Raw genomic sequence first — 72,089 nt, forward strand, 5'->3', positions numbered from 1 at the left:
TTTTCACAACGTTGCAATTCTTGATAAAAACAGTAAATGATAAAAGCGGTTAAAAGTTAAATTTTGCACATAAGTTCAGACTTGTATAAAATCAGATAATCAAGCCGAATATAACAGTTGAGCGACCGTGCTAGAACCACGGAACTCGGGAATGCCTAACACCTTCTCCCGGGTTAACAGAATTCCTTATCCGGATTTCTGGTACGCAGACTGTAATATGGAGTCATCATTTTCCTCGCTTCGGGATTAAAATTGGTGACTTGGGACACCCTAAATCTCCCAAGTGGCGACTCTGAAATAAATAAATAAATCCCGTTTCGATTGTCCTTTAATTGGAAAAAACTCCCCTGTGCCCCCGCGGGCGCGGAAAAAGGAGGTGTGACAACGACCACGGACGCATTGATTGTGACGTGGTTCGAAATGCATTTTCACGACGATGCAATTCCATAAAAAATAAATAATAATAAAAGCGGTTTTAAACCTAATAAAAGTGTAGACATGTGATTTTTGACCCTCCCCAAGATCTTTTATATATTAGCGTAAAATATTTAATTTAGGCATAATATAGATATTTTAAGTAATTTTGACTCTTTTACTCTATTTTACTACAAGAAAACAAAATTACAAAAAAAAAATAAGTTCATTAATATTTTGTAGTCATTTTTAATCTAAAAAAAATATATAAAAATAGTATCGTATTTTTATTTTTAATATAATGTTTGAAAATAAAAAAAATAGATTTGTTTTAATGGTTAGTTTTGTTTTAATAATTATTTTAATAGTAGGACTAATTAATAAATGGGAGCGTATTTTTAATCTCATTCGCGACAAAAGAATAGAGCTTGGGCTCGAGCAACCCATCTTTAGGCCTAATTTTGGACCTAGCCCACAATTGCCAAGCCCATAATTCCTAGGTCCATACCCCTTAACCTAAAACCCTACCACTAACCTAGACCTATAAATATATTAAACAAAGCCTAAAAACTAAGGGGGAGCTGAAGGAAAAGCAGCAAAGCTGCGCATGAAGAAGAACAAAAAAAGCAGCTAATAGGCTGCGAACAAAAGGATCCCCCCGGAGATCGTCCTCTCCAAAACACCCCCCTTCACGTCATCGTCTTCTTCAACAAAAGAGCACCCAACGACCCTCGACCCCCCCCCCTGCGTGTCGTTGTTCTGTCCAAATGATCAGCTTACACCTTGAGCAGCCATACACAACCCAGCTCACCGGAAAAACATCAACCAAGCTCCTTGACCTGACGCCAAACGACCTTTCCCATCTACTGTCGGTGACACCCCAAGCCCAGCCATTCCGTTGCCGACTCAGCTATGGGAGTGGCTTGAAAACTCCATGAACTGAGCTGAAACTTCAGTTCAAAACGAGCTGAAATACTACCTCAAAAACACCATGTAACTAACCACCGATTTGTTGTTCTAAATCAGTCGAGGAACACCTCTTAAACCATTGCAAAACTCATCGAGTCAGGGAGGCCTACTTTTGAAATCTGTTCGTCGTTTCCGTCGTCCAAGGTCCCGGTCTAAAATTTTGGCTTCTGAAAAGGTTCACTGCTGAACTCTTGTTCATCTTTCTATTTCTGAATTTATTCTCGTAGCATTTAGTTGTGATATTTTGTTTGGCTCTGTGTTTATTCTTCATTTTTAAATGAGAATCTCTTTGCCTTGTTTGAAACAGTGATTAGCTTGTTATTAGTGTTTTTTTTTGCAATTTTGGTGTCTTGGTGCACTTCTTAATTATATGTTCGTTGCTTAGACTATATTGGTATTGTGGGGTTTATAGTATGATTTTATTTTGCTGAATCTTAGTGGTTAGAATAATTTTTGGAATTAAAGTGAAGTGGCTTTGCGTTAATAAAGAGTGGATGCACTTGCTGTTATATGATTTCAAATAGTTGTATCGTACACTTCTTCCTCAAATATTTCCCCAAGCTCATGGCCCTCACAAAATTAGTTAGCTTGCTATAGAAATTGAGGTGTGCCATTTTTATTAAATAACCCATGGCCCTCATGCAATTAACACTAACTCTTTAAAAATCGAAGCGTGCCATTTAGCGAATTTTCTCGTGGCCCTCACAAAGTTGTAAATGCGAAATTGCTTTAGGCACGTTAGTTTAATAATATTACTTTCCTAAATTCGGGTGCTCATTGATGCGACCCAAATCTAAATCTCGACGAAGTCGAAATGTGTTGACGACCATGGGTGCATTGATTGTGACGTGGTTTGAAACGTGTTTTCACGACGTCGCAATTCTTTTAAAATAAATAATGATAAAAAGCGGTTTACGAATAAAAATCACATAAGTTAGCATGTATTAAAATCAGATAAAATCGAATACAACAGTTAAGCGACCGTGCTAGAACCACGGAACCCGGGAATGCCTAACACCTTCTCCCGGATTAACAGAATTCCTTACCCGGATTTCTGGTTCGTGGACTGTTAACAGAGTCATATTTTTCCTCGGTTCGGGATTCAACCGGTGACTTGGGACACCATTAATCTCCCAAGTGGCGACTCTGAATAATTAATAATTAAATCTCGTTCTGATTGTCCTTAATTGGAAAAACTCCTTTACGCCCTTACGGGTGTAGGTAAAAAAGAGGTGTGATAGCTCTGGCGACTCTGCTGGGGATCGAACCCAGAATCTCTGGTTCAGGGTTCAAAATTCGAGCTTAGATAAATTATTGTATTTGATTGTATCTGATTTTCCTACATGTTTCGTGCTGAATGTGTTAAATGTTACCGCTTTGATATTATCTGAACTGTATATAAACTGTGCCGACACCCTTCTCTCTTCACCTCCGGGGATGTGCTTACTGGTTGAGACTCCCTATTCTGTTAGTGTCATACCTTGAAATAAGAAAGAGGCCAGACAAGTTACGAAGCCGGATGACCTTTTGGTTCCCGGTAAGTTGCCCCTCCTCGACTTGAGTTGTCCGCTCGGGTACACAGTCTAGAACACCGACTCAAGATTTGAACATAAAATAACATGACTTCATGCCAGATCCCTAGTAGGAACGGTTATTTGCATCATGATGCATTTGACTTAGGGGACTCAACACAGGGGTTGGGTCCGTCTAGGACTAGCAACCTGAAATGAAAAGACCATCCTGATGCATCCTGCTTGCTCTGTACATATATTTGTTTCGAACCTGCATGTTGACCGGTTTCTGAATCTCGGGAATGTTGGAAAATTGAAAGAAAAAAAAAGAGAAAAGAGGAAAAAAAAGGAAATATCAGTTAGGGAGTTAATTGATTATTTTAGAAATAAAAAATCAATAACCAATTACTGGCGAAACTCTGCCGAAATTCTGAGAAAATAAAAAAAAATGTTTTATTTTGTTTTGCTAAAAAAAAAAGCAAAGAAAAATAGAAAAAGAGTCTTTTATTTTTGGAAAGTTGGTTGTTGAAAAAGAAAAGGATAAAAAGAGTCTTTGTTTTAGTTTGAAAAACATAAGTTGTTTCATTATTTGTTGAAAAAAGAAAGGAAAAAAGAGTCTTTTATTTTTAGTTTGGAAAAATAGGTTGTTTTATTGTCTGTGGAAAATGAAAAAGAAAAAAAAAAGTCTGTTATTTTTAGCTTGGAAAAATAGGTTGTTTTATTTGTTGAAAAGAAAAAGAAAAAAAAAAGAGTCTCGTTTCTAAAAATAGTTTTTATTCGCTTATGAAGTGCCAAAAATAAAAATGAAAAAGAGTATTGTTTTAAAATAGTTCGGTTAATTTTGCCCGAACTACGCATGGTTTGATTCTCACGGGGCATGAGATACGTAGGCAACCCTCGTCGGGTCCAACCTCCCCTTTGCAAAAATAACCAAAAACTATCAAAATTTTAATTTTTGTCATAAATAAACCAGGTGATGCCGTTTTGTCAAAATAGCCAAATGTTCCCAAACGGGGCGCCGAAAGGCTGACTTTGCATAAACAGCCACCTTTGGTCGTATTTTGATTTTTGACTCTCACAGCCTTAAAATCTTCGCCCCCGAGGCGCAGGAAGGCCGTATTTGCAATACCGGGTCATTTATTTTAATTTTAAAAAAAAACAAGAAAAGAGTCCGTGGTCAAGTGAATACCGTTCGGATTTTTGGGTCAAAGTTGGCATATAGGAGAAGGAATCTGTCATTTTTGGGGTTTGTATTTCTTTTGATTAGAGTATATGGGTCGTTTGATTTTCGAGTCTGTATTTCATCATTAAGTTGGTCAGTTTTGTTGTTATTATGAAAATGGAAAATTCTAAAAATATTTTATTGTCGTTTACCTTTTATTTGCAAGAACTACGCACGGTCTGATTCATGCGGGGTCATGATACGTAGGCAATCTCCATAAGATTCGACCGCAACCAAAAAAAAAATTGAATAATGAAAAATGGAAAAGAAGAATTGAAAAAATGGGAAAAGATGTTGTGAATAATGAGGACCGACCCAATCCATTCTAACATGTTTTGTTTTGAATTGTGAAGAGAGTTGAGGTGGTCGGTTGTGGTAAGATGGAAACACAATATCCAAGGAAAATGATAACCGACATCGAAGCTGTTACGAGTGCTCAAGAGACTCAGGGTCAGAGGGTTCAACAAGGGTCTACTGTGGTTGAGGAAAATAGAACACTGAAACAACAAATGACCAAAATGCGTCAAGCCTGGGCCAATGGCCAAGGACAGCCTTGTCACGAGTCACAATTTGCTACACAGCAAGAACAGTACCACTATCCCGAGTACCACTCGTACTCGTTTGATCTTCCTGCAAACATCGAGAAGCCTGCCCGAAAGAGAGTACAGGAAGAAATAACCCAAAGAGTGAAAAGATTAGAACAACGGTTGAAAGACACGCAAGCAATGGCAGGTCAAAAGAGCGTTGCCTTCAGAGATTTATGCATGTTCCCTGATGTCCACTTGCCGCCTGGTTTCAAGGTTCCAAAATTTGGAAAGTACAATGGACATGGAGACCCATAGCCCACCTGAAAAGGTATTGCAACCAATTGAGAGGTGTGGGAAGAAATGAGGAATTGCTTATAGCTTATTTTGGGGAAAGCCTCTCGGGAGTAGCATCTGAATGGTTTTTTGATCAAGACACATCTTGCTGGTACGTCTGGGATGACATGGCACTAGCCTTTGTCAAACAGTTTCAATACAACATCGACATCGCCCCAGACCGCATTTCCCTTTCTAACCTAAAAAAAGAAACCAACTAAAAGTTTAAAGGAATATGCCATCAAATGGAGAGAGCAGGCAGCTAGAGCTAAGCCACACATGGATGACCACGAGTTAATCACTGTCTTTCTACAAGCTCAAGAGCCAGATTATTTTCAATACATGACATCCGCAGTGGGTAAATCCTTCCCGGAAGCAATCAAAATGGGAGAAATGGTGGAGAACGGTCTTAAAACAGGTAGAATTATTAGTGAAACAGCTCTCAAAGCTGCAGCTCAAGCTGTCCAAATTGAATCTGGTAACACGAATGAGGGGGATGAAGAAATCATGGTGATATTAGGGTCGAGAAGAGGTCCTAGGAGAACATCCCGAAGGTATGTGCAGCCTCATCAAGTTTCCCATGACCCCCTTAAACATTACTATCCACCTCCAAACCCCCTATGCTCTGTTGATCCTTCCCAGTATATTGTCCAGTCATCAAATCACCCAAGAAAGCGAGCACGAGTATCATAAAATCTCCACCAGCCTCCGCAAAATTTTCAATTACCTTGTAACCCACATCCAAGCCAGGGGTATAGAAGGGAACAAAAGTTGAAAGATAGTTTTACACCAATAGGAGAGTCCTATGCAAGCTTATTTGAGAAGTTAAAACAACATGACATGATTGCACCCATTCCTCCAAATCAGGTGGACCGACGTGCGAGAAGCTTTGACTCATCTAAAAGGTGTGAATACCACTCCAATGCTCTGGGGCACAATGTGGAAAATTGTCGGGATTTGAAAAGAGAAATAGAAAGGATGATCCAGGAAAATTTGATTCAAGACAGTGGCACGCAGAATATTATGCTGTATCCCTTACATGAGGAGGCACACTTGGTGGGGATGATGCCCAGTGACATGGGGTATGAGAATACTCTTGGGAACTTGTTGACTGAAGTTGAAGATACTGAAGCAGATAATGGTCATGGCAATATGGATGCGGAGCTTAGTGGCTAAGATGTCGTGCTTGTAATTGGAAAGACGCTCCATTCCTAAGTCAGCTGGGGAGGAGCTTTGGTGGTCCATTTGGCTGTCATTTCTGTTGTCCGGATTATTTGCAGGGTTGTAATCCGGATATTGTCTTGTGTTCAAACCCTCCTATCCTTTCATTTTTGTCTAGCTTGTTTAGTCGTAGTGGTTTGTCTAGGGTTGTCTAGGTTTGTTTCAGTTCATTCTAGGGTTGCAATCCAGTTTGTTTTGTTTTTGTTTTGTTATTCGAACTGTTTCATCGTTTGTCCTAATGCAAATTCCGATCTGTTGTTACTCCCAATCATTTTCTTTGTTTAGTTCTTTTCTAACTTTTTGTTTTGCCTTTTGCCGGTTCTAGTGACATGACATGCACGCATAATTCTCAGTCTGATCTTCAAAAGTTGCGAAGCAATGAGACCATTTTGAAAACGATAAGGACACTTGAGGAAATGAGAACAGATTGGGACATTTTGAGATTGTTTGACGCCCGAACCATGTGAAACTGGGGCAAGTAAAACATAAAAATCCCCATAAAAGCAAGTTGGCCAAATTGACAGGGGGCCGGTCGTGGTAATAAGAGTAAGAGTGTTGTCGAATGGCACATTATATCTGACAGATGTAGAAGGAAAATGTGTGGAAATGGCCGTCAATTCCGATACGGTCAAGAGATGATGTGTATGGTTTTTTTTATTCTGATTGTACTTGTTTGTATTTGGCATATTTTGAAGTTTGAAATGACGAAGGCGTTTTGTTCTGCTATCTAAACACTTTACCCTTTTGTCAACCTCTTTGAGCCTTATTTGTTTTCTTCCATATCCCTCTCTCGGAATCAATGGCACAATTAAAGAAATGCAAGTGCCGGAGATACACAAATGGAAAAAGAAGGAAAAATAAAAGGAAAGAAAAAAAGGGAAAAGGAAGAAAGGAAAAGGAGAAAGAAAGAAAGAAAGGAAGGAAGAAAGGGAAAGAAGAAAAAAAAAAGAAAAGGAAAGAAAAGAAAAGAAAAGAAAAGAAAGAAAGAGAAGAAAGAAAAAGAAAAATGAAGAAAAGAAAGGAAAAAGAAAAAAACAAAAAAAAAAGAGAAAGAAAATCGCAACAACGTAGTTTCTATGATGTGAACTACGTTTGACTTGATCCCGAAAGGGTACGTAGGCAGCCTCTCTGAGGTTCAGTCATACCAAAACAAAAATCCAAAAGTCCCCAAGCAAGAAACCGGGGCAGAAATTGTGGTTGTTGTGAGAAGTTGGATTCCGAAAGTTGTAATTTTAACCCATTTCGAAATTGTTTTGAGCCTCTTATACCCTTTCTTTCTAACCCATCCAAAAGCCTACATTACGGTCCAAAGAAAGACCTTCTGATCAGTCTTTGAGAAATGCCAAGTCAAGCAGGTAAGGTAATTCATGTCAGGGGAAACACTCCGGTCCAAACAAGGAAAATGAAAATGAGAGAATCTTATTGATAAAAATCCTCATGGGTATCACAAGGTGATGAAAGCTGAGAGAAATAAAAAATGAGAGAGTCTTATTGGTGAAAACCTTCACGGGCACCTTGAGGCGACAGTAAGTTGAGAGAAAGAACGAAATGAGAGAGGTTTGATGGTGAAAACCCTTTGGGCACTACAAGCCGAATAAGGAATGCGAATCAAATTGGATAAGTGGAGCAATGAAGCCCAGTTTCACGGCAAAAAGGAACAAGAGATGAACATCAGATTTGCTTAACAGAATAGGTCGCAGGTGCATGTCAAGGTCATTAGAGTCGGTATCCACATCCAATAGGTTTCTACTGTGTAGTTTTCTTGTTAGGAATCATATCTTTCTATTGTCCTTTACTCTGTTCTTTTTGTTTTGTTTATTTCCCCTTTTTGAGTCTTTTGGTCGTAACAAGTGAGGAATGACTTCAAAATTTTCCACCAGCTTTCCAATTGCACAAAATGGGGTCACAAGTCAGGAAAAATAACAAGAGCACTGAGCTGGTAATAATCAACATACTTTGGGATCCTTATGAAACACAAAGTTTGGTAGATGTTGGTTCAGGAATAATGCAACAGATAGAGGGTATTGGGATTGAACGGGGAAAAAGGGTATTTCAGTGACACAGATGACGGGGAAAGTGGTTAATCAGTAAACATGCAAGACTTTCAAGAAGAATCAGTTGTCACGGAAAACATATGGGGTCAGATAAGAAGACTAGAAGTAATAATTAAGAGATAGTCGTCAAAAAGGGCGGAAGTTATCAGCCAAGTTTCAAAGATGGTCAGACAACGCAAAGCATGGAAAGGAGAAAAGGAAAGCCATCCCAGCGGGAGTACCACAACCAACTACCGCACTTTTAAACTGACAGAATTTTCTTTGATTTGAAACAGGGGCATGGAAATGTTATTGATGGCAGAAAGATATGCTACAGGAGGATTATCAAACTGGGGCAGAAAATTTTATGTCGTGTTGAAATTTTTTTCGGGTACCCATCTGAAGAACATGAAGGTCAATACAAGTGTTTTAAGAAAAAAAAGAGAAAAAGAGAGGGAAGTAGTTTTCAGGAAAGAAACACCAGTTCTAAGAAAAGTAATTTTTGGAGGAATGAAACACTAGTTTTTAGGGAAGTGGTTTTTTGAAGGAGGACAACACCAGTTTTTAGGGAAGCAGTTCTGAAAGAAGATAATTCAAGTTAGTGGGTAGATAAAACAAAATTTGAAGGAAAATGGTTAAAAGAAATCTTAGTCTGATGAATTTTTCACCTAAGATAAAGAAATCTTAGTCTGTTGAATCTTTCACCTAAGATAAAGAAATCGTAGTGTGTTGAATTTTTCACCTAAGATAAAAATCTTAGTCCGATGAATCTTTCACCTAAGATAAAGGCAGAAGTTGGAAAAACGAAAGGAAGGCATAATTTGGAAAAAGATGAAGGCAAAATTTGAGGAGAAAGAAAGGAAGGCATAATTTAAAGAAGGGGAAGGCAGAAGTCGAAAAAAAAAGAGGAAGACATAATTTGGGAACAAGGAAGGAAGGCAGAATTTGAAAAGAAAGGAAGTTGGAATTTGGAAAATTAAGAAAGTCGGGATCACACAAAAATGGACCTAGTCTGATGAATTATCTCCTAGAGTCAAAATCCCAGTCTGATGAATCTTCCTCCTGAGATCACACAAAAATGGACCTAGTCTGATGAATTATCTCCTAGAGTCACAATCTTAGTCTGATGAATTTTTCACCTAAGATAAAGATAAATCTTAGTCTGTTGAATCTTTCTCCTAAGATGAAAATCTTAGTCTGATGAATTTTTCACCTAAGATAGAGATAAAAATCTTAGTCTGTTGAATCTTTCTCCTAAGATGGAAATCTTAGTCTGATGAATTTTTCACCTAAGATAAAGATAAATCTTAGTCAGTCGAATCTTTCACCTAAGATGAAAATCTTAGTCTAATGAATTTTTCACCTAAGATACATTTTAGTCTTTAAATTTTTAAAAAAAGTTGCATTCCAGTCTTAGCACAATTCAAGTTTCAGCAATCAGGAGCCCGCCTGAAGAACAGAGGTGATACAATTCAAATTTTAGTGTTCAATCAATTTTTGTCTTCTTGAAGTCAGGAGCCCGCCTGAAGAACAGAGGCATACAATTCAAGTTTCGGAAGTCAGGAGTCCGCCTGGAGAATAGAGACATACAATTCAAGTTTCAGCAATCAGGAGCCCGCCTGAAGAACAGAGGTGATACAATTCAAATTTTTAGTTCTCAATTGATTTATTTGTCTTTTTGAAGTCAGGAACCCGCCTGAAGAACAGAAATCAGGAGCCCGCCTGGATAATAGAGGAATACATTTCAAATTTCAGAAGTCAGGAGTCCGCCTGGAGAATAGAGACATACAATTCAAGTTTCGAAAATCAGGAGCCCGCCTGTATAACAGAGTCAGGAGCCCGCCTGGATAACAGAGGAATACATTCAATTTCAAGTTCAGCAGTCAGGCGCCCACCTGGAGAACAAGGGAAAACAACTCAAGTTTCTAGGGAAAACAGTTTCGAAGGAAGACAGTTCGAGTTTCAGGGAAAATGGTTCAAAATGTAAGGGAAAATAATGTCAAGTAACAAGGGAGGACAGTTCAGGTTCAGCAATCAGGCGCTCACCTGGAAAAAAGGGAATTCAATTCAGAATGCAATTCAGAAGTTGATGAAGGATGTGAGCTGCTCAAGACATGGCCGAGGTCACAAGCACTACATGTCCGGTCCTGACCCAGAAGCTGTAGAAGAACGAGCTAGCACCTGCAGCTAACAAAGTGTCAAGGTTCAAATCTAAAGCCTGTATGAAGAACCATTCAAGACTCAAGATCAAGCTTCAGAAGACTTATAGATAGGAATCTTGTAGCTCGTAGTCGATAGGCTTAGCTAGTCTTTTTCATCTTTTGATTTTTGATGTAATAACAGGGACCGCAGACCGGAACCTCGACGGAACGGCACCTCGACCGAATCTCCACCTCGGCATACTCCATCACCTCACTCATTTCTGAATTACATGTGGCCTGATTCCTTTATAGCCAAGGATATGTAGGTAGCTCAAATGCCAGAGCTCGGTCACATCCCCCTTTTCTCTTAGTCTTAGTCTCTCCAAATAAGGGTCGGGTCACAAACCTATCTAGTCAGTCTTTATCTGAAAACTCTGTACGTTTCCAGTCAAAGAGGGCAGCTGTAGACATGTGATTTTTGACCCTCCCCAAGATCTTTTATATATTAGCGTAAAATATTTAATTGAGGCATAATATAGATATTTTAAGTAATTTTGACTCTTTTACTCTATTTTATTACAAGAAAACAAAATTACAAAAAAAATAAGTTCATTAATATTTTGTAGTCATTTTTAATCTAAAAAATATATATAAAAATAGTATCGTATTTTTATTTTTAATATAATGTTTGAAAATACAAAAAATAGATTTGTTTTAATGGTTAGTTTTGTTTTAATAATTATTTTAATAGTAGGACTAATTAATAAATGGGCGCGTATTTTTAATCTCATTCGCGGCAAAAGAATAGAGCTTGGGCTCGAGCAACCCATCTTTAGGCCTAATTTTGGACCTAGCCCACAATTGCCAAGCCCATAATTCCTAGGCCCATACCCCTTAACCTAAAACCCTATCACTAACCTAGACCTATATATATTAAACAAAGCCTAAAAACTAAGGGGGAGCTGAAGGAAAAGCAGCAAAGCTGCGCATGAAGAAGAACAAAAAAAATAGCTAAAAGGCTGCGAACAAAAGGATCCCCCCGGAGATCGTCCTTTCCAAAACACCCCCCTTCACGTCATCGTCTTCTTCAACAAAAGAGCACCCAACGACCCTCGACCCCCCCCCTGCGCGTCGTTGTTCTGTCCAAATGATCAACTTACACCTTGAGCAGCCATACACAACCCAGCTCGCCGGAAAAACATCAACCAAGCTCCTTCACCTGACGCCAAACGACCTTTCCCATCTACTGCCGGTGACACCCCAAGCCCAGCCATTCCGTTGCCGACTCAGCTATGGGAGTGGCTTGAAAACTCCATGAACTGAGCTGAAACTTCAGTTCAAAACGAGCTGAAATACTACCTCAAAAACACCATGTAACTAACCACCGATTTGTTGTTCTAAATCAGTCGAGGAACACCTCTTAAACCATTGCAAAACTCATCGAGTCAGGGAGGCCTACTTTTGAAATATGTTCGTCGTTTCCGTCGTCCAAGGTCCCGGTCTAAAATTTTGGCTTCTGAAAAGGTTCACTGCTGAACTCTTGTTCATCTTTCTATTTCTGAATTTATTCTCGTAGCATTTAGTTGTGATATTTTGTTTGGCTCTGTGTTTATTCTTCACTTTTAAATGAGAATGTCTTTGCCTTGTTTGAAACAGTGATTAGCTTGTTATTAGTGTTTTTTTTTTTTTTGCAATTTTGGTGTCTTGGTGCACTTCTTAATTATATGTTCGTTGCTTAGACTATATTGGTATTGTGGGGTTTATAGTATGATTTTATTTTGCTGAATCTTAGTGGTTAGAATAATTTTTGGAATTAAAGTGAAGTGGCTTTGCGTTAATAAAGAGTGGATGCACTTGCTGTTATATGATTTCAAATAGTTGTATCGTACATTTCTTCCTCAAATATTTCCCCAAGCTCATGGCCCTCACAAAATTAGTTAGCTTGCTATAGAAATTGAGGTGTGCCATTTTTATTAAATAACCCATGGCCCTCATGCAATTAACACTAACCCATGGCCCTCATGCAATTAACACTAACTCTTTAAAAATCGAAGCGTGCCATTTAGCGAAATTTCTCGTGGCCCTCACAAAGTTGTAAATGCGAAATTGCTTTAGGCGCGTTAGTTTAATAATATTACTTTCCTAAATTCGGGTGTGCATTGATGCGACCCAAATCTAAATCTCGACGAAGTCGAAATGTGTTGACGACCATGGGTGCATTGATTGTGACGTGGTTTGAAACGTGTTTTCACGACGTCACAATTCTTTTAAAATAAATAATGATAAAAAGCGGTTTACGAATAAAAAGCACATAAGCTAGCATGTATTAAAATCAGATAAAATCGAATACAACAGTTAAGCGACCGTGCAAGATAATAACGCGTTAGACTCTTTAGGCGCGACTTAATTAAATTACATTCTTAAATTCGGGTGCGCATTTATGTGACCCAAATTCAAATCTCAACGGAGTCGAAATGTGTTAACAACTACGGGTGCATTGATTGTGACGTGGTTCGAGATGCATTTTCACGACGTTGCAATTCTATAAAAATAAATGATAATAATAAAAGCGGTTTAAACTTAATAAAAGCACATAAGTCACAACATGTATTTAAATCAGATATTTAGCCATTATAACAATTTAAGCGACCGTGCTAGAACCACGGGATTCGGGGGTGCCTAACACCTTCCCTCGGGTCAACAGAATTCCTTACTTAGAATTTCTGGTTCGCAGACTTCATTTGGAAAGTCGAATATTTTCCTCGAATTGGGATTCAAGATAAACCGGTGACTTGGGACACCAAAAGCCAAACCTTTCCCAAGTGGCGACTCTGAATTAAATAAATAATCCCATTTCGAATATTGTCACTTAAATTGGAAAAACTCCCTCGCGCATTTAACCCTTCGGGGCGGGCGCGCAAAAAGGAGGTGTGACAGCTAATAAGTTATGGGATCACGGGTGAATATGGGTTAGTGGATAATTTAGTGTGCCTGTAGTGGTAGAACATGGGAGAGTGATTACAAAAAAAGTTATGACTACTTTTCACATCACGGGATAGTGGATTAGGAGTTATAGCCATTTTCTACACTAAATATAACACAAAATAATGTTAGTATTTGAATAATAAAATGCAATATATTTCTTTCCTACAGATTGACTGTTAAATGTAATGTCATATCATAAACTAAGAATTTTCTGTGATGGTATACAGACTTCGTGCAACAGATTCCAAAGTTGAGAAATCTCCATTTTCCTTGCTTTTCATGCAAGTGAATATGACCTGATGGAAAGTAATATCAGCAAGTTCAACAAAAGAAGGAAACACAATGCTATAGAGAGGAAAACACTTCCCCTACCTCCGTTTCCTGTCATGTTTAACACACATTTTTCTTACCAAAACAGAAAAATGTAAAACAAGAAGTGTATCAAAAAGAATACTCAAAAGGTTCCCTCCCCCCCCCCCCCCCAAAAAAAAAAAAAAAAATCCAAACAACTTTAGATGGGTTCAACTCTCCTCACGAAATGTGCCACTCACTCGGATACCTTACATGGTTACATACACAACTAGCTCTAGGTTATTACAAGTGTGCAATTTACGCTATACACTTTCAAAGTGACAGTCCGAAAATTTCAGAAGCGGCCAACTCAAAAGAATGACATATTCAAAGGAAATTTCCTATAGAGAAGTCCTACTTGTTGAGATGTTGCATAATACTGAGAACCTTTGGTGACTATTTACACATACACAGATTGGATTGCCAGTTCATTGAATTAAAACCACGCGATTTGGGCATGGTTCAACCTGGAGACAAGCTTGCTCGTCAAGGACTATTTAGATTTATTAGGTCGTCAACAACATCAGGCGCAAAACCAAGAGGCTGAAAGTCAGATCGGTGGAGGACATTTGTCCGCAGATTATTAGAGTTGTTGGGCATGATCTCTGCTGGCAAAGGCTTGCCTGAAAAGCAGTGGCGTACACGAATACGGTGACATTTTGTCTCCGTTGAGAAGCAACCACGGACGTTGATTGCCAATGTGACTTCCTTATCCTTGGCATCTTCACACCAAAAGTTTTGAGGTATCCCATCAACAAACTCCTCAAGTGTCTGGTGGTCTTCATGGTGAACTAAAATTTCAACAATATGGTCTGGTTCAATGATGCCAGCTGCAGGATTGACCTGTTGAAGTTCAACCCAAATGCATCAGATTCTTAAAAGCCGAGCATTTAGTTTGCTAATTTAGCTTATGAGAAACTGAAAATAGCTTTTCTTTTAAAGGCAACATACTAAGCAGATTTTGAAGCTACACTGGGACCCTAACCCTTTCCAAAATGGAACTTGGTGTTGGTCTAACCATATCCAAACAGTAAACCACAGTTCTTCAAAAGTCATCCCACTCATTTACTAATAACTTCATTTTTTTTTTCTTTTCGAAAAAACCCCCCAACTACTACATTTTTTCTCTTCATTTCCATATTTTTCGTCTTCTGCAACACAGACAAATAGAAGCCTATGCATGTATTTTAGGTTCTTTGTGGTCTAGTTAGCTTTAAGGTCAGCGGGTCCCAAATAAGATTCTCAGCGAGGCACCCAACTTCTGATGGTGAGATTTCTAAAATAGGCGAATACTAACATCATGGTTCACGTGAATGTTCAGAGTGACTGAACCAGTCGTGACTTCCAATCTTCCAACTCTTGAAAAAAAAATAGAAAAAGAAAACACAAGGGGGAGAGAGGAATCACTTTGGAAAATCTCACAAGTAAACAAATTAGAACCTTGCCATCAAGCCCCAGCCACCATAATGATAGAAAAGCTCCAATCCTCCAATTTAAGAAGCGGAAGTTACCTCAAGCCAACGAGGGAAACCAAAAGAACCTCTTGGAGGATGATCAACCACTTGCCCGTCATCTTTAACAGTGGACTCGCCTTCACAAGTTATTTCAAAAATAGCTTTGTTTTTGCCGCTCTTATTTGTAATGCGCAAGATGGATGAGTTCATGTTCTGGAGGATTATGTTATTTGTGCTGACTATTGCTTCTGGAATTTTATTCAGCTCTCCAAGCATAAGCACAACTTTCTCATTTGATCTAATGATTTCTCCATATTCTTGCCTTCTCACTGATTCGTCCACTCGAGCAATCTCCACATTGAATATGCACCTTACAGGCTTGTGGTCACTATCTGTTACGTCCATGCAAGCTTCATACCTATTAAAGGAGAGGCTTTTAGAAAAGTGGGAACAGAGGAAACAGAAGTGATACAGAAAAAAGATGGCAAAAGAGGTAAAGGCAGGTAATGAAATACATAAATACGATAAAAGAACTAAAGAAGAAGAGTTTGAGAAGCGGATGGAGAAATGAAGGATGAAACAAACATTCTTGGTCTCCTGTTTAAAGACAAAAAAAAAAAAAAACTGGAAAAAGAAAAAAAGAAAAGCCACAGAAACATTATTGTCAAGTGCCCTGAAAAATCAGGGACTTCAATTATTTTGGGTTCATATGGAGAACTTACTGCAAAACTGATGAGACGATAGGACAATCTAAGCTGCACGCGGAAGCTGAGGCGGAGCGGCTATCACGATACAAAATTCTGTCACACCAAGCAGGAATTCGCTTCTTTTCACCAGAATCATACCCTTACAAATGAGATAAGTATAACCACATCAGATATTCAGAGGAGGAGAGAGAAATATATATAGATCATTTACATCCTGTCTGCAAATATGAAAGAAGAGAGGATTACGTTAGTCAATTGCAGAATTGATAGCTACAGTTACCTGCTATTGGACCAACAGTCTTTGTTACTAGTACTTATCAGTTTGTTCCTAGCATTTATCTCTTTAGATTAGATTGCATTTATCTTCCAGATTAGATGATATCATAGTTAGTTCTTCAGAGTTATCTATTTGGTTTAGATAGGATTCTTTAGTTATTTGGTTTACATGAAACTCTAGAAAGGTGGTTGCTGTAACTTGTATTTAAACTCATTTATGCATTCAATAAGAGACACAGTTTTCCATCATATATTCAAGTGTTCATATGGTATCTGAGCCTATACAACTCTAACGAGCACGATCCTATTTTTTTCCAAGCACCAAATCCTCCAATGACGAAAGATGGAAACACTTCCAGAGTTATCAATGCTGACAACACTACTGGTATCAACACCATAGTTTAATTCAACCCCGCTTCCCAACTGCCAATCCAACTTAGTGGCAGTCACAATTTTTCCACTTGGAAAGCTCAGTTTTCCATCATATATTCAAGTGTTCATATGGTATCTGAGCCTATACAACTCTAACGAGCACGATCCTATTTTTTTCCAAGCACCAAATCCTCCAATGACTGAAAGATGGAAACACTTCCAGAGTTATCAATGCTGACAACACTACTGGTATCAACACCATAGTTTACTTCAACCCCGCTTCCCAACTGCCAATCCAACTTAGTGGCAGTCACAATTTTTCCACTTGGAAAGCTCAGTTCTCCATGCTTATGCATGGACATGACCTCTATGGTCACCTTGATGGATCTACCCCGACTCCCAACCCGAGCACCACTTTTGGCACCAACACGACCCCCAACCCTGCTTATACACTTTGGTTCCGTCAGGATTACCTCATTCAAAACGCCCTTATGGCATCTGTTGATCCTACGATTGCCTCCACAGTTGATGCTGCCAACACATCAAAACAGGCTTGGGACTCTTTGCATACTGCTTATGCAAACAAGTCCCAAACTCAGATCTTTAGCCTTCGTGATCAACTTGCCCGAATCACCAAAGACTCCCTCCCTATTACTGAATACCTTCAACGTATTCGGTCCCTTTCGGATGAACTAGCCACTGCTGGTGCCCTTGTTACTAACTCCGAACTCATTGTCAAAATCTTTAGTGGACTTGGCCCTGAGTTTCGCGAGATCTCGGCCGCTATACGTGCACGTGACACCACAGTAACCTATGAAGAACTGTATGAGAAGCTTTTTGATCATGAGCTCTTTCTCCGTCATGAGGAGGCTAAGAAAATACAGAGCCCAATCACTGCTGCGGTGGCCACTCACAACAAATCAACCAATAATTCTAACAACCGCAACAATCGCCGTCAGAACAATAATGGCACGCCTACTCACAATCCTCATCAATGGCGCTAGAATGCTCGCTCCAATCCGCCAGCTCAGTGGTCAGCCCCGACTAACAATAATTTCACTAATGTTATCCGGTGTCAGTTGTGCAACAAAATTGGCCACATTGCAAGTGTCTGCAGATCTAAATCTCACAATCATTTTGAGGCTAAAGCTAATTATGGTTGCGGTTTCACCTCTACTGCCAACCCATGGATTATGAATTCTGGAGCTACTCATCATCTCACAACAGAGCCACACAATTTACAGGAATATCATGGCAATGAGAATGTCTCTATGGGTGATGGTAACAAAATTCCCATAACTCATACTGGTTCAACTCAGTTAAAAGCATCAAATAATATTTTTCATCTAACTCACACTCTATGTGCTCCTAACATCAAACGTAAACTTATTTTTGTCTCCAAATTTTGCCAAGATAATCTAACATCTATCGAATTTTTTCCTTTTGATTTTCTTGTGAAGGATCTGAAAACGCGAGTACCACTGGTGCGAGGCCGGAATAAACATGGATTGTATGAGTGGCCCAAGTCATATCCATCACCACCTCCGCAATCTCACATCACCTCTGCCACGGCTTCTATGACCACATGGCATCGAAGACTAGGTCATCCACATTTCAGAATTCTTAAGTATATCTTGAATAAATTTTCGCTTCCATTCTCTGAGCGAGACAAGTCTCTTTTTTGTAATTCTTGTTCATCTGATAAAGCCCATCAACAACCATTTAGTCAGTTGAGTTTGACAAGTTCCAAACCTCTTCAAATAATTTTTAGTGATTTATGGGGACCCTCTCCAATTCTATCCATTGACAAAAAATGGTATTATTGCTTGTTTGTTGATCAGTACACGCGGTATACATGGTTGTACACTTTTTTTTGTTAAAGTAAATTGTATTAATCAAAAGGGAGAGAACTCCCGTATACAGGAAGTATACCAAAGAGTAGAGAATTTATATCAGAACATGATTCTTTACAAAAGACGCCCAATCTTCTATACAAGTAGGTAGGGTTGTGCATAATTTGGTAAATACCGAATTACCATACCGAAACCGAATTTTTTGGTATTTGGTATGGTATTTGATATTTTTTTTTAAAATACTGAAATACTGATACCGTACCGAAATATATATTGGATTAGTTTTAAATATCCTATCATCCTTGCAGCCCTCAGTTACCAGAGAGCTTCAAGAGAATGTTTCTAGTTCCATGTTATTTTGTTGAAGCCTGTGCGCCACCTATTTTTGTCTATGTGGTTAATGGATGTTACCCGAATAGTTTTTGTAAACAACATTTGTGAAAGACTTATTTTGGTCACGTTTTAAGAAGCTTATTGGTGTCCGGTATATTAAGGAGATGCAAGTTAGAGCTTTAGACCAGACATACTTATATGTTGATGAAGTTTGTAAATATTATTTTAATCTTATGCTCTTGTTTATAGAAGTCACATATATGTTGTGCAGTGTTGTAGCATTCATAAGATTGATTTTACTGCCCCAAAATATAACGTTCCGAAGCTGCTTTAGAACCGAATAAACCAAAGTTACCATACCGAATAAACCGAAACCGAAAGGCGAAAAACCGAACCATACCGAATCTAATTAGGTACGGTATTGGTATAGCATTTTAGAATACCGAATACCAAAAATACCGAACCGAAATGTCTAAATACCGTACCGTATCGACCGACGAACACCCCTACAAGTAGGGGCTATATGAGTGCACCAAAAAGCGATCAAAGATAAAAGACTATTCTTAAGATGTGAAAAAGGAGACTCAATCCCCTCAAAAGCTCTCCTATTTCTCTCCCCCCAAACTATCCACATGAGAGCTAACGGGCGAACTTCCACGCCTTTTGCTTTCTTCTTCTACGGAAACCGGCCCAGCTATATAACATCTCCTTTACAGTGCTTGGCATCACCCATTGAACACCAAAAAAATTTAGGATTGCCCTCCACAAAGCCGAGGACACAGGGCAATGCAACAAAAGATGATCAACTTCTTCCCTGAGCTTTTACACATGTAGCACCAACTAACAAGTGTAATTCCTCTCTTTAGAAGATTTTCAGCAGTCAAGATCACTCCCCTCGCCGCTAGCCATGCACAAAAGCACACCTTCGTGGGCGCCTTAGGAATCCAGATCGAGGATTAGGGAAAAGTGGCCTCCTCTCTCACCAACATACTCTGGTAAAAGGACTTTGCGGTAAACAAACCATCACCACGCAAACCCCATCTCCAAGAATTACAAGATGGTCGGGGCCTGTCTTACCCATATAGCAGTGTCAACAAATCTTGGAGCTCTGCAATCTCCCAATCTTGCATGTTCCTTCTAAATGAGAAGTCCCATACTACCCCCTCCCCCCTCCATGTTCCTTACGAATCTGTTGGACCATCAATTCCTTCTGGTTTGAAACTCTGAAGACGTGAGGGAAGGAGACCCTCAGAGTATCCTCTCCACACCACCTATGATTCCAAAAGCTGATTCTCCTCCTATCTCCCACCCTGTAAGTGATGTTGCCACTGAATGCTTCCCAATTCTTCATGATGATCCTCCACATGCCACACCCGAAAGGTGTTGTGATTGCCTTGGTCCTCCAACCCCCTCCCGTGGAATCGTACTTTTCTACTATGACCTCCCTCCATAGGGCATGCTCTTCTACCCCGAATCTCCACAACCACTTCCCCAATAAAGCTATGTTGAATACCCTAAGATCTTTTACTCCAAGTTCACCCCACTTCGTCGGGGAAGTGACTGTCTGCCAATTCACTAGATAAAACTTTCTAGTTCCATTCGCAGCATCCCAAAGAAAATTCCTTTGAAGCCGCTCCAGTTTTTCTGTGATGCTCACCGACGCTTGCAACAGGGACAAGTAATAGGTGGGCATACTCGATAAAGTGCTTTTAATAAGCACTTCCTTACCCCCTTTTGACAAATACCGTTTCTGCCAGCCTGCTAATCTTTTTTCATCCCTTTCGATCACTGGATTCCAAACCGTAGTATCCTTATGCGACGCGCCCAATGGGAGTTGTACACTTTAAAAAAATAAAAGTGAGGTCAAAGAGCTTTTTCAAAGGTTCCACCCTCTAATGGAAAAGCACTTCGATACCAAAATTTTATCGCTTTATACTGATGGTGGAGAGGAGTATAAAAGTCTTGACTCTTATCTCGCCCTTCACGGTATCGAACATCTTTCTACACCACCTTATACCCCTCAAAGGGTTGCTCTTGCAGAGAGATGCCATTGCCATATTATTGAAAGTGCAAGAACGCTACTTTATGAGGCATCTCTTCCATCAATTTTTTGGTCATTCGCATGTCAACATGCTTTTTATTTAATAAATCATCTTCCCACCCACTTTTAAATAACCAGTCCCCATTTCAAAAATTATTTGGTGAAATACTCAATTATGATGCTCTTAAAATTTTTGGTTGTCTATGCTATCCTTGGCTCAAACCTTATTCTAAAAATAAACTTGAACCCAGGTCTACTCCATGTGCTTATCTCGGTTTCTCTGTAACCCATCATTGCCACCAATGTTTTGATCCCGCGTCATCAAAAATTTATTTATCTCGTGATGTGCAATTTTTTGAGAATATTTTTCCCTTCAAAAATTTATTTTCAAATATTGCACTTAAATCACATAAATTGGAATGGGACAAAGTCACAAATAAAGAAAATCCAAAACCCACCTCTCACTTTCCCTTATTTTCAGAATTACCCCAACCCATTATAAACCCCACACAAAATAAAATCAATGAAATTGAACCCACTCCTAATACGAAAGAATCCCTTCTCCAACATCCTTCATCTCCTAATGAAACTCTAGCTACAAATCAATCACCCCCACCCAAGATTCCCGGCGTATTACCAGTGGTACAAGCAAATTTGGGATCTTCACACACTCCTGCCTCAGGTATGTCTCTATCTCTTCCTACTCTATCTCCTCTTGATAATTCCTGCTATTCTAGTCCATCCCCATCACAGTCACCTTCTGCCTGACCTCTGTCACCCTCTAAACTCTATAAATTTACCTCATACATCAACCAAATCCATCCCAACCTCTTCGCCACCACTGTTCGTGTATCAACGATGCACCCCGAACCTCAAATCAACCAATTCGATCGCCCCTCCCCCCCACCTACCATCATTGTTCCTCCCGTTGAGCACCAATGGGAACCACCCCTGCCGCACAATCCTTCTTCTCCCAATCGCGTAGTTACTCTCTCACAGAATAGCATTCAAAAACCAAAAAAGATTTTTGACTACGTCGCTCACTTGGAACCTACACTCGTACCCCACACTTTCAAACAAGCCCAAAAACATCCGGAGTGGAGAGCAGCAATGAAAAATGAATTTGATGCTTTACTGAATAACCACACTTGGGAACTTGTTCCAAATGATTCCAGATAGCAGTTGATCCAGACTCAAAAATTGCCCAATACAGATCAGGAAACATATGGGATCCACTCTTCAGAAGGCACATGCAGGAATGGGAACTTGCGGAACTCTTTGATCTTTTCCGGCTACTGGAAAGTGTTCAAATAAATACACAAGCTCAAGACAGTTTAAGGTGGGGCAATCTGAATGGAGGTTGTTATTCAGTGAAGGTAGGATACAAGAAATTGTGTGCTAGCAATGAAGTAATTGAGCTTTGGCCATGGAAGCTCATATGGAAGACAAAACTCCCCACAAAGGTCATGTGCTTCACCTGGATAGCTCTTAAAGGTGCTATTTTAACTCAAGACAACTTATGTAGAAGGAATTTCCGGCTGGTGAATAGATGTTACATGTGTTTAGACAACTCAGAATCTATAAACCATTTGCTATTGCACTGCAGAGTGGCTGCAGATTTATGTCACATGTTCCTTTCAATTTTTGGCATAAGTTGGACAGTACCACAAGGCATAGAAGATGCAGTTGAAAGTTGGAGTCAATGGAAAGTCGGTAGAACCATCAAGAAGATCTGGAAGATGATCCCAGCATGTATATTTTGGTGTATTTGGGCAGAAAGGAATCACAGATGCTTTGATGGAATATCAACTCCCAACAGCTACCTGAAAGCAAAGTGCCTTAGGAATCTATATAGCTGGAGCAACCTTTCCTCTGTAAATGATTTAATTCCATTTTTAGATTTCATTAGCTCTTTGTCTTTCGTTTGATTGCCAACTTTAGGCTTTTTGCGCTTCTGGTTAGCTCCCTGGTCAGAACTATATTTTTGTGTAAATGGAGCTAACCAACCTCTTTGTAATGATTTGCATCTTCTTGATGCCAGCAAGAAGATGCCTTCATCAAAAAAAAATCCTCTAAGAATGTTGTTTCATGTAAGTGGCTTTCAGGATTAAGCGGAAAGCAGATGGTTCTGTTGATCGCTACAAAGCGAGACTGGTTGCGAAGGGATTTACTCAGAGGCCGGGTGTTGACTTTCACTCTACTTTCAGTCCAGTGGTCAAACCCACTACTGTGCGAATCATACTTGTTGTTGCCCTTCGTTTTCACTGGCCCCTTCGTCAGCTCGATGTTAACAATGCATTTCTTCAAGATGACCTTGAAGAAGACGCCTACATGACGCAACCTCCGGGTTTTGCTTGTGGTAATAATCCAACTCATATTTGTAAGTTGCGCAATGCAATTTATCGCTTAAAGCAAGCACCTCGGGCTTGGTATAATGCCCTCAAAGGCCATCTCTCCTATATTGTCAAGACTGAATCGGACAACTCCCTATTCACTCGGCATAGCAACGCTGGTTTCATGTTTATTTTGGTATATGTTGATGATATTATAGTTACTGGTAGAAACTCTATCACTGTGAATGAGGTCATAACTTCCCTTGCCTCTCGTTTTCCAATTAAAGATTTGGGAAATCTTAATTATTTTCTTGGTGTTGAGGTGATTCGGAGTTCTGATGATATTATTCTCTCTCAAGCTAATTATGTCAATGAGATCCTGAATGATGAGTTGATGGCTGATTGTAAGAGCGCTAACACACCAATGAGTGCCTCTGCGTTGCTAAAACTCAATGATGGGGCTCCGCTAACAGATGCGACTCGCTATCTTCGAGTCCTAGGAAGACTTCAATATTTATCTTTTACAAGGCCGGATATTTTCTATGCTATCAATAAATTGTCCCAGTTTATGCAATCACCATCTGAGCTTCATTGGAAATCTGTGAAACGTGTTCTCAGGTACCTTCGTGGTACAATTCAGTTTGGCCTACGTGTGTCCCCGAACGTTGATTTCAATCTGCACATGTATTCTGATGTCGATTGGGCTGGAGATCAAACTACCAGATCCTCCACATCTGCTATATTCTGTTCCTTGATCGAAACCCCATCAGTTGGTCTTCAAAAAAGCAAAAAACTATCGTTCGCTCATCAACTGAAGCCGCATATAGAGTTGTTGCCAATGCTCTTGCCGAACTGTTATGGGTGAGAAACTTATTGCTTGAGATGCGGCTTCCTATCAGAGATACCCTTACAATCTACTGTGACAACATTGTTGTCACTTATCTAAGAGAGAATTCGGGCCTTCATAGTCGCATGAAGCATGTCGAGGTGGACTTTCATTTTGTGCGCAACCATGTTGAACGCAAGGCGGTTCGAGTTGTTCATGTGCATTCAGCTGACCAACTAGCTGATACGCTCACTAAAGCACTTGCCAAACCAGCCTTTGATTGCAATATGTTCAAGTTAGGCTTAGTGACACATAGTCTAACTTGAGGGGGGCATATTGGACCAACAGTCCTTGTTACTAGTAGTTATCAGTTTGTTCCTAGCATTTATCTCTTTAGATTAGATTGCATTTATCTTCTAGATTAGATGATATCATAGTTAGTTCTTCAGAGTTATCCATTTGGTTTAGATAGGATTCTTTAGTTATTTGGTTTACATGAAACTCGAGAAAGGTGGTTGTTGTAACTTGTATTTAAACTCATTTATGCATTCAATAAGAGACAGTTTTCCATCATCTATTCAAGTGTTCATACCTGCTAAGCCAATTTGGTGCCTCTCAAATTTGTATGTTGGAGGAAATCTGATTACTGCTTCACGCATTCCTTGGAAGACATTCCCAGCTGCCATCTCTGTGTGCAACTGATCCCTCTCTCTAAGCCAATCAAAGCACCTTTGAGAAATAAAATCTCTTGCTTCATCATAAGAAATGCCATCAAGCCGATAGTTCAAGTCACCAAGAAACACAACCATATCTGCCTCAGACAGCTCTGGCATTGCTTCTGCAGAGTTAAACGCACCCTGACAAGCATAACTCAATGTTTTCATCTGTGCTAATTAAAATACACTGCTCCAATGAAGGAAGCAAATATTTTAAGAAGACCATTAAAGACCAGACAGCCAAAATACTAATTTAAGTATGTACATACATTTGCACTGCGGAGCATTTGAATCGCAGATGATACGCCAGCTGCAACAGAAAGGACCAATGGCAACCGAGAACCATAAACAACCCAGAATAAATACATAGAGCAGGCAAGCAAGCAAGCTGTGAAAAGGTATGGCACCATACCAGCAGCAGCACTGAGAAAGTTTGATGGCCGACTAAAGACCATAGTTCGATAAACATGGTCAAAATCAGCATTCCGGCGACTGACAGCTTCTAAATGTGCAGCAAAGTGACAGTTCACAAAGCACATAGTACGATCATATACTCTCATCCTCAATCCTACTGCTCCCTGTTTGCAGGACCATGACAAAAATCAATATCACAAATACAAAGAATGTTATCTGCTTGTCGAACATATCAAAAGAATCAGGAATGGCGATAATATGCGTTGAACGCTATAGTAGTAATTCCCATGTTTGCATTACGAGGGTCACAACAAACATGTGCTTCAAGCATGTCCAACCAAATTGTTTCAATGGACACTCAAGATTATGGTAGAACTAGTAATGTTCATATGAACTTAGAAACTTACAGTTAGGAAGATTGTGTTCTGATAAAACTGTGCTCCCTTTCTCTAGTGTATTACAATGCTGTAAAATTACTCCTGGTGGTTTTTTTTTTTTTTGGGCACAAGCATGACTTAGGTTCTGAGTCCCTATGCTGCCCATATTTCAACAAAATATTCCAAGAAACCCAGGAAGAAATCATGCATAAACCTATTCCATGACAAAAGCCTAGGACATGTTGCAGGGTGATCCAAATTAAGAGAGAAGTTCTAGATTATAAGTAACCTAATGTTATTCTTATGCTTCAAAATAGAACCAGTCACCATCAAACAACTAATTTGCTCTCAACTTTCAGCATAATACAATAAGATCCATCAAGAAACAGCAAAAAGGAGAATGCAATCATACCTTGTTCCCAATTGCACGCCCGAAACCACAAGGTACTGCTGCAACATCAACATCGCCAACATAACGACTAATGCTACTTCTGACCCTGAAAAATATTTTTGTTTCATCAGATATCAGACACGTGTACAAATAGAGGCCCCCACTCATCATAATCTAGTTAATAGATAGTTTATGCATCAAAAAGAAATTGTTTAGATAGACACTTTAAATTGAATGAGAAACCATAGTTTACATACAAAAATAATCAGGAAAGTTGACTTCCATTGACTTGAATACAAGTTGTGTTCCCCAGTTGGAGGAAGGGGTGAGTTAGGGTTAAATGTTAGGCCTTTTGCTCATATGTAAAAAAAGCTGGAACTCGTGACTTTAGTCAAAAGAGAAGATCCAAAGAATAAAAACAGCATTCATCAAACATAAACATATTGCATTTTGAGGTGGTGTATCTAAAGTTTGAAAACTTCAAGAATTGCCAGCCATACATTGAACTAACATTTCACCTCAAGTCATGTGAAACCTAATGTGAGTCCTCATCAGCAGATTCTGTTGTCTATATCATAAGCTTAAATGCTAAATATACCAAAGTTATTCAAGCCTTGTGCATAGGATCCATAAGCAATACCTACCAGACAGAAATAACCAAGCCTGCCAACTGTCTGAAACCAACACGGATAAAAGTCGATCCTTCATCCAAGGTTTTTCCAATCATTTCCAACCACCATTGACCAGCAGAACTTCCTTCAAGACCTACCTGCATCTAAAATGTGTTTTAAGGAGTTATATTTTTTTTCTCTTTTATTAGTATGCCTAAAAAGTTTATAGTATAAAAAAGATTATAACAACTATAGGAATGGAAACCAAGAAAGACATGACCAGCAGCTAGGAAAATGCAAGTCTAGACCAGAATATCTTTTATCATGAGAAAGCTCTTGCTTTCAACTGGAGCCTTGATATAAAATGCCATGTAATTTACAACATCAAAACACACATTGACCATCAAGATTCCATTCATAAATTTCGGAACCGTTATAAGACGTATTAGTCTGATTCCAATCTCGTTCCTCAATCAACACATCTTGAGGAGTAGGACGAGGATAATAATAGGTCTGCATTCTTGGTTTATCAGCATACCTATGATTTTGTTTAACAATCCCTTTGAGTTTATTAAACTCTGACCAAGTCTCAGTTTTATAATCAGAAACGGTCTCCATTTTATCAGCAAATTTTTTTGATAAATCAATAGGTCTAATATTTAAACCAGAAAGCTTTTTATCTAAAAGCTGAGCTAAGTCATCAAGAGATTTAAATTTAAAATCCTGAATCTCAGGAGGTCTTTGAATATGAGTAAGAATGTTTTGATCAACTGTTTTACTTCCTGAAGTGGAGGCAATATCAGTTGGTCCTTTCTTAGTACCCATTTCTTTTATTAAAATAGTCAAATCATCAAGTTTTTTATCAAGAGAACCAATATGTTCTCCTAAAATTTTTACATATAAACCCAAATAATTGTTTTGAGAAATCAATTTATTAATTTCTGCAATACTAATAGCTGCCACGTTATCATCAATAAATTTTTGAAAGGCAGTGAAGGTAATACCAGTATTATTAGGTAGAATAAAGGGAGCCTGAGGAGGATAAATCGCTTTAGTAATATTACCACTCCCGTCTTTATAAGATCTTTCCAATACCTTTATATAAAGAGGCAAATAAGTTGTTATAAACCAAGGAACAAAATACATAATTTGATTATGCAAGGCACAAGCTTCATAAAATTCTTGAGATATATTATTTAAATCATCTTTACTATAAGTATCAAAAAACCATGTTTTAAACTGGTTCCATTTTTCACTAAAAAATTCTTTTTGAATATAAATACGGGCCCGAGAACCGGGGCTAAAATCAATTTGGTGTGGAATCATTAAATATTATTGGGGTCGAAATCCATCTCGGATACAGAAGGAATATCCTTATCAGAAATATTGTCATTATCTTGAACAATATTTGTTTGAGGGTTAATCTTAACCCTTTCAACCCTTTTAACCTTTGGATCAGGCTTATCACTAGCAATAGTGTGTAGAGAAGCTGCACGATTGCGAGCCGGACAGTAGACTGGTTCAATAGGGGAAATATGTTGAATAGCAGGTAGAAGTCTATGATTAGAAAATGAATGTCTATTATAAATAGTAGACTTATCATCAAATTGAATACAAATCCTACCATCCGGATTTTGAGTGACATGCGAAAATTCAGTATTTGACAAGTCGTTAGTAATCTGACTTGGGGATATAACAGAATTTAAAGTCCATGTAGTTGGAAAATTAATTTCCTCCCACCTGATAGGTCTCCTAGTGGTGACCTTGGACTTTGCAAAATTGGTTTCTACCAATATGGTCTGATCCGATGTATCGTATAACTTACATCTAGGATTCAAAGTAGATAACAATTTGAAATAAATCCTATAGGATAGACATATAAGTTCAGAACCAGGCGCATAATTATAACCATGCGTTTTCACATTTAAAGTCAAAGCATCAAGAATATTAACATCAGAAAGAGATAATTGCAGATTGGGTTGAGTATTAAAATATACCGGACCATAGGTCACTGTAGATTCTATCGAACCCATTAGAGACTGTCTGAAATTCAGATTTCTAGCATCTCTAAGAGCTGCTAAAAAGGTCTCTGGTAATCCTTTAAGGGTTAAAGGTTTAAATGCAATTTGAACCATACCAATATGCACATAATGGTAATGATGTTTATATAAATCTATATCATGCTTGTTTAACAAACGAATAGTCTGTTCAGACGAATTTAATGCTAAAGACTGTTCAGTCGTTTTTATCAATTGTTTAGAAGAAAGTTTATCAAACCAACCATAATCATAAATGGTTTTTATAGAAACTTTAGGAATTGTCCATTTATTTAATAAATCAAGGTTTTGAGGTATATCTACCTCTTCAAGTCTAGTACTTTTAGTACTTGTTTCTCCCAGATCCATTCCAAAAGCTTCATATCTATGTTGAATCTTTCATATCTATTACACATTTACCATGAAAATTCCTAGGCTCTGATACCATTTTAACACCAGGATCTAGGTAGGCGGGCGGTAGTCCGCACGGCCATCCAGATCTAGCTGCTTTAGTACACTTTAAAGGTTGGCGGTAGTCCGCACGACCAATAAGGATTCGAAATATACGGAAATTCTATTATAGTTTAATGACTGTATGGAAGGATCTATATCCTTTTACCCAAGCAAGGGGCCTGTCTAAGCCCGATACATACTCTTACTGAGCCCATGTGTCTAGCAGTTCTAACTGTGAAAGAGGTAGCCCTTTTGACAACTTCAGCGGGCTTTAATGTCACAGCTGGCTAGACGTAGCCACTAAGGCAAAGCCAATAAGAGTAGTACCAGAACCGACTGTACCACCATCTTGGAACCAAATCAAGAAACTATATTAAAATTTCTTTATATTTTGAAAGAGTCTGGATTCTTCATGGTTAATATGCAAGAGAAATTAGTTCTTCAACATAGATATGAATCCGTTTAGCCGGACATAGTCACGGCTGGGGAGAGAAACTAAGTATATAAAATACTAAAAAGAAAAGAGAATAAGTACCTTGAAGGCCGAGAAGCAAGGCCCTGAAGATGAACTGAACTTCAAAACTTTTATTAACTTCAACTGATTTACAAAGTATAAACTAAATCTTTACAAAGGGGGTTGGTTTAGAGAGAGGAGAGAGAGAGAGTAGAGAGAGAGGGGGGTTCCGGCTCTTGTTCTTCAAATGAAGAAGCCTCCTTATATAACAAAAAAAAGAATCTAGAATAGTAAATTGGGTCCCACATCTGGGTCCCTACACAGTGTTTCTACTGTAGTTAAACAGTGTTTCTACCGTGGATGAACAGTGTATCTACTGTTTAAGTGGGTCCTGGCGGCTGATAAGCTGTCAAGTCTTCTTTTTGTCCAAATTGTGCATTTGTTGGAGGAATTCTTCCACCTTGTCGATATCTCTGTCAGATAATATCATTTCTGGCTGTATAGGTTGTGTATCTTCTACGAGGTCATCACCACTCGTTTCACTTCTCATCGAAGTGTCTGATTTTTCGCACTGATCTAGTGATTGGAGTAGATTTCTTTTTAATCCTTCTAAGTATTGATTTATCAAATCAATTTTATCTCCGTCTTGAATAGAGATTCTTCGAGCAATATGTTTAACAGTGCTTTCTTCTATTATCCTCTTTTGAGGGGCCGTTACATATAAATGGATTTGTGTTTTGATAGAATCTAATAATTCTTGTCCATATAACGTTTTTGTTTTGGGATCAGTCTTCATCAATTTGTCCCAAAAATTGTTGTAGAATACCCTAATATAAACAAGGGATTTGTTCTTCCGTATAACCTAATTCCGGAGTCCATTTATGGATCCAGGGGATAGAAAATTCAATAAAGAAGTAGATTTGATCAATTTTTTCTAGGTAGCAGATATGATCTGCGTGATAGAACTCTGTTAAGAACGGCGAAGCTTTTGTCCATTCTTTGTATAACTTTAGGAAATGGTTCGGGCAAAATCTTGGTAGTAGGACCGTGGTATGACCACCAGTTTAAAAACCAGTTAGGGATAGGTCCTGTAAATACCTTTGCGCATACTTTGATAAACCAAGTATGCTTATGTCTCTCATTGTTATAATAAAGCACTCTATCAAATGCTTGAATATAATCCCAATAAGTGAAATTCATAGGTGATTTATTAAGGCTTATCTGCCTTTCTTTCATTGTTGAAATACCCCATTCTTCAACAGATATAATCTGTTTGATAATGACTTTTGAAAAGTTATAAACATTTTCATTCGTGTTATAACCCGAAAAGTGCTGGAATTCTGCACTACCTGTACTGATCAGGATAGTCTCATAATAGGTGCGGGTTTTATATGATTCACCCGGATAGTATAATCCATTAATCAGATATCTCTGAAATATTTTCCACGGTTCTTCTTTTCTCTGAATCTCAGAGTTTTCAAGGAGAAATATCATTTCTCTCTTTGGTAACTTTTCATATGACTTGATATCGTCATTGTCTTCTTCTTTAGTAATTGAAGCAAAAGTATCACTTTGCTTTTTAGATGCTAAATAAGCCTGCAGATGTCCATATAACGGACTATCTTCTGGAATATCTTCCAAATGTATAGAATGTCCTGAGGATTCACCTGTATGCGGTACCTTTGAGTTTATCAAACTCTTTTTTCCTCTTTGTATTATTGGTGAGTTTGATGAGGATCCGTATGACGATCCCTGAGAATAAGTCCTACTAGGGGAAGATCTTCCCCTACCTCTGCCCCTGGTGACCCACGAAGGGTCCATTCTGCAGAAATTGTAAATCATCAATTAACTGAAGAATAGCAGTAATTTCATCAGAATTAGAGTATTCTTCTTCCATATTATCAATTCTGTCAGCCATGATTTTATCAAGTATGAGTTCCTTTAAGTCTCTGTTTAAATTAATCACTCTAAGAATAGTGATCAATTCCTCGTTATCAAATAGCATGGTATAATAATTCATAAATTATTCTAAATATTCCCGGGATAGAAAATCCAAAAGGGAATTATCAGTTCCTTTTTTGTATTGAATTTCAAAATCGAAAGGTGCTAGCTGAGCCTGCCATCTAGCAAATATTAATTTAGAAGCATCGTGCTTAAAATCTTTGTCAAACATGTATTTAACAGATTGAGCATCAGTTTTTATCAAAAACTTTTGGTTATATAAGTCGTCTTGAAATTTTAATACACACTTAACAATTGTTAACATTTCATGCGCCACAGTAGCGTATTTCTTCTGGGCTTCGGTCCATTTACCAGAGTGAAATCTTATTAGATATTCACTCTTATTGTTGGGATTTACTTGTTTTAAAATCCCTCCATATCCAACATTAGACGCATCTGTCTCGATAATCTTTTGCCAAGTAGGATTGGCAAGGGTTAAACAAGGTAGAGATTTAACCCGCCCTTTAATACTTTTGACTAACTCAGTATGTTGGTTAGTCCAAGGGTGTTTATGATCTTTCTTCAGCCGATCGTATAGAGGGGCTAGATCTCGTGACAAACTTTTATAAAAAGGGGATATATAATTCAGACTTCCCAAAAATCTTTGTAATTGAGTCCTGTCAGTGATAACATCAGGAAATTTTGAGGCAAAATCAATAGATCTTTGTATTGGGGTAATTTTTCCCTGGCAAATATTATGACCTAGAAAACGAACATTCGTTTGGAATAGACTCATCTTGGGTTTAGAAATTACTAAACCGTTTTGTATAACAATCTTCTTGAAAATATCAAGATGCTTAATATGCATCTCCAGAGTTTTAGAAAATACCAATATGTCGTCAATATAAACGATGATAAAATCCAAATATGGGTTAAAAATATCATTCATAATTTTTTGAAATTCAGAAGGGGCATTTTTCAAACCAAATGGCATAACATTCCATTCATATTGCCCAAATGGAACATTGAAAGCAGTTCTATAAGTATGCTCTTTAAATATTTGAATTTGCCAATAACCAGATTTTAAATCAAATTTTGAAAATATATTGGCGTCATATAACCTAGATAGCAAGTCCCTTTTATTAGGGATAGGATACCTAATCCATTTTAGATGTTTATTTAATGGTTTATAATTTATAACTAAGCGAGGAATACCTCGTTCCTTTTCTGCCGCATTATTAACATAAAAGGCAGAACATGACCAAGGAGATTTTGAGGGTTTTATCAAACCCTTTTGTAACAAACTATCAATCTCGTTTTTGCAGAATTCAACTAGCTCAGCATTCATCTGGCAAGGTCGAGATTTAGTAGGAATATCATCCTCACAAAAAATTTCTTCGTATGGAAGAGTTACAATATGTCTTTTCCTGTTCCAAAAGGCACTAGGGTGATCGGCGCAAACATCAACGGCCATTTTTTCAGCAATCAATTTAATCTTCTGCTGAACTTTAGCAGATTGTATAGTATCGAATATATTCATACTAAGAATTTCTAATTGTAATGAATCAACATGCCTTTGTTTCATATTAATCAAGGCATTAATATCTCTAGTTACGGGATCTGTAACAAAGGAATAACTTATCTTTTTATCTTGATAAGTAGCAGAAAAACCATGTTCATCTATATTATTAAACGGATAAATAGCATTAATAAAAGGTGTTCCAAGTATGATTGGAGGGTATAACTGGTTTTTTACCAAAAAGAAGAAATGTGGAATACAGACTTTATTCTGGCAAATATGAGTATTAGGCAATTTGTACTCTATATCTAAAGCATGACCAGAAGCGGATTTCACCAAATGAGTAGTCTTTTGAAAATATCTAGTAGGAATCAATCCTTCCTGAATGCAGCTTACATCTGCACCACTATCAATCATAGCTATATCAGTTATAGAAAAATTATTATCAATTAAAATAGTACATTTAATATACCATTTGTGTGCAGTAATAATTTGCATCATACCTAAAAATAAATCAGATTTTTCATCAGAAATTTCTTTTCCTTTATCATTAGAAAAATCAGAAATTCCTTTAGTCGAAGATTCAGGTAGAGAATTATTTTTCTCAATTTGAGTAATACGGTGATCGCAAATCATTTGATTTTGCTTAAGAGACTTAATATCTCTTTTCAAATTCTCAATTTCTTCTTTTAAATCATCAAAAGAAGTATCTCGACTAGGTGTATTGGACTTTTGAAGTCTTCTATTAATTTCAGATAAAGAATATGGTGCAAAATTTTCAAATTCGTTCTTGTATTTTTCAACAGATTTTGAACTACTAGAACTGGAATTTGCAGCTAAATTAATAATTTTTTCACGAAGTTTTTCATCAGTAACTTCTTTTAAAAGTTCTATTACATTGTCAGATGTAATAGTTTTTATATTAAGATTATCAAATTGTGATTGCAATTTATAAAATTCGTCACTATCACAAATATCACCTTTGCAAGCAGTGCAAGAAGTATCAACATTTTTATTATTATCAGAAAAATCAATTAACTCAACTTCAGTTTCAGATTCAGTCTCTGAGTAATAGTCAGATTCTGATCCCGAAGTGTATAACAAGCCATAAACCTTATCGTGTAACTCATCATCGAGTTCTAAGGTTTTTAGCTTTTGAAGCTTGCAATTTGGAGAAATATGACCAAACTTTCCACACTTATAACACTTAATATCAGCGAGATCACGTTTGGATCTATTCTTCGCAAATCGAGTAGATTTCCGATGCGCTTTTCTAGTATCACGTTCTTCCTTAGGCCTATATCTAGACCTCTTTTTCTTATACGGGCTGTCCGGGTAAGGATACCTATGATATTTGGTTTTCTTCTTCCTACTTTGAGTGGAAGTTCCGGGTAAACCGAACTGGGTACAGAAGTCACCTAATTGGGACTTTTCTTTAAGCTTATCAATCTTAAGCTGTCTAGAAAGCCTTAACTCATTACACAATTTCAATCCTTCTTCTGTACAAACACCTATAAGCTTACCATAGGTATAATTATTATACAGAATCTCGCCGCAACTACCTTTTAACACATTCCTCACTCTTTCAGCAAATAAGGAAGGGAGACCATCTATAAACTTGGCTTTCCAATGCTCAAATTTATTGTCGGGTAGTTCCATAACTCTACTCATAAAAGTGTCTTTATACCATCTAAATTCACTAAGGGTCTTACATCTAAGCCCATTAAGTAAAGTTCGAATGGTCTGATGATTCGAGGTAAATCTACCATTGAAATGTTCTAAGATAGTAAGGATAAGGGTATAAACTGCATCTTCCCTACCCATTACTAGAGTCATACCTATGTTATCAACACCTTCGTCGGTTGCCGTAGCATTAATAACGAAAGTCTTTTCTTCTACAGATAAATGATTGTCCCACCAGCCACGAAGTTGGCCAGTAAATCCTGCAATAATCATTTTGCAAATATTTCTATCTGTATTTTTAACACTTTTACAGATAGTTGAATACATAAGCATTTTGTGTACGAGAATGGTTAATTGTCTATCAGTTAGACCATCAAGATTCCATTCATAAATTTCGGAACCGTTATAAGATGTATTTGTCTGATTCCAATCTCGTTCCTCAATTAACACATCTTGAGGAGTAGGACGAGGATAATAATAGGTCTGCATCCTTGGTTTGTCAGCATACCTATGATTTTGTTTAACAATCCCTTTGAGTTTATTAAACTCTGACCAAGTCTCAGTTTTATAATCAGAAACAGTCTCAATTTTATCAGCAAAATTTTTTGATAAATCAATAGGTCTAATATTTAAACCAGAAAGCTTTTTATCTAAAAGCTGAGCTAAGTCATCACAGGATTTAAATTTAAAATCCTGGCTGGATTCTTAATTTAAACAGAGACTTAAAGGAACTCATACTTGATAAAATCATGGCTGACAGAATTGATAATATGGAAGAAGAATACTCTAATTCTGATGAAATTACTGCTATTCTTCAGTAAATTGATGATTTACAATTTCTGCAGAATGGACCCTTCGTGGGTCACCAGGGGCAGAGGTAGGGGAAGATCTTCCCCTAGTAGGACTTATTCTCAGGGATCGTCATACGGATCCTCGTCAAACTCACCAGTAATACAAAGAGGAAAAAAGAGTTTGATAAACTCAAAGGTACCGCATACAGGTGAATCCTCAGGACATTCTATACATTTGGAAGATATTCCAGAAGATAGTCCGTTATATGGACATCTGCAGGCTTATTTAGCATCCAAAAAGCAAAGTGATACTTTTGCTTCAATTGCTAAAGAAGAAGACAATGACGATATCAAGTCATATGAAAAGTTACCAAAGAGAGAAATGATATTTCTCCTTGAAAACTCTGAGATTCAGAGAAAAGAAGAACCGTGGAAAATATTTCAGAGATATCTGATTAATGGATTATACTATCCGGGTGAATCATATAAAACCCGCACCTATTATGAGACTATCCTGATCAGTACAGGTAGTGCAGAATTCCAGCACTTTTCGGGTTATAACACGAATGAAAATGTTTATAACTTTTCAAAAGTCATTATCAAACAGATTATATCTGTTGAAGAATGGGGTATTTCAACAATGAAAGAAAGGCAGATAAGCCTTAATAAATCACCTATGAATTTCACTTATTGGGATTATATTCAAGCATTTGATAGGGTGCTTTATTATAACAATGAGAGACATAAGCATACTTGGTTTATCAAAGTATGCGCAAAGGTATTTACAGGACCTATCCCTAACTGGTTTTTAAACTGGTGGTCATACCACGGTCCTACTACCAAGATTTTACCCGAACCATTCCTAAAGTTATACAAAGAATGGACAAAAGCTTCGCCGTTCTTAACAGAGTTATATCACGCAGATCATATCTGCTACCTAGAAAAAATTGATCAAATCTACTTCTTTATTGAATTTTCTATCCCCTGGATCCATAAATGGACTCCGGAATTAGGTTATACGGAAGAACAAATCCCTTGTTTATATAGGGTATTCTACAACAATTTTTGGGACAAATTGATGAAGACTGATCCCAAAACAAAAACGTTATATGGACAAGAATTATTAGATTCTATCAAAACACAAATCCATTTATATGTAACGGCTCCTCAAAAGAGGATAATAGAAGAAAGCACTGTTAAATATATTGCTCGAAGAATCTCTATTCAAGACGGAGATAAAATTGATTTGATAAATCAATACTTAGAAGGATTAAAAAGAAATCTACTCCAATCACTAGATCAGTGCGAAAAATCAGACACTTCAATGAGAAGTGAAACGAGTGGTGATGACCTCGTAGAAGATACACAACCAATACAACCAGAAATGATACTATCTGACAGAGATATCGACAAGGTGGAAGAATTCCTCCAACAAATGCACAATTTCGACAAAAAGAAGACTTGACAGCTTATCAGCCGCCAGGATCCACTTAAACAGTAGATACACTGTTCATCCACGGTAGAAACACTGTTTAACTACAGTAGAAACACTGTGTAGGGACCCAGATGTGGGACCCAATTTACTATTCTAGATTCTTTTTTTTGTTATATAAGGAGGCTTCTTCATTTGAAGAACAAGAGCCGGAACCCCCCTCTCTCTCTACTCTCTCTCTCTCATCTCTCTAAACCAACCCCCTTTGTAAAGATTTAGTTTATACTTTGTAAATCAGTTGAAGTTAATAAAAGTTTTGAAGTTCAGTTCATCTTCAGGGCCTTGCTTCTCGGCCTTCAAGGTACTTATTCTCTTTTCTTTTTAGTATTTTATATACTTAGTTTCTCTCCCCAGCCGTGACTATGTCCGGCTAAACGGATTCATATCTATGTTGAAGAACTAATTTCTCTTGCATATTAACCATGAAGAATCCAGACTCTTTCAAAATATAAAGAAATTTTAATATAGTTTCTTGATTTGGTTCCAAGATGGTGGTACAGTCGGTTCTGGTACTACTCTTATTGGCTTTGCCTTAGTGGCTACGTCTAGCCAGCTGTGACATTAAAGCCCGCTGAAGTTGTCAAAAGGGCTACCTCTTTCACAGTTAGAACTGCTAGACACATGGGCTCAGTAAGAGTATGTATCGGGCTTAGACAGGCCCCTTGCTTGGGTAAAAGGATATAGATCCTTCCATACAGTCATTAAACTATAATAGAATTTCCGTATATTTCGAATCCTTATTGGTCGTGCGGACTACCGCCAACCTTTAAAGTGTACTAAAGCAGCTAGATCTGGATGGCCGTGCGGACTACCGCCCGCCTACCTAGATCCTGGTGTTAAAATGGTATCAGAGCCTAGGAATTTTCATGGTAAATGTGTAATAGATATGAAAGATTCAACATAGATATGAAGCTTTTGGAATGGATCTGGGAGAAACAAGTACTAAAAGTACTAGACTTGAAGAGGTAGATATACCTCAAAACCTTGATTTATTAAATAAATGGACAATTCCTAAAGTTTCTATAAAAACCATTTATGATTATGGTTGGTTTGATAAACTTTCTTCTAAACAATTGATAAAAACGACTGAACAGTCTTTAGCATTAAATTCGTCTGAACAGACTATTCGTTTGTTAAACAAGCATGATATAGATTTATATAAACATCATTACCATTATGTGCATATTGGTATGGTTCAAATTGCATTTAAACCTTTAACCCTTAAAGGATTACCAGAGACCTTTTTAGCAGCTCTTAGAGATGCTAGAAATCTGAATTTCAGACAGTCTCTAATGGGTTCGATAGAATCTACAGTGGCCTATGGTCCGGTATATTTTAATACTCAACCCAATCTACAATTATCTCTTTCTGATGTTAATATTCTTGATGCTTTGACTTTAAATGTGAAAACGCATAGTTATAATTATGCGCCTGGTTCTGAACTTATATGTCTATCCTATAGGATTTATTTCAAATTGTTATCTACTTTAAATCCTAGAAGTAAGTTATACGATACATCGGATCAGACCATATTGGTAGAAACCAATTTTGCAAAGTCCAAGGTCACCACTAGGAGACCTATCAGGTGGGAGGAAATTAATTTTCCAACTACATGGACTTTAAATTCTGTTATATCCCCAAGTCAGATTACTAACGACTTGTCAAATACTGAATTTTCGCATGTCACTCAAAATCCGGATGGTAGGATTTGTATTCAATTTGATGATAAGTCTACTATTTATAATAGACATTCATTTTCTAATCATAGACTTCTACCTGCTATTCAACATATTTCCCCTATTGAACCAGTCTACGGTCCGGCTCGCAATCGTGCAACTTCTCTACACACTATTGCTAGTGATAAGCCTGATCCAAAGGTTAAAAGGGTTGAAAGGGTTAAGATTAACCCTCAAACAAATATTGTTCAAGATAATGACAATATTTCTGATAAGGATATTCCTTCTGTATCCGAGATGGATTTCGACCCCAATAATATTTAATGATTCCACACCAAATTGATTTTAGCCCCGGTTCTCGGGCCCGTATTTATATTCAAAAAGAATTTTTTAGTGAAAAATGGAACCAGTTTAAAACATGGTTTTTTGATACTTATAGTAAAGATGATTTAAATAATATATCTCAAATATTTTATGAAGCTTGTGCCTTGCATAATCAAATTATGTATTTTGTTCCTTGGTTTATAACAACTTATTTGCCTCTTTATATAAAGGTATTGGAAAGATCTTATAAAGACGGGAGTGGTAATATTACTAAAGCGATTTATCCTCCTCAGGCTCCCTTTATTCTACCTAATAATACTGGTATTACCTTCACTGCCTTTCAAAAATTTATTGATGTTAACGTGGCAGCTATTAGTATTGCAGAAATTAATAAATTGATTTCTTAAAACAATTATTTGGGTTTATATGTAAAAATTTTAGGAGAACATATTGGTTCTCTTGATGAAAAACTTGATAATTTGACTATTTTAATAAAGGAAATGAGTACTAAGAAAGGACCAACTGATATTGCCTCCACTTCGGGAAGTAAAACAGTTGATCAAGCTATTCTTACTCATATTCAAAGACCTCCTGAGATTCAGGATTTTAAATATATATATATATATATTATGTAATAAGAAGTGAGTTTTCCCCAGTAACGTGTTCTTTATCCTGTCTAGCTACCAATCAAAACTACAACTACTTTGCCCATGGCTTCATTCAGCATACAAAGTTACCTCAAAGAAGAGAGGTTTAGCAACTCCAAACTGTAGTTGGGATAGTCTATCCCCAGTTGACATGCATGTCAAAACTTTTGGATTTTGTTAGCTCTCTAGCCATAGCATAGGTTCATTGTAACAGAGCTAACAAACTCACCCCTTTGGTACTTTTCGGATCTCATGCATCTTCTTGATGCCATTTATAATACTTCTTACGGTAGATTTTGAGAAGAAGAAAAGGCTTCTTGTATTTCTGCGTATATTTACGTCCCATGAGCAAGGGAATTTATACAAAGCTCCTAATGCTAATTAAGGAAATAAAATAAATCTATAAAATCAATCCAGCTATCAAATCAAATAAAATCATAATAAAACCAGATCTCCTAAATATAATCAAAACTCCTGAAATCATGCTAATCAATACTCCTAAATCAAGTTTTCTTGAATCATGCTAATCAACACTTACTTCAACCAAAGAGAGAGAGAGAGAGCGGGCGGGCGTGGGGGGGGGGGTTGTTGGTGGTCCTTAGAGACTATATGGTGCTTGGATGCGATAATAACAGAATTATTTTTGGGTGTTAGAAGCACTTCCACAAGTGACTAGTATTTTGAGAACTATTCTCCACTTAGACCCAATCTTTTTTTAAAAAAAAAATCATCTCGACATTTCTGAGAGAAGAAAGCAACACCAGTCTAGAGACCGAAGAGAGGTCGCTCGGGTTGGAGAGAAAAGGGGAAAAGAAAAGGAATCTTACTGTTTCTTTAGCAGCAGCCATAGCAAGAAAACCAGCACCCATGTCCACCTCCTGCAAGCCAACAACAATGATGCCAACATCTGCTGCTGCAGAACCTAGCCATGATATAAGTGAATCGGGAGAAGCTCTTCCTTGTCCAACATTCCATGTACCAGCCAATATTTTTAAATTCTCGAGCCTGGTATACAAAAATTCCTTGCTAGCTAACTCTGAGCGCAAAATACCATCCACTGGTGCAGGAGATATCACACTCCAACCACGTATACCACCATGATTAGCCAAAGTGAAAACATAACCTCCACCCACCGACAAATCTATTACAGGACAACTATGAGCCATCCATCCTCCAAGTAGATTACCACTAAGATCCAACACCTGAATATAACCACTAGCATAACCCACCCAAATTCGTAACCCATATGTGCATAAGCATTGAACAGAGAATGCGTGATACTGGATTTCTTGCAACCGATTGCCGTTTATATCCCATTGGACAAGTAATCCATTTGCACATCCACTCCAAATCATTCCATCAGCCGTAATGATCAATGCTTCAGTTCTCCGATTCTCTTCTCCAAATCCTCCTTTTGTCGCAACCCTACGAACAGCATCCGCTGCTCCCAAGATAGCATTGCGTGAACGCTGAAAGAAGCTGATAGAACTTTGAGACTTGTCCTTTTTCGAACTGGACACTATTTTCATCCTCATTTCATCTTCAATTACAGGATCTTGTGCTGCTAGTGTATTTTCAACCTGACCATCTGTGTTAAAAGTTTTCAGTAACTCTCTCGTCCGCGCATCCCTGAAAGTCAAAAGCAATTTGACAAGAAACAATCAACATAATCGGAACCAGATGACCTGAATAGTTAGATTTCATTTCGAAACAATCAGAATTTTTTTTTTTTGTTAAGGTAAATAATTTTATTAACAATTGGGGACTAACCCTGTATACAAGCCGTATACCAAAAAAAAGAAAACCTGCACCAAAATATAATTCTCAACAAAAGAGATCCAGTCCTCTATACAAACTAACATAGGTGATCCTTCCGCTGTCAAAATCGCTCCCCTCGCCGCCAACCACACAAAGAAACACACCTTTCTTGGTGCTCTGGGAATCCAAATAGAGTAATGAGGGAAAACTTGTTCCTCTCTCACTAGTAAACCTCTTATAATAAGATTTAACCGTGAATAATCAATTTTTACTCTCAATACATCCGATACATTATTCGGTGTATCCAACCCATACAATAACTCAACTAGATTGTGAAATTCTTCCATCTCCCAATCTTGTAGGTTCCTCCTAAATCTCAAATCCCAATGAAGCACTCCTCCATGGGACCTACAAATTTGTTCGACCGTCGTCTCTCTATGGCAAGATACTCTATATAAGTTAGGGAAAGCTTCCCTCAACTCGTTCTCCCCGTACCACTAATGCATCCAAAAATTAATCCAGCTTCCGTCCCCAACCCTAAAGGAAATATGTCCACTAAACTTTTCCCACCCCTTCATAATACTCCTCCATAAGCCACACCCAAACGGTACTCTAATGTTTCTAGTCCTCCGCCCCCCTTCAATAATACCATATTTCTCTGCTACCCCCCCCCCCTCCAAAATGCACTCTCCTCCACCCCAAATCTCCATATCCACTTCCCTAGCAAAGCTTTGTTGAAGACTTTGAGATCTTTCACCCCGAGACCTCCCCATTCCTTTGGAGATGTGACAACTCTGTTGTTCACTAAATGATACTTTCTTGCAACAGTGAAAAGCCTTAGGGATGTGCAAATATAATCTAATATATGCATCACAACTTTAAATATAAAAAACACAAGAACCAAGGAAACAATATGGCGGAAGTTCAAGACTACCACATCCATTCTTCAATCAAAAACATGTCTGTACTGATGATGACTGAGCACTTATAGAATTTTAACTGTGGTTTAACATAACATTATTATGCTTGTTCATTGTAACATTAACATCACGTTATTATGCTTGTTCATTGTAACATTAAGCTTCAAAAATAAAATTGTAGCAACAATGCAAAAACTAGCAAGCTACAAGACAATATAAATGAAGACATTTGTTTGTAAAATGATTCTGAAGGTACTCACCAAAGTGCAAATGACACATAACCAGTCGTCCAAATTTTTGCTCCAGAGTGATCAGAGATCATATATTTGACATCGACAGAAAATATGCTATTGCATGTGCCATTTTGTATAACTTGGCTCTTCAGATCCACGTATGACCTCTCTATAGACAAAGCAGCCATGTGCCTTTCCTCCTCTATCAGAGCAAGCGATTTCTCAATTCCTTCCCACGGCCAGATCTTGATGGAACCACCCTCAGAACCAGACCATAGATCGCCTAAATGAAATTGCTCATCAGATCAGAATTAAGCACACTCACTTGAGATACTCCCACTAACATTTGCCTTTTCGTTTATAGTAAAACTGGCATTTTATCAGTCCAGTTTTAATGTAACTAATTTTACTCATCAAAAGAAACTAGAAACCAAGAAAGCCACTTTGGATATCGATGCATCACAGTGCAAGTCAAGAATGACACAGAGATCCATCCAAATGATATTTCTGGTTCCAGAATAAAGGCAGCAATCTCAGAGCTACTTATTTTTTCTTTCAAGCGACAATTTCAGAGTTGGTTGTAAGAAACTTTCAACAAATAAAAATCCATCATGATAGCAAGTCTTGGCCAATCATCCCCTCATGAGCTACCTTTTGGGGTTGAGTTAGGCCTGAAGTTCATTTATTCTATAAGGGCACTATCAATTAGTTAAGAAAACGTTTTAGTTATGTAAGTGCGTTAATTTTGATAATTGTGGCATCCGGGCCAGCTTGCATGCACCTCGACTAATTCTACAGGATCCATGCTATATCCCACCGGCAACAGATACCAGGTAACTCTATCCACTAAGGCTTGGGCAAATAGGAAGAAATCCCCTAGTGCTTTTACCTCCGCTGGGATTTGAACCTGAAATCTCGTGATTCTTGCCCACTCACTGACCACTACCCGACATCATTGGGTGCTTAGTACGTTTACTTTAGGTCCTATATTTTCTAAGAGTTTTTTTAGTCCTAGTATAGATAATTAAAAATATTAGAGAACTTTTAGTCTTTTTTTTATTGTAATTTTGCACTATGTTGGCCTGAGATGAACTTAATTGGACAAACGTGGACAGAACTTGTTTGGAATTGTAGCATAGTTTTCGCTTATCTAACTGATATCCAAACTGGGTTTGACCTCCAAAAATAGTGGAATTATGTTTCTGTTCTTTCTGCACCAAGAAAGAAAAGACGTGTGGTTTTTTCATCCTAGCTTGCGTAACCGACTGTCTATTTACTACATCATAGAAGAAAATGAACACAGTGATTTTAATACTAGCTTATATAAGATGATCGAGCAAATTCAAAGGCTTACATTAGTAAATTTAGTTTTTAAAGTGCTAAATTGCAATATAGTAAGTCAAAAAACTACTCCCTAGTCCCTCTATCTCAATTTGTATGACATACTTTCCTTTTCAGTATGTCCCACAAAGAATGCCATACTTATTTAGAAAAAACATAACTTTATCATTTCCCCTTATGAGATGATATATAGCAACACAAACGTCTACGGTTTTTTGTCAGTTTTTTCTTAAATATAAGACATATACTACCAAACACACATTTCGGACCACATTTTCAACGTAACACTATCAAATCAATTGCCCTTTGAGAAATCTATTATTTACCAAAATATATTGATGATAATTGAATCAAATAGTGATGAATAATTTAAGGACTCAATTAAAAATATGTTATTTTTAACATGAAATAGATTCTTACACTTAACAAAAGAAAACTACCAATTAAACTAGAATGTAAAGATAAAGAACTGTACGAAAACTGCAAACGATTAATATTTACTATAAATTTTTTAAAACTTTGTATAAAAGTATACATATATACAGGTGTTATAATAAATTTAAAATAGCTACTCCTATATTCGGGGTTGGTTCGGTTTTTTTAATTAAAACCAAAACCAAACCAAATTTGATCGGTTTTTAAATTTCAAAACCAAAACCAAACTAAACCAAAAAGTATCGGTTTTTTTGGTTGGTTTGGTTTGGTTTTCGGTTTAGTTCGGATTTTCGGATTTTTATGAACACCCCTAGATGCAATTACACAGAAAAGGTATTACGAAAGACTCAAACTTTACCATAGGAAGTCATGATCATGGAAAGAACTGGACCGCGATGAGCCTGCCACGTCAGCACTTCTTTCAAAGCAGCTCTTCCACAAGCAGCACCTTTCTCTCTACTGCTAATTTCACTGTCCATTTTCCAACACCTGATTTTACCATCTTTGTGTCCACTCCACATCAACCTATTCCCAGCATCTTCAACAAGGCAAAATGTTGGGGAAACTCTAACAGACTCCACAAAAGGTGCAGCATCCTCGAAGTCCTCATCTTCATCTTCTTCTTCTTCAGCAGCAGCCTCATATATATCCGACAAATTCCATACCCGAACTCCACGCTCCGACCCGGCCCATAGCTGAGATCCATTACACAGTACAGTCCGCAAAAATCGCCCGATTTGCCTTTCTCTCAACGGATGCGGCCGTAATTCCAATGACGGCGGCCGATCAGGATGCACTGCGGCACGCACCGGCAACTTGAAAATGCCGGTACCGCCACCTTTACCTACAAACTCAGGTAAGCCCTGTGACTGGCTCTTGCCGTTAGTATTACCGTCAGAAGTAGCAGCTGTTTCCGAAGAAAGCTTACGGTCGAGGAATTGAATCATATAATCAAGTCGTTTACGAACGGCGCCATTTTGACCTGAACCGGAGCTGAAATCTTCGTCATCGGAAGATGAAGTGCCGTAGAATCGGTCGAATAATCTTGGAGTTCGCTCCGTCTCGTCTAAGCTAAATTTCCGGCCGGAACCGCCGAGTGTATTGACATTTTCGCCGTCGTCGGAATCGGAATCGGAGTTGAAAGCGAATTTTTCACTGTAACAGTGGAAATTCCGACGACTGGAGGTATTGGAAGTAGAAGCTAAAAGGTCGCCGTCTTCATCGTCGATTCGAGAAGATTCCATTTGGTGTTTGTGGGTATGATAATGGAGAAAATCTAGAGAATTTTGGGGGTTTTGACATAACAGCGAAGATAGTGGGGTTCATTACAAGAGAAAGACGTTGAATTTCTGTTAATTCTTTTTCTTTTTTGTTTTTATTATATTCTCTTTATTTATTTATTTGTTCTTTTAATCGCACTTAATTTCTACATTATAAAGTGACTAAAAAGCCAATCAAGTATTGTAAACTATGAATATGAATGAGCATTTTGAAGAAAAGATAAGTATATGTATTCCCTCTTAAAGTGTCATTATATATTTAAAACTAATTTAATATTAAATTTTATATTTATTCTGTATATTTTTATAATGTCAGTAATTTCATGATATATTTAAAAATACAAGTCTTAGAATGTGTTGAGTCAAATTACGGCACATAAAAAAAGGAATCACATATTAGACTTGTCACTGACGATTGAATTGGAAAAAAATTATTTATTACGTAATGATATAAATAGTTTTACATAATCAAGTTATTCAAAAATAAATTACAAATAACTATCAACATTAAACATAATTAGTTACTCCTATATGAGAAAAAATAAGTTGGATAATATGTTAGAATCGGGTCAAATTAATGTTAACATGTCAAAAGTGGAAAATAAAGTGAATATCAGATGAAATATTATAGGTAAATGGATAATTTGAAATACTCCTTAAAAATCTTTTTATTTTTATTTATTTATTTATTATTGACTATTGAGTAACGGGACGGAACGGGAAGTCGTTGTCATTAACGTACCCGCCAATGTTAACTAACTGGGCATCATAGGACACCTGTCCGCTAATCCGACAGGATATGATTATGATTTGGCCATTTTCCATGTAAATTCTTCTGTACAGAGTTGCCTTTTGTTTTCTTTCTGGAAATATCTTTGGAATTGGATTTTAAAAAATATAGGCTAGTGCATAATTCATTTTAATTTAATTGAAATTCCTATAGATAGTAAAGCTTAAATTCTTGGATCAGTATTTGGTACCATTAAGCGGTAGTCCAAACCATGCAAAATATGTTTTTCTCGTTCCTAATACTACTATAACTTCTTTCTTCCTTTACAAGACTAATGCTATTATAACTTTATAATCAAAATATACGTTTTATTTTATTATTTAAATAGAGGAATATAATTGATTTAAGGAAAATGTTTCAGTTGAATTTTTAATTTGCTATTCAGATGGAAATACATATGGGGAGAGATGTATAGGGGCGGATTTATAGGTAGATTACGAGGCACGTGAACCTGTGGGTTTTTTGTCAAAGTAGGTATTTTATATATATGTATTTTTCTAGAATTGATCTAATATTATTTATCGGCACTCATGCTACACAAAGACTGAATGATGAACTTGGTTGAACACTGAGTTACTAACCCGAAGGAACAAGGATCAATTAATTCCCACTTATTTTTTAGTGGTCTAGAAATCCTAAATCCGCCTCTAAAGATATACATAACGAATTAGTGAGTATTTAGGTTGATCAAAATAGTATTTGATTTACATCGTTATCTCTCTTCATCTACGATATACTCCACTAATATAAAAGTATTAGGGGTGTACATTAGGTCGGGTTGAGAATGTATAAAACTCGGGTTTTTCACTTTCAGTTTTTCTCGGATTTTTTTGGGTTTTGGGGTTATTCGGGTTTTTCAGGTAAAATCTTCGTAGAACAAAACATATAACTTGTGCTCAAAATATTTCTTTAATCCTAGTAAGATACAACTATATAAAGTATTTTTCAAGAAAATAATACAAAATATGAGATGTGTCATGGCATTATCCTAAAATATTCAACAATAAAGATAATAAAATTATGTAATATAAATATTTCTAATTAAAAAGCCATAATAAAATAAATATAATCTAAAAGTACTAAGTCATGCTAAAATAAGTAGACTAATAAGGGAGTATTACTATTAATTACATGACTAAATGCTAAAGAAAAAATAAAAATACGTTATGCATTTTTATCTAAATTATTGCAAAACAAAAAATAGATATTCAATACATTCTCGTTCGTAGTATTGAATTGAATGTCTTTTGTTAGCATTAGTATTAATTTGATTTTGGTTTGGGCTTTTGTTGGCATTATTTAATTTACTAATGTTAAAGGCTATAAAACTTATTGGAACATTCAAAAGTTCTAAGTTTAACCTTGAAATAATACCTTAAAAGATGAAATTATGAAATTTTTTAAGAAATATTTATAAATTACATCACAATAAGTATATTTATATATTAAATATATCTAAAAAAATTATATATGTAATGTCGGGTTGGTTTGATTTCGATTTGACTTTCTTTAGTTAAAACCAAACCAAATTAATTATGGTCGGATTTTTTTTCCAACACCAAACTAAATCAAACTAAACCATAATCGGGTTTTTTTCTTAATTTGACTCGAATTATCGGATTGATACGGTTTATCGATTTCTTTTGTACACCCCTGAAAAGTATAAACTTACTTGATAATATAGAACACGTGCTATTTTGAAACAAGTACTACTCCTATAACTTATTAAGTACTTAGAGAAGTTGATAATTTGGTAATCACCTAAGCTCTACAATTGAAGAAATTCTATTTTTGAAAGAACGATTCTCCTCCTCCTCCTTTTTTTTTAATTATATTTAAGGCGAAATACATAAACTTATATTTAAGGCGAAATACATAAACAGCAATGACCAAAGAGACACTTCTTCTCGGCTAAAGTGTGTCTCATGAACCCCTCACGATGATATGACAAAGTGTGTGCTTTTTTTATTCAGTGTCTTGGCGCGTGAAACCCTCAAAATTATGTTTTTCTCTTTTTTCTTTTTAAATTAACCTTATTTTATAATGACCCCACTTACCTTCATCTCCATACTTCCTTCTTCTTCAAGTTTCACCATTGATGAAAAGCAAGAACAATTAAAAAGTTTCTTCCAAATTACAACAAATGAAAAAACCATAAAATAAGCACACAATTTCGTCCAATATATACTATCACAATTGCTTATACAATCAATCACAAGTATTACCATAATAATTAAATGGATAAATTAAATTTCACATCATTAAGTTAGAAGAATCATGTCTGAGATGAAATTTACCACCATAAACTTTATGACTGAACTTTACCACCATAACATCAGTCGCCGCCACCAACAAAGACATCACCTCAGGCGACAAAGATGTTTGAGGCTCCTACACGGCAAAAATTAAGACCAAGATCCAATAATTTCTTTTACGGATCTTTACTACTTGCGGTTTTCAAGAGAAATTTTTTTTAAGAAAGAAATAAATGAAGGGCGAAAGGTAGCAGTCGACAACCGAAAAACTTTTGATATAATCATTCTTCTTTAAATTTGGAGTGGAATGGCTATGTCCTCATAGTTTGGCTAAGAGGTCAGATTTTGGGGAAAAAGAAGAAGGAAAGGAAGGAAAAGAATTGCAGCAATTTCTAGGAAAGCTTGAAAGAAGATGAAGAAGAAAAGGCATATGAAAGGTGCGATGGTCACAGGGGAAAGGTAGGGGAAAGATGCGATGATTTTCTACTTGGGGTTCTACTTTTGGGAAGATCACAGTGAAAGGAGGTGTGGGGCGTAAGGAAGAAGAATAGGTTGGGCGGTTTGGAGGGGGGCGATGGTCTAGTTGGAAATAATGAAAAAGGTATTATTTACTTATTAATTACACGTGTCAAATATTTTAATTATAAATTGCACTTGTTATTCTTTAATTGGTTTATTGACACATCACCGGCAAGTGTAACTCACGCATATGGTCTGCTCCACTCGAATGTTTACTTGATACACTTAATAGTCATTTGAAGTGTCTAAATGGTAAATGGTCAATTGAGGTGTCCATCAGACCGTTGAGGACAACTTGAAAGAGTTGTTTATGTATTTCGCATATATTTAATGTTTGTGAATGTAAACTTAACTATGTATGGGTCCAAATTTAAACAACCACGACCGTTGATGAGTACGATAAACGACGAGATCCTCGTAGTTCGACATCCTGCAGAGAACAACCTTCATACGAACAAGAGATTGTACGACTCTTGCAGTAGTGCAGGCCCAATAGGGGACATTAGAAATATTCTTTCGAATATTCCCTATAACTTGTCTTTTAGAGCTTAGAAGGATTTTGTTCCTTATATATAGAGCGTAAAACAACCTTGTAAAGGCTCTGGGCATTTTTCCTAACCGATAACACTTGTTGTAACACTTGCTTACAAAAACGATTGATAGGATTATTGTTTAAGGTTTTGTCTTGATGAGATAAAGAATTCTTATCATCCGTATTCTCCTTGTTTATCTTTTGTTCTAGAGATTATTATACTTAGCTAAGATTTACCCCTTTATTTTCTTTGATTAATTTATTCAAAAAGGTTCTGATATCTTTTGATTCAAACAAATTAGTCGTCCATTATGCATAATATGAATTTAAGAATTAAAGAAAGGGTAAAAAATTGTCACGATGAAGATGGAAGAAGCATGGAATTTTGCAGGATATTATAATTAATACATTATGAATTTTAGAATATGATATCCAGGTCAAACTCCATTTAATTCCCAATATAGGTAAGAGGTCGGTAATTTAAAGAATATTCTATACTGAAGAATCGTTGGCCTAAAAAATTTGTTTCGTGGACCGTGTATATTCAGACTCTTTATGTTTCAACAGGATCAATTTAAAGGAATAAATTAATTATTGTTATAAATATATTATATTATGGATGTTCATTTAGTACTCCGTTGTAAATAAGCTTCCTGAATAAGCTTATCCATATGGGACTCCACCGTAAATATGTTTATCTATTTAGTACTATATTGGAAATAAGCTTCCTGAAGAAGCTTATCACTTCGGTACCCGGTTATGGATAAACATTACCCCCAGTATAAGTTTATCCATACCGGGTATAATAGGCTTATCTTTTCAGTACCCAGTTATGGATAAACATTACCCCCGGTAAAAGATTATCCATACCGGGTATAATAAGCTTATCCATTCAGTACTCCGTTATGGATAAATATTGCTCTCAGTAGAAGATTATCCATATCTGGTACAGCAGCAGCTTACACAGCAGCTTGTAGTAGCTTACACAGCAGCTTGTAGTAGCTTACACAGCAGCTTGTAGTAGCAGCTTACACAGCAGCTTATAGTAGCTTACACTGCAGCTTGTAGTAGCAGCTTACACAGCAGCTTGTAGTAGCAGCTTACAGAGCAGCTTCCTTTCTTCTATAAATAGAAGAGATTTCAGTTCATTATGTACATCAGTTTGAATTCGAATAATATATCAGTTTCTCTATATACTTGTCTTTACTTTATAGTCTTTATTTTATAACACGTTATCAGCACGAAGCTCTACCATCTCGAGCAAATATTTTGAAAGTATCTGAGGTAAGAACTTTCTTTTCCTAAATAATGTCAAATCTTTCTAAACTTGAATTTGTAGCCCTGGATATATCGGGCAAAAGCTACATGTCTTGGGTATTTGATGCTGAAATTCATCTTGATGCGATGGGTCTGGCAGACACCATCAAGGATAAAAACCAGGCATCAAACCAAGACCGTGCCAAAGCAATGATATTCCTACGCCATCACCTTGATGAGGGCCTGAAAATGGAATATCTCACTATTAAAGATCCAGTCATACTGTGGAATAATTTGAAAGATAGATATGACCACCTGAAGATGGTCGTTCTTCCACAGGCACGTTATGATTGGACTCATCTAAGGCTACAAGATTTTAAATCTATCAGTGAGTATAATTCTGCTATGTTCAGAATTATTTCCCAATTAAAATTATGTGGTGATAATATTACTGATCATGATATGTTGGAGAAAACTTTCACCACTTTTCATGCCTCGAATATGCTCCTGCAGCAGCAATATCGAGAGATGGGATTTAAAAAGTATTCTGAACTTATCTCACATCTTCTTATAGCAGAGCAACATAATGGGCTATTAATGAAAAATCATGAAAGCCGACCTATTGGTTCTTGTCCATTCCCTGAAGTGAATGAGACGAACTTCCACCAAGCTAAACGTGGAAGAGGTCATGGCCCCAGTCGTGGTCATGGCCGTGGTCGGGGAAGAAACCCCAATCATGGTAATAATAATGCACCAAAGAAGCCTCCTCACCACCAGCAGTGGAAAAGGAAGGAACAAAAGCATGAAGCGGTGCAAGCGCCAAATGTAGAAAATGCATGCTATAGATGTGGAGGAAAAGGGCACTGGTCACGTACTTGTCGTACGCCAAAGCACCTGGTTGAGCTTTATCAAGCCTCCCTGAAGAAGACTGAGAAAAATGCTGAAGCAAATTTTATTTCTGAAGATAATTTAGACTTCATGCATTTGGATGTAGCTGATTACTTTGCACTCCCAGAATGAGAAATAAGTCATGTAATCGGTAGTGAATCTGTAGAAATGTAAATATTTTAATTTTTGTTGTTTGTAATAGATAGTATGGTTATGTAATTGTTGTACATAAATAAAAGTTATACTTTGATAATGATGTTTACTATAATATATTTTATTTATGTTATTTTGAAGAATATGGATAACCCTCAAATTATGTTTGGATCAAAGACAAATCATGAAGATATTTGTGTTATTGATAGTGGAACAACTCATGCCATATTCAACGATCAGAAATACTTTTCTTATTTGCATAAGGAAAAAGCAAATGTTTCAACAATTTCTGGTAATATAAGTTTGATTGAAGGCTCCGGAAGAGCCATAATATTTCTGTCTAAGGGAACAAAACTTATTATAGACAATGCATTGTTCTCCTCCAAGTCCCGAAGAAACTTGTTGAGTTTTATAGATATCCGCCGAAATGGGTATCATGTAGAGACAATAGATGAAATGAACAGGGAATATCTTTGTATTACAAAGAATATTTCTGGCCAGAAATGCATTGTAGAAAAGTTACCAACTTTATCTTCTGGCTTATACTATTCAAAAATTAGTACAATTGAAGCACACTCTATCGTAAACCAGAAGTTTACGGATTCAAATACTTTTGTGCTTTGGCATGGCCGTTTGGGCCATCCCGGATCAATAATGATGAGACGAATTACTGAAAATTCGAGTGGGCATCCATTAAAGAACTTGAAGATTCTTACAAATGACGAATTTTCTTGTGATGCTTGTTATCAAGGAAAAATGATCACTAGACCATCACCGATGAAGGTTGGTATTGAATCCCCTGCCTTTTTAGAGCGTATACATGGGGATATATGTGGACCTATTCACCCACCAAGTGGGTTGTTTAGATATTTTATGGTCCTAATAGATGCATCTTCAAGATGGTCTCATGTGTGCCTACTATCATCTCGCAACCTGGCGTTTGCAAAGCTATTAGCCCAAATAATTCGATTAAGGGCACAATTCCCAGATTATCCTATAAAGGCCATTCGCCTTGATAATGCTGGAGAATTCTCATCTCAAGCTTTTGATGATTATTGTCTATCAGTTGGGATAAAAGTTGAACATCCTGTAGCTTATGTTCATACTCAAAATGGCCTTGCAGAGTCATTTATTAAACGCCTGCAATTGATAGCAAGACCACTACTTATGAAAACAAAATTGCCCACTACTATTTGGGGCCATGCTATCTTGCATGCAGCATCACTTATCCGTCTCAGACCGACACATTATAATAAATATTCTCCGTCACAATTAGTTTTTGGTCATGAACCAAATATTGCCCATCTACGAATTTTCGGATGTGCTGTATATGTGCCAGTAGCACCACCACAACGTAGTAAGATGGGACCACAGAGAAGGATAGGAATATATGTTGGGTTTGAATCACCCTCTATTATTCGCTATCTTGAACCATTGACAGGAGATTTATTTACTGCTCGATTTGCAGATTGTCGGTTTGATGAAACAAATTTCCCACAATTAGGGGGAGAGAAAAAGGAAATCAAAAGAGAAATTGTGTGGAAAGTTTCATCATTATCTCACTTTGATCCCCGTACCCCTATATGTAATCAGGAGGTCCAGAAGATCATCCATTTACAGAATATAGCAAATCAAATGCCAGACGCATTTACTGATTTGAAAAGGATAACTAAGTCACATATCCCAGCAGAGAATGTGCCTATCCGAATTGATGTCCCAGTAGGACCATCTACTAGCATGAGAGCTAGTGAACCTAAAGCACGCCTGAAGCGTGGTAGGCCTTTGGGTTCTAAGGATCGAAATCCTCGAAAAAGAAAATCGACAAATGATCAAAACGATACTATGAAGGGATCTCCTGAAGAGACCCAAAATCTGATTAGTTCTGAGATTCCTGAAGAAATCAATGAACCCGAAGCTCATGTGAGTGAGGAACTTTTAATAAGTTCGAACGGTGATGGGATTAATTTAAATCGATTTGAAATAGTGGTGGATAATATTTTTGCATATAATGTTGCACTTAATATTATGCAAGATAGTGAGGATCTTGAACCTCGATCTGTCGAAGAATGTCGACAAAGATCTGATTGGCCAAAATGGCAAGAGGCAATTCAATCGGAATTGAAGTCACTTGCTAAAAGAGAGGTCTTTGGACCAGTAGTCCAAACACCTGCTGGTATAAAACCAGTTGGTCATAAATGGGTTTTTGTGCGAAAAAGGAATGATAAAAATGAAGTTGAAAGATACAAAGCTCGCCTTGTTGCACAAGGATTCTCACAACGACCTGGAGTCGATTTTGATGAAACATATTCACCTGTTATGGATGCCATAACATTTCGATATCTCATCAGTTTAGCACTACATGAAAAGCTTGAAATACATCTAATGGATGTAGTTACAGCTTATCTGTACGGTTCACTTGATAATGAAATTTATATGAAAATTCCTGAAGGATTTAAAATGCCTGAAGCAAAATCTCAGGAAATGTATTCAATCAGATTACAAAGATCTTTGTACGGTTTAAAGCAATCTGGGCGCATGTGGTATAATCGCCTTAGTGAATATTTGCTGAAAGAAGGTTACATAAATGATGTTATTTGTCCATGTATTTTTATAAAGAAAATGGCATCAGAATTTGTTATACTTGCTGTTTATGTTGATGACATAAATCTTGTTGGAACTCTAGAAGAGCTCCAAAAGGCAATTGAATATCTTAAGAAAGAATTTGAGATGAAAGATCTTGGAAAGACAAAACTTTGTCTTGGTCTGCAAATTGAATATTTAGCAGACGGGATCTTTATCCATCAATCTGCCTATACAGAAAGGGTCTTAAAACGCTTTTACATGGACAAAGCGCACCCATTGAGTACACCAATGGTTGTTCGATCACTTGAAGTGAATAAGGATTTGTTCCGACCTCCAGAAGAGGACGAGGAACTCCTTGGTCCCGAAGTACCCTATCTCAGTGCAATTGGTGCACTAATGTATCTTGCTAATGCTACAAGGCCTGACATAGCATTTTCTGTTAATTTACTAGCAAGATATAGTTCTTCTCCTACACGGAGACATTGGAACGGGATTAAGCATATATTGCGATATTTAAAGGGAACTCTTGATATGGGTTTGTTTTATGCTAACAAAGATAGTGCAGACCTTGTTGGTTATGCAGATGCAGGTTATTTATCTGATCCCCATAAAGCTCGATCTCAAACCGGCTACGTATTTACATATGGAGGTACTATCATATCATGGCGCTCCACAAAGCAATCTATTGTTGCTACTTCTTCAAATCACGCTGAGATAATAGCTATTCATGAAGCAAGTAGGGAATGCGTATGGTTGAGATCAATAATTCATTTTATTCGAGAAAAATGTGGTTTGGAATGTGAGAAAAGACCCACAATTTTATACGAAGACAATGCTGCATGCATAGCCCAATTGAAGGGAGGATTTATAAAAGGAGATAGAACGAAGCACATTTCACCAAAATTATTCTACACACACGATCTTCAGAAAAATGGTGACATTGATGTGCAACAAATCCGTTCAAGTGATAATCCAGCAGATTTATTCACTAAATCTTTGCCAACTTCAACTTTTGAGAAGATGGTATACAAGATTGGAATGCGGAGACTCAAATATTTGAAACAAGGTTTTCATCAGGGGAGTAAAATACGCGATGCACTCTTTTTCCCTTACTAAGGTTTTTTCCCATGGGGTTTTCCTTATAAGGTTTTTAATGAGGCACCTAACAATGCGTATTACTAAATATGTGTACTCTTTTTCCTTCACTAGAATTTTTTTCCCACGTGGTTTTTCCTAGTGAGGTTTTAATGAGACACATTATCTTTTAATGAACATCCAAGGGGGAGTGTTATAAATATATTATATTATGGATGTTCATTTAGTACTCCGTTGTAAATAAGCTTCCTGAAGAAGCTTATCCATATGGGACTCCACCGTAAATATGTTTATCTATTTAGTACTATATTGGAAATAAGCTTCCTGAAGAAGCTTATCACTTCGGTACCCGGTTATGGATAAACATTACCCCCAGTATAAGTTTATCCATACCGGGTATAATAGGCTTATCTTTTCAGTACCCAGTTATGGATAAACATTACCCCCGGTAAAAGATTATCCATACCGGGTATAATAAGCTTATCCATTCAGTACTCCGTTATGGATAAATATTGCTCTCAGTAGAAGATTATCCATATCTGGTACAGCAGCAGCTTGTAGCAGCTTACACAACAGCTTGTAGTAGCAGCTTACACAGCAGCTTATAGTAGCTTACACTGCAGCTTGTAGTAGCAGCTTACACAGCAGCTTGTAGTAGCAGCTTACAAAGCAGCTTCCTTTCTTCTATAAATAGAAGAGATTTCAGTTCATTATGTACATCAGTTTGAGTTCGAATAATATATCAGTTTCTCTCTATACTTGTCTTTACTTTACAGTCTTTATTTTATAACAATTATCACAATTATTATGCTTTTTATACTACTTTCAAAAAAATTCAATACATCCCTCCTCATTGCACCAAGTCATTCAAGCACACAAACCAAGACGAATGTAGTATATTTGGTCAAAGTGGAAAATAGACATCATCATTAAATGAGGTGCGCGGGTACAAGAAGAGTTACCTAAAAAAATATTGGGGAGGGATGATCACGCAGAATATGATATGACTTCAAATTTTCGAGGACATGACCCATGATAGGAATGTGTGTAAGTCGAGCATTAAGGTTGTAGGTTAGATTTTTCTACTTCGTACCGAGTGTGAGTCTAGTTTGATAAGGTTTTGTCATAGACTACTAGTGGTTAATATTGCACATTATTCTTCCGTTTTTTATACCGGACCTTATTTACTTGTTAGTGTTATTGTTGTTCATTTATTTTCTGGTCCTTATGATTCTGCTATTATTTATATCGGATATGTTGATGGTACTAATATATTGTCTCTTTTCATTTTCTTGAGCCGAGGGTCTATCAGAAATAACCTCTCTACTCTCTCAGAATAGGAACAAGATCTGCGTATACACTATCCTCCCCAGATTCATTTGTAAAATTTTACTGAATTGTTGTTGTATCATTAAATGAGTTGCAACTTTTGCTTTGCTAAATTAGAGAGGTTTATGTCACGTCCTTAGTTGTTAACTAAGTACACGTGCGGCATTTGACAACTCGCTCACGATCTTGCACAACTTGCTCACGTTCTTGCTATGTCAAGTCAGTCTTACTACACTCAAGATCGCTAAGAGAATGGAAGAAAGAACACAAGAGAATTGTTAAAGGAAGCTTTGTATTAGAGAGAACTTGAATTGTTTGCTTGGTGAATTACAAATGAGTGGCCCTCTTTATATAGTAGTCTCCTAGGGGTTAGTGTGTAAATATTAATTATTATACAAGTCCTTGATATTTACAAGATAAGGGCTTTCTCTAGAATTCTCTACAAGCCTAGAAGATTCCAAGGACTTTCTTAGCAAATCCATAAGGATCTAGGTTCTTCCTAAGGAAATGTCCATACCTCTCTAAAATGTTCTCACAAATGCTAATCTTCTTCTTATGTAAGCTTCCACATGGCACTAATATATGTCAAATGGTGCCTATGTGGTATGATGACATGGCGGGTCATCACACTCTCTCCCACACAATATTGCGACGACCGCGGCGCAATGCTGCTACATAAACTCCCGGATCTTATCTTTGAATTGCCACGAGTCTTCATATCGTTCCCACGTGGCCTCCTCTGGTGATTGCCCTTTCTAATGGACGAGGAACATAGCGATGGCTTTTTGCCCTTGTTTTCGCCTGGCCTGGTAATATATGATAGCCTCAATCTCCCGATCATGCGAGACGGTGATAGTCATTGGCGCTCGACTTGATTGGCCCCTACTTGGATCATCATTATCTTCATGATATGGCTTAAGCATACTGGCATAGAAGATAGGGTAGATCTTAAGATACGATGGCATGCCAAGCTTGTATGAGATCTTGCCTACCTTGGTGACGATCTTAAATGGCCCCTCACAGTTACGAATCAGATTATGATGCATGCCCCGTAGTGCCTTGAACTGTCTTGGGTTAAACTTCACCATGACCATGTCCCCAACTCTATAGTCCGTGGGATGTCGCTTACGGTCTGCAAACTTCTTCATCTTCTTAGCTGCCTTATCCAAGTAAGACTTAGCAGTGCCGAGTTGCTCCTCCCATCCTTTGGCCATATGATAAGCCCCCAAACTCTTTCCCTCGAACGCGGCTGGTAATGAATGTAGAGTTTGTGGTTGTTGGCATGTGGCTAGCCCAAATGGTGTTCGCCCCGTGGACTCACTCCGGTGCAAGTTATAAGAGAATTGGGCAACGTTTAGGAGCCTTTCCCAATCTTTCTGATGTGCGCTTACATAATGCCTCAAGTAGCATTCTAGTAAGGCATTGACCCATTCCGTTTGTCCATCCGTCTGTGGGTGGAAACTAGTAGAAAAGTGCAGTTCCGTGCCAAGTATGTCGAACAACTCTCTCCAAAAGTTCCCAATGAAGTGGGGGTCTCGATCACTAATGATATGCCTTGGTAAGCCCCGATACTTTACCACGTTCTTAAAGAATAGCTTGGCGGCTTCCTTAGCTGTGCAACCCGGTGAGGCAGGCATGAAGGTGGCATATTTGGAAAATCTATCCACAACCACCATAATAGTACTATAACTGTCGAACTTCGGTAGGAAAGTAATAAAGTCCATAGTCACGCTCTCCCATGGACGCTCTGCAACTGGTAGTGGCTCCAAAAGTCCTCTGGGTTGTTGTTGTTCAACCTTGTCCTGTTGACAGACAAGACAAGTTTGCACATAGCACTCTATGTCATCACGCATGCGTGGCCAATAATAGACTGACTCAACCAGGGCCCTAGTGCGACGTTGACCTAGATGACAAGCCCATATTGTGTCATGACTCTCCCTTATGATCCGTCGTCTAATGTCTCCAAATTTAGGCACGTAGACCCGCCGACCTGTGGTAAGTAGTAGGCTGTCTTCTATCCAAAACCGTCTCGTCTTGCTTTTGTTGGCTAACTCGATAAGTTGTTTGGCTGCTAGATCATGTTGCATGCCTTCTTTTATAGCCTCCCTAATGTCACATCTCGCTGAAGTAATTGCAGCAAGCTCGGCTTTCCGGTTCAAGGCATCGGCTACAACATTACCTTTTCCCTGCTTATACTCTAGTGTATAATCAAACTCGGCCAAGAAATCCTGCCACCTAGCCTACTTTGGTGTGAGCTTCTTTTGTGTCCGAAAGTAGCTAGTAGCCACATTATCAGTCTTGACCACGAACCTCGACCCGAACAGATAATGTCTCCATGTACAAAGGCAATGCACAATGGCAGTCATTTCCTTCTCTTGCACCGTGTAACGCCGCTCCGTCTCATTTAACTTGCGGCTCTCAAATGCTATGGATACTTATCCTACATTAGGACACCCCTAATGGAGAAGTCTGAGGCATCTGTGTGCACCTCAAATGTCTTGGCAAAGTCAGGTAACACCAAGACTGGATCCTCTGTTACAGCTGTCTTAAGGCATTCAAATGCCTTTTGACAATGCTCCGTCCAAACCCATGGCTTGTTCTTCTTTAGCAACTCAGTCAATGGTGCGACCTTTGTTGAGTATCCACTGATGAAGCAACGATAGTAGTTAACAAGACTAAGGAAGGATCTTAACTAAGTTACCTTTATAGGTGCCTCCCACTTCTGGATAGCACGTACCTTAGCCTCGTCCATGCGTAGCTCTCCATTGCTAATGACATGGTCCAAGAAGTTCACCTTTGATTGTGCGAACTCACATTTCTCCCTCTTGATGTATAGCTCGTTCTCTCGCAAGACTTGAAAAACCTTCCTTAAGTGCTCCATGTGCTCCTCCAAGGTGTTGCTGTAGATGACTATGTCGTCTAGGTAGACTACCACGAATTGATCAAGGTAGGGATATAAGATCTTGTTCATAAGGGTGCAAAATTTGGCCGGTGCATTGGTTAAGCCGAAGGGCCTCACCAACCACTCAAAGGCTCCATATCTTGTCATGCATGTTGTCTTTGGCTCATCCCCTTCCGCAATACGAACCTGGTAGTAGCCCTTTCGAAGATCCACCTTGGTAAAGTACTTGGCTTGCCCAAGTCTATCGAACAAATCACCAATAAGCGGTATCGGGTACTTATTCTTCACTGTAACCTTATTAAGTGCTCGGTAGTCTATGCACAAGCGCATCGATCCATCCTTCTTCTTCTGGAACAATACTGGTGCACCGAAAACTGCCTTTGATGGGCGAATGTGACCAGCATCCAACAACTCTTTCAATTGTTTCTTGAGCTCCTCCAGCTCGGGCGGTGCCATATGATATGGGGCAAATGCGGGTGGCTTAGCCTCTGGCTCCAACTCAATCTTGTGATCCACCTCTCGCCTAGGTGGCAAGTGCTTAGGAGACTCCTCGGGCATGACATCTTTGTTCTCCTCAAGCAACTTCTCTATGCAAGACGGCACTGTCTCTTGAAAATTCTTGTCTTCCTCTAGACTTGCAATGGTTGCCATGAATGTCGGCTCCCTCTTATTGATCCCCTTGACAACCTGCATCGCCGAGAGTTGTTCTTGGATCTGTCCGTGTGGCATAGTCACTGTAGGTACCATGCAAGCTCCTTCTCGCTCCATAACCAAGAGACGTTGGAGGTAGGGGTCGATTAAAGTATAATAATGTCTAAAGAACTCTTGCCCCAGTATGATGTCAAAGATATCCATAGCGGTTACGGTAAAGTTTGTCATACCTTTCCAAGTTCCCAATTTGACACCAACTCCATTAGCTACCCCACGAGCATTCTGTATCTCGGCATTCACGGTCTTGACGCGAGAGTTGGTTGGAGCAAGCTTCAATTCTAGTCTCTTTGCGGCAAGCTCAGTCACGAAATTATGAGTTGCTCCAGTATCCACCATTGCACAAGCGAGCTTGTTGTTGATGGTGAGATCCACGTACTGATTGCCATTCTCGGTAGGTTATATATCTTGCTTCGTGATAGCACCACATAATCCGATCATACCGAACTGTGCGGTTCCCGGACTCCCTTCTTATGGCTGCTCCTTCCGCTCACGTACCATGGCACTGAGGCTCTTGAGGTCAGGACAATTCCTAAATCCATGTGGCCCTCCGCATATATAGCATCCCTTCTTTTCGACCTGCGCCTTCTTCTCGGCGTAGCCTTGACGACCACTTGACTTTTTGAAATTGTTAACCTTTGACTCCTTGCCATTGCCTTTTTCGTGCTTGTCATGCCTGAAATCCATCAATGATTCGACCTCCACTATGGCTTGGTCTATATCAGTGACTTGTCGGCGTTGCAACTCCTACTTAGCCCAATTTTGCAACTCATCCATGAAGTGGAACAACAAGTCACCATTGGTCAGGTTGGGGATTTGAAGCATAGGGGTAGTGAACTCCTTGACATAGTTACGTATGCTCCCTGTTTGCTTCAATTCCCTAAGCTTGCACCTTGCCTCGTACAAGACATTGTTTGGAAAGAACTGTCGCTTGAACTCCGCTTTGAACTGATCCCATGTGCTAATAGTACATAGACCTTTATCTACGTCGCCCATCTTCCTTCTCCACCATAGCATGGCAGTCTCTGAGAGGTACAATACCGCAATGTTGATCTTGGCCTCGTCGTCCCTCAGTTTGCCGTGCCTGAAGTAGTTCTCCAAGTTCCAAATGAAGTTTTCCACTTCTTGTGCATCACAAACACCTTTGAACACCGGGGGTTTGGGAGCCTCGATCTTGGCCTCCCTCGTCACCACAACATTACTGGCTACCTCGGTCACGCCAGCATTGACATGCTCCTCGAGTGACTCTATCTTTGCCTTCATAGCATCGATAATACTCAAAGCCTCCATGATTCTGCACTCTAAGGCAGTGATGGTTTGCCTTAGTTACATCTCAGTCTATGTAAGTCCTTCCAAGTCATTTCGGATACTCTCAATCTCTTCAAGAGTGTGCCACTCAAGAACGTTAAGGGTGCCTTCCACCTTCCCCGAGCATTGGCCAAAGATCTCCACGGCGTCCATCTTCATCACTCACTCTTTACTGAGCGAGACGTCCTCTGGAAGGACCTCTACTTCATCCCCGCTCGCCTCAGTGGCATATGGTTCTTGGGATGTAAGCCCTTCGTTTGACACAACCTCAGGTGGCACCTCCTGGCTCTTGTTGGTGGCATTCCTCTTTTTGCTACGGTCGCTCTTGCCAGCAGCATCCTGGATGACGTTGGCTTGGGTGTTGGCAGCGTTAATTTCTCTGTCGTTCGTCATTCCCTTAGTTGAAACCTTCGCTCTGATACCACATTGTCACGTCTTTGGTTGTTAACTAAGTACATGTGCGACACTTGACAACTCGCTCACAATCTTGCACAACTTGCTCACGTTCTTGCTATGTCAAGTCAGCCTTACTACACTCAAGATCGCTAAAAGAATGAAAGAAAGAACACGAGAGAATTGTTAAAGGAAGCTTTGTATTAGAGAGAACTTGAATTATGTTTGCTTGGTAAATTACAAATGAGTGACCCCCTTTATATAGTAGTCTCCTAGGGACTAGTGTGTAAATATTAATTATTATACAAGTCCTTGATATTTACAAGATAAGGGCTTTCTGTAGAATTCTCTACAAACCTAGAAGATTCCAAGGATTTTCTTAGCAAATCCATAAGGATCTAGGTTCTTCCTAAGAAAATGTCCATACCTCTCTAGAATGTTCTCACAAATGCTAGCATTCTTCTTATGTAAGCTTCCACATGACATTAATATATGCCAAATGACACTTATATGGCATGATGACATGGTGGATCATCACATTTACCTACGTTCTGATAGGAATATTGTAGACCGGAGGAAGTAAGAGTTTTGCTAAAGTGGTAAATTTGATGCGTCAAGATTATTATAGTTTTGGGATTAAAAGTATTCAATGTCTTATCCTAAAAGTAGAGTAACTTTACTTGAACTTCACTCTAAATCCTCGTGCAACTTTAGGAAAAAGGGGTCTGAATACATTATGTCAAAATCTATTTGGGAAAAAGATGTACAGTTGCCGAAACTTTCAACTGTAGTGATTTCATTTCCCGGTATACTACGTATAATGAATTAATGTCGTGAGTTCACACTTGGAGGTTTTTCTTCATTTACTAGAACGGTAATGTTCGGTATGGTACGGTACGGTATTTAGGCATTTCGATTTAGTATTTTTGATATTTGATTTTTTAAAATGTTATACCAATACGATACCCAATTAAATTCGGTATGATTTGACTTTTCTCCTTTCAGTTTCGATTTATTTAGTATGATAACTTCGATTTATTCGGCTCGAATATTAACTAATGCATAATGTAATATTCTTAAGTAAGATATTCACAAATACGAAAACAAAAATATTATAATATAGTGACAAAAAAGAAAACGGCCTCTTACAGAAATGTTGGGTAAGGCTGCATATAATAGATCATTATGGTCTGACCCTTTCCCGGACCCCGTACATAGCAGAAGCTTAACGCACCGAACTACCTTTTTTTGACAAAAAAGATGAAAATAAAAAATGCTAAACCTAGATGGCAGAAAGGTTAAAATATAAGTAGGCAACAAAAGAAAAGGGGAAAGGCCAAATATAGTGGGGAAAAAAGGTACTAATAAAGTTTAAAGATAACTATAATTATAACAGAAAGTAAAATTAAGAACTTTAATATTTATGTTATAATCAATAATATGTGTCTTGTGTACTTTAGTATATATTTCGGTACGGTATCAATATTTTGATATTTTATTTTTAAATATTGAATGCCATACCTAATAGTACCAAAAATTTTAAAAAAATTAAACCAAATACCAAAATGTCGAATACCAAATACCAAAATTTTCGGTTTCGTTATGATAATTCAGTATTTATCAAATTATGCACAGTCCTAATAGAAAATAGTCAAAAATCTATTTGTTGATAATTATATATATGCACTATAACTAGAGAATATTCGAGGGTGTATCAGAAACAACTTCTCTATCTTTACTAGGTAGGGATAAGGTCCGCATACACTTTTACTCTCCTCAAACTCGATACATGGAATTAAATTGGATTTGTTGCAGGAAAAGGAACAGAAATTTACTAGATAGCAAAACTTGCAGGCATTGTATTTAATAGCTAGTAATACTAGTTTATTTGGTGCCGAATATAAATCCATGAGACACCATAGTTACTAAAGTTATAGATAACACAACATTAACGAGCTTGAAATAATTAAACAAAAATGGTGGATAGTCCTCTTTGTTATTATAATTTGAAAGTCAAATTAATAAGTACTTTACTAAATTATTCTTGGTATATTTACCAAAATTATGTATATTCTTGGTATATTTACTATATTTAAAAAATAGAAATATGGCTGTATGCTTTTGTTTTTGTTAAAAAAATAAAATAACAACATAAAGCTCTAGGTCTGCTAGAGGCCGCATGGCCTGCATATAATTAGTTTAAAGCATTGACAAATGACCAAATATATAGAAAAAGAGAGGATAATAACCAATTAAGAGTTTGAGTTCTGTTTAACCCAAAAAATAGATTTTAAGTTCAAAGCAATAATTTTATATGACGGGCCACAAGCAACCGATTCAATCCGAAAGATATAAAATTTCGTTAATACAACGTGATAGAGAAGTGGGAAATAAATTCAATGACAAATAATATAATAAAAATAAAGCAGAGAAGAAAGAATTCTTATTGAATGATCCTTGATAGGATAATAAGCCGAACAGAGCTTGAAGGGCCGAATTATGGCTAACTTGAGAGGAATATGCTATAAATTACAATATATAGAATTGTAAATAAGAAAATTAGATTTCCCTGATAGTGGTAAAAGTATGTCTATTTATAGGGCTAAATCTAAGTAACTAGTCTCCTTGAATTATGGGTCCATTATGAGCATTTACTCAATCCATCCATTACTTTTGGAAGACTTGTAACAACTGTATAAATGCTGGAATTCCGTAACTGATGAGTTAATTCCATAATTAATGAGTCAATCTCGTGCCTGTTGAGTCAATCTCGTAATTGATTGCCTTGTTCTGACCGTTACAATCATTTATTGCATTTATTAATAATTGATTTGTAACCGATGATGTAATGATGGTAAATCTCATATAATCCGGGATTAATTTATTCCTTCCTCATTTGTAATTATGAGATATTCTCCCGCGCCTGATCTGGGCTATTTCATGATGATCAGTTCCGGGGCTAACAGGCACGGTATGAGTATATTCGGTCCCGGGGGTGTTTCACATTTCATCTTTACATGTCATTCTTCACTTTTCTTCAAACTTTATTGACACGTGTCGCCATTTAATAGACCCACATGGCGAGTCTAATTTTTACTAATACAGATAGTCCCCTCACTTTTCGGTTACTCACTATAATGTGACCGGAAAGTGGAAGATTTTATCCTTTTCATCCTTGCCTCTGCCTCATTAAAAACCTTGCTAGAAAAATCCAATAGGGACAAAAACCGGACGAAAGAAAAAAGAGTGCAGAACTTAGATATTCAGATTATAACTCCGTTGCTTATGTTCCTTTCGTCAGTAATCAGTTGGTTTACCCCTGTCTTGTTTCGGGGTTTGAAGACAAATCTTTGCCTTATGTTTGCAAAGTTATATATATATATTCGGCTTTATTTTTTGCATATTTTAATGTTTGGGTTTTTGTTTCACCCTTTAACTTTGCATTAAAATGCTTCAATGCTCCGTGACTTTTTCGAATAAGCACGAATTATAAAAGAGGGCCCTTTTATGAACGACACTTAATGAAGAAGACGTCTCAACTTCATAATGGTGTAAATATACAAAAGAGAGATAGGAATTTTCACATGTTTTTCTTTAACAATGTTTTGAAGAAAGCTTTTACATTTAACTTTCATAACATTTCACATGTGTTTGTGTATCGTCTATAACTCATTTTGCAACTGTTTTTTCTTTTAACAGATTCAATATAAGCTTGCATTCATAACTGTTTTTCTTTTGCAACAGTTTTTTTTTTTTAAATTAGTACAAGGAGATAACTATTTTTGTTTACAAAGTTTTAAATATAAGGGTATGAATTTTTACCCATGACTATTTTTATTGATAACAGTTTTCAAATGAATATAAGGGTAATGTTTTTTCATCCGTAACTGTTTTCAGTTACAACAGTTTTTGAGTAAGTACAAAGATGTGCATTTTTACCCGTAACTAATATTCTGCCTTTAACCTTTTTTTGAAACATTCGTTTATATTTACGAATATATTTTCAAAGGTTTTCGAGTCAGGCTTGTATTTTTGGCTCGTGACTTTGCTCTTAACTTTCGATTTGTTGGGTAGACCTTAGGCTTGACTTGAATTTTGATTTTTCTAGTCTTCTTTGCCTTCCATATATATAGTCCCCAAGTGTTAGAGCTTTGAAGTATGAAATCTCGAGCATTTGATGATTCCTTCCACGTGGTCCATTTCCTGAAAAGGAAAAACATACGAGACTCAGAGGTATATATTTAGATGATGACTGCTTAACCACCCCCCTCCTTTTTTTTACCAAAAGGGTTGTAACCTAGACCGGGATTAATACAGTGTTCCTCGTGTCTTTCGGGTCTAATATCATCATTTGGTATTTTAGAGAATTTATCCGAGTACTAATTTTTCTTGGCACTTTAGAAAATTATTTGAGTGCTCATACTTAGTCTTTTAGATTTAAAATATATATTTGGATGCATCGTTACATGTGCGATGTCTTAATGTTGCACCTTTGGGTGTCTAACTTTTATATAAAAGAGGGCTCTTTTATATACTTTAAACGCTATGAAGAGGACGTCTCCTTTTCATTCAGGCGTAAAATAGGATCGATTGATTCGAGTAGACTTTTAGTCTGAGGGAATATTAATCCCGGTAGGATTTACAAGAGTATTGACCCCATTAAAATTTATGGGAGTATTGACCCCGGTAAGACATTGAGTTTGAGGGAGTATTGATCCCAAATAAATATATATATATCTCAGTAGATTTGTCCTGAAGAGACATTTAATCTGATTGGATTTTGAATCTAAATTGGAGTATATGAACATACTTCCAAATAGAGAGGGACACATGTCCGAAATAATATTTGAGATTTACGGAATAATCGATCCGAGTCATAATACAATTAGCCATTAAGAAAGGCTTAGATATTTAGCTTGAATGGTCGTTGTTGGACCGAATATAAATCGCGTGTTTGTTCAAAGTTAACTTTATTCTGGTGGCTTATTTGCATACATTTATCTTGACTTAGATGTAACACTCTTGTTTTTTATCGTGGAATTCTTGACTCTGACATGGAGTTCTTGATCCTTTTTGTGTACATGTAGTATATGTATTTTTGAAGAACTCATTCAATACTGTTTGAAGTGTTTATGCTTGATATGAGTAATACAACTAACTGAGTTGAGCTGGTAAATAATGTCAGGTCAAATTGACTACCCTAGTGTTTGAGTTTTGAGGTATGAGAACTCAAACACTGGGATCATAATTTGACAATCTGTGGTCTAATAGTCCCCGGTATGATAGTTAATTTCGATGTTGATGGACTTTCAGATAGTCCAGTTCCAACATAGGGACGCTACCGAAGCTTTTTTTATCAAATATTTTGTACTCTGACCGGGAACTACGGAGGTTCCAAAATGTTGTCGAGGATCATGTCATATCTTGATTTGAGCTATTCATACTGACTTTAATGAGTTTTTGATTTGAAGCCTTATTATCGGAGTAATTTTCACTGCCTTCTTTATAAATTTCTCGCATCATATATTTTGTTTGTTTGGTCCATGTGGCATATTAGCTTTTGGAGCCTTGAATATTCTCAAATATAATTCTCCTCCAACAAGGCAGGTAGTACGGGATGAGACACACTCAGAGTTATCAAGAGCATGCTTATCTTTGGGTAAAGTCCCATTGTGCAAGTAATATAAATAAATTTATTATGTCAATTCCAAATTAAATTAGTCAGGCTTACCTCATTTTCATTCTAATTGATGATAGATCAGGAATCGCCTAAATAAGAGATGGCTCGATCCCGAGACTGTTTGATCCAGAAATGATATTTCTCAATAAGTGCCCGGAGTTGCTTTCTAAGTCAGTGATATCAGCAGTAGATCTGAGACTAACACATCCGGCTCGATTTTCTTAGGCTGCATAGTTTTCTTGGATTTGATCAATCGCTAAATCAATATTTTTGCTCTGAGTCCCCAAGCTAATTTAAGCCCTGTAGCATATGCTTCATACTCGGCTTTGTTGTTAGTAATAAAATAGCTTTTATGAATTATCTAACTATTTTCCTGATAAGCATTAAGCATTGCCCCTAACTCGGGAGGTTTAGTACTTGTGGACGTAATTGTGTAGAAGGTCCAGATCCCGAGAATTATCCCAGAAATAACAGGTTCGGGTAATATGTTCAAGCTAAGATTAATCATGAAATTTGCTAAATTTGTGATTTTATAGTCGTACGTGGCTGATAAACAATATCATATTCACTTAGTTCGACTACTCATTTAGCTAGCCTTCCTGACAGTTCATGTTTGTGCAAAATATTGCGTAATGAAAATATAGTGACTAAAGGAATTGAATGACATTGAAATAAAGCCTTAAATTTAGGGCAACTACAATTAATGCCAACTTATCAAAATGTAGATATGTAGTTTCCGTATCTAAGAGCATTTTATAATAGATAGGAGAATGTGTACCTTTATCTTCTTGAATTAAAATTGCATTTACCGAGACATCCGAGATAATTTGGTGTACCGGAAATCATCTTTCTCCTCGGAATTTTGAAAGTAATGATGCGCTGTTGTTAGATAGCAAGTTCGAATGATTCGACTTTTTGGACTAAACCGATCTTTCGAAGATCTGTAACTTTATCTTTTATGATTTGACTCTAGTTTCTTCTTTTGCTTGGCCGGATTATACCGCGGGCCAATATTGAGCATATAAACCTTTTCCTCCGGTGGTACATCTGCTATGTTAGCATGGAGGCAAGCAAAGCAATTTTTGTTAGCATGTAAAAGTTTAATTACCTTACCTTTAAATTTGGTGTCGAGTCTCGACCAACGTAAACCTTCCTATTTGGGCAGTCAATGATAATTTTTAGTTCTTCAATATTTGACCTCGTGGCTTCTGATGCCTTCGGTTCAATGATTGCTTCCGAAAATATTTGTATAATTGTCCAATGTTATTAATGAACCTTCCTTCCTCGTGTCTATTCCATCCCGCATCTATCTCTTCTTTTTCAGTTGTTAGGAGTGGTATCTTTGTAAGCAATCTCATGGGTGTTTTACCCATCTTCTTCCTAATCTTTATTCTTCTCTTGTGAAATTTTACAATTTAGCAAGGTAATTCCTTGCCTGTTCGGGTAGAGCTGGATCTTTTCCAGCCCGTGAAGAAAATCTCGTATCTCTTTGCTCGGACCTGTTTTTTAGATTTTTGCATTTAGATTCGAATCACCCAAGAATCACATCCACTTGATCTCCGGACCTGTTTTTGACTTTCAATTGAATGAACGTGTCTTCCTCTATTCGAAGCTTTGAATTATATCGAATGTAAATTTTACTCCTCAGTTCCGGGAAGGTTCGACGTTATTCTTCTGACTCCTTCAATCATATCCGGAATCACCTCGGTTTGGTTTTCGAACCTGTTTTTGGACACTTATTAGTGTCGATTCGACTTACCGTGTCTTCTTCTATTTAAATTTCGGTGTTGCAACGGTTATGCATATCATTCTCGCAGGATAGATAGGAATCCCCGGAGGTGTTCTATCCGTTCGTTCTGTTCCTTGATCTGTTTCTGTAAGGTTATAACTAAATTTTGCAAATTAAAATTACCTGGTGTATCTGAACCTCCTGTTCCGGAACTGTTTCGTACTGATCCGTTATAATCAGTTCTGGTACAGATAGTTGTGGTACCAATATATCGATGTACATTCTCTATTTTTCTCTGCTTGTTACTTACATAATCATGGCTATTCTTCCCTTTTTATTTTGCATGGTATGTCATCTCCAATTTGGTTGTCCTCAACTGTGTTGATTGGTAAATTTCGGTCATGATGAAAGTTTAAACTGAAAACAAGCGAATATTAACAAAAATTGTTACTATCTTTGGATGAATAGCAAATTTGCTTAAGTTCCCGATAACGGAACCAAACTGTTTAACCCAAAAAATAGTTTTCAAGGTCAAAGCAATAATTTTATATGACGGGCCACAAGCAATAGATTCAATCCGAAAGATATAAAATTTCGTTAATACAACGTGATAGAGAAGTGAGAAATAAATTCAATGACAAATAATATAATAAAAATAAAGCAGAGAAGAAAGAATTCTTATTGAATGATCCTTGATAGGATAATAAGCCGAACAGAGCTTGAAGGGCCGAATTATGGCTAACTTGAGAGCAATAAGCTATAAATTACAATGTATAGAATTGTAGATAAGAAAATTAGATTTCCCTGATAGTGGTAAAAGTATGTCTATTTATAGGGCTAAATCTAAGTAACTAGTTTCCTTGAATTATGGATCCATTATGAGCATTTACTCAATCCATCCATTACTTTTGGAAGACTTGTAACAGCTGTATAAATGCTGGAATTCAGTAACCGATGAGTTAATTCCATAATTAATGAGTCAATCTCGTGCTTGTTGCCTTGTTTTGACCGTTACAATCATTTATTGCATTTATTAATAATTGATTTGTAACTGATGATGTAATGATGGTAAATCCCATATAATCCGGGATTAATTTATTCCTTCTTCATTTGTAATTATGAGATATTTTCCCGCGCCTGATCTGGACTATTTCATGATGATCAGTTCCCGGGCTAACAGGCACGGTATGAGTATGTTCGGTCCCGGGAGTGTTTCACATTTCATCTTTACATGTCATTCTTCACTTTTCTTCAAACTTTATTGACACGTGTCGCCATTTAATAGACCCACATGACGAGTCTAATTTTTACTAATACATACGCACTAATAATATTAAAAGTATTTATATAGTTGAGCTATTTTATTACGTAATTATTAGTAAATTTTTAATAAATATTAATTGGTAAATAGTAAAATAATAAAAATAATAATTAACCTGCTATCACACGATTTATTTTATATTCTCTCTGAGATACTATTAACTCGGCATTCTCATTGGCACATCAGAGGGGCGGAGCTTGAGAAGGACATACGGGTTCGGACGAACCCAATAACTTTTGCATAAATTTTATTTATATTAAAAAATCTATTAAATATGTATAAACATTTAACTACGAACCCAATAACTAAAAGGATATATGAGTTCTGCGACAAATTCAGAACTCATAAATTTTAAATACTAACTCCACGCGCCTCTACACATGGACTAATAGTAATATATATTTTGATTTGTATTTTTTGATCTCATTCTTTAGATCAATTATATAGGTTATAGAATTGAGTGGACTGAAAAGGTAGTGAATAAAATTAAAAGACACTCGTCGATCCATTATGGATGAAGTCATGAAACTAATAATTCTCATAAAATGACAAAAAAAAGAAAAACAAACAAACAAACGAAATGGAAAAAGAAGCCAACATGCATTATGAATATTGGATGCATTATATGCATAGAGCTCCTGATTTATTCTTGAATTTTTTTATTCATATTTGATATTATATTAAACTATAACAACAACAACAAACAACATACCGAGTGTAGTTCCACAATGTACTTATATTAAACTAAAAGTAATAGTTTATTATAATTATTGATAAATAAATAAGGTAAGATTGTATATCAATTAATTATAATTTTGAAATAGTAATTTATACAAAAATAACTGTCATTTATTCATTGAGATTGAATTTATATGAAAATCGAATGTCAATAAATTTGCTAACAAATTTAATAGGTAGTGTTGCTCCCAAACGCACACGTAAGTATACGTGGTCGACTAGTAATATAGGATTGTAAGTCCAGATATCGTACCCACAAGGACTTGTGATTAACTATCAACTAAATTAAACCCAAATAATTTATCTATTCAAGCGAATTCTAAAGTATGAATATTTAGCTAAAACTAATCTAAAGTAACAAATTAAGAGATAAAAGAAAACAAGTTGGCGAATTATAGAGACGAATTCAATGTGAGTGAATATTCTAGAGCTATGGGTTAGCTTACAATCTCGTTGAGTTTTTCACTTAAATCGTCTAATTAATTTATCTGGTTTATTGGTTGACAAGGTTAATA

The 72,089-nt window shown here is 37.2% G+C and overlaps 1 protein-coding gene across 1 annotated transcript; it reads right to left on the reverse strand.

Moving 5' to 3' along the window:
• Nucleotides 1-13,947: 13,947 nt before the first annotated feature.
• On the reverse strand, nt 13,948-45,430 carry LOC104233283 (type II inositol polyphosphate 5-phosphatase 15). The gene is made up of 11 exons (XM_070145653.1): nt 44,473-45,430; nt 42,366-42,621; nt 40,255-41,056; nt 26,445-26,575; nt 25,822-25,906; nt 25,031-25,196; nt 24,888-24,928; nt 24,495-24,759; nt 15,884-16,007; nt 15,219-15,579; nt 13,948-14,550 (listed from the first exon to the last, which is right to left on the reverse strand). The coding sequence occupies exons 1-11, from the start codon at nt 45,356-45,358 to the stop codon at nt 14,194-14,196; spliced, it is 3,474 nt and encodes a 1,157-aa protein (XP_070001754.1). The 5' UTR covers nt 45,359-45,430; the 3' UTR covers nt 13,948-14,193.
• Between the last annotated feature and the right edge of the window lie 26,659 nt (nt 45,431-72,089).

The sequence above is a fragment of the Nicotiana sylvestris genome, chromosome 5 (assembly GCF_000393655.2).
Source record: "Nicotiana sylvestris chromosome 5, ASM39365v2, whole genome shotgun sequence".
Classification (NCBI taxonomy): Eukaryota; Viridiplantae; Streptophyta; class Magnoliopsida; order Solanales; family Solanaceae; genus Nicotiana; species Nicotiana sylvestris.

Excerpts from the sequence above, each read along its gene's own strand:
- LOC104233283 (XM_070145653.1), bottom strand. The coding sequence starts at position 45,358 with ATGGAATCTTCTCGAATCGACGATGAAGACGGCGACCTTTTAGCTTCT. Across the intron at positions 42,622-44,472 it reads CATGATCATGACTTCCTATG|GCGATCTATGGTCTGGTTCT; the intron begins GTAAAGTTTGAG and ends AATTTCATTTAG. Across the intron at positions 26,576-40,254 it reads TGGCTGCTGCTAAAGAAACA|ATGCAGGTAGGTCTTGAAGG; the intron begins GTAAGATTCCTT and ends AACACATTTTAG.